This window comes from Trachinotus anak, unplaced genomic scaffold, assembly GCF_046630095.1.
Source record: "Trachinotus anak isolate AG129_WGS33_773 ecotype Australia unplaced genomic scaffold, CSIRO_AGI_Tana_v1 ptg000004l, whole genome shotgun sequence".
NCBI classification, from domain to species: Eukaryota; Metazoa; Chordata; class Actinopteri; order Carangiformes; family Carangidae; genus Trachinotus; species Trachinotus anak.
Window position 1 is genome coordinate 7,736,485 of NW_027273855.1, and position 72,089 is coordinate 7,808,573.

Genomic DNA, 72,089 nt, shown 5'->3' on the forward strand with positions numbered 1-72,089 from the left:
TCTCTCAGGGCATCAGGGTTAAACTGCACCTTTTCTTTTCCCGCTTCTTCTTGTGCTTTTCCATTGCTCCCTTCTTCTCATTAGTTCTCCTGCTTCCTCCTGAAGATCTCCAGATGCAAAACCCCAGCTTACTCTCCTCTTTCGCTCTCTTACTTTCCCCACACACCTTTTTTCGGGGTCAGCGTGTGACCTTGTCCCTTTCACCCTTATTGACCCCTAAACTGATTGTTCCACGGCCAGTCCCTCTGTCAGCATGCCCCTCTAAAGGTTTGATTTATTTCACTAACTACAGCGCCAGTGAACGGGCCTCCGTCTAGGTCAAGCACTTCACTCACACATTGTTACAAGTTAATGTGGTCAGCTGAGTGATCTGTAACACCGGACAGACCCATTCTCGTTTCACCTTCTCAACTCTGCTGCTGCATTTAGTGCTTTTTGCAAAACAGTTGTGTGTGGTCCATGTGCATGTGCCACAGTCAGTTTACCAACTCTATACATGTCAGTGGTAGCAAGCTAGCAAATTACACACCAACCAAAGGTAGTGCTATTTGTTTAAGATGTAGTGCTATTTACCAAGTAGATTTAATAAAATTTACAGCAGCATACGACAATGAACACAAGTAGTTTGTGTTTTGAATGATTTCATTTAATTGCTTGTGTTGAGCAAATGAAGCCACATCCATTCAAAGGAAATGTTGTGGTGCAGGCAGAGGTCAAGCTAAGCTAATAGGCTAGGCTATGAAAACATAGCTAAGCTAGCTTTCAGTCCAGCTGCCTGACTTTGTTGTGTTTCCGTGTAAACACATCACAAAGAAACTGTCCGAAGAGTGAATGTTTTATGCCTTTTTATCTTCACTAGCTAATGATTAAATTCACTGTGTAGTTCGGGGTTACTGGCAGCTACTGGTGGAAAGTTTTCTTCCATGTTACTCGATGCATGATTCACCTGGTAACCAAGAAAATTGAGGAGAAGCTTGTTTTGGCCATTTCTGTCTATCCAGAGCTTTAGGAAATGCGTCCCAAAAAATGCTGCATGGACACATGCAGTTAAAGGAATGGTTTCAAGAAATACCAAGAGTTTTGTGAGAAGATTCAAACAAACCCATGATATACTAAACCATAGAAAAATAAAAATTGTGGATTAAGGTAAGACTACTTGTCAACTTTCAATAATGCAATTGGGAATATGGTAGCATGTTGCTCAAGTGCTTATCTTAGCGAGCCAGGCCAATAGATAGTTCCCACTGCTAACATCCTGTAAAACCACAACTTGTTTCTATATTTTGGGTTTTAAACGGAATGACATGAATGGGTTTTATAGATGCTTGTAGGCAGTTGTAAGCTAAACTATCCTTTGCTCTCTTACATCATATTTGGCATACAGGTGTGAGAGTTGTACCAATCTTTTAACTCTCAGCAAGAGATGAAAACCATGAAAATGTCTTGTTATTACCGTAATTTCCGGACTATAAGCCGCTACTTTTTTCACACGCTTTGAACCCTGCGGCTTAAACAACGATGTGGCTAATCTATAGATTTTTATGGGCTAACAGCCTCCAGGGGGCGAAAGTGACATTGAGAGCGACAACGAGAGAGAGACTGAGAAAGTGTGTGATGAGGTCATTCTGAGGCTGTTCAGTTCTGACACTGAAGACGACGACTTCAGTGGTTTCAGCGCGCAGGAGGAAGATGAAGATAGGGATCAGTGACTCTTCTGGTAGGCTAACGGCCTACGGCTGGTAGGCTGGTTATTTTTTTATTAACTAGTCGTGTTACTGCCGTGTTACTGCCGTGTTACAGGCACTGTTCGGAAAAAAGCACTTATTAAAATAAAAATAAAAATATCTCATGTTACAACGTGGACACCTGCGGCTTATAAAGAGGTTCGGCCTATATATGTACAAATTCTTTTTTCTTTTTCAATTTAGTTGGTGCGGCTTATATTCAGGTGCGCTCAATAGTCCGGAAATTACGGTAATTTAATTTACGATCAGCATGTTTGATTCTTCTGGTTTCCTTCTGTTGACTTTAAAAATAAACATTGCCTCTTACATGTGACACATACAGAAGTAAAATCATATATACACCCTCAATTACTTTTGCTCATGGATATGCACACAAATATACATGCAAAGTCTGAATGGAAATGATAATAACACATGCTTATACAGACACAATAAAATAAATACAATATAATAATATTTTTTTGTGTGTAATAAATACAAACATAAAAACACATATGGATACACATGAATTACTACACATTACTATTCAAATGTAGTGGGTGGCAGACAGAGTTCATGAGGTCGGGGGTGGGGGTGGGGGTTCCTGTACGTTCCTGTCCTCTTGGATGCAGGGGGTCATGGGTTGCACTGCATGGTCAACAGTAACACACACAGGCTAGGACTCATCAAAATACAGCAGGATGGAGCCATAAAAGCCCCATTTAGCTGTCAAATAATCAGTGGTTTATAAAGTGTATGTGTCTTCAGTTGTGTTTCATTGTATATTAGATGATCATGGCGTTTTTATACCGATCTCCCCACTGAAGAGCAAGTTAATGTAAATAATCAATTTCCTTCATTCCCTTCACACAGAACACCCCTGTCCTGTCTTTTGAAGCTACTCGTTGAAAAATCCATTATGTATCAATAACCTTTATTAACCTTTTATTGTGCTGTCGTGAATTCCATCTGGTGCAATCAGGTGTAAAGCAACGTTTTCTGTAGAAAACATTTGACATCACATGGAATAAATCACAATTGAAGCCTTTCCCACCTGCAGTGTAATAAACCTGTGGGGATGAGTTGGAGGTGCATGCACTACACTGACACAGTTGACAGGGGTTCACCAAGCTCACCCGCCAAATTTCACACAGGAGTCAAGAATCTTTGTGTTTTTTTCACACACATTGAGTTGCCACCATCCTGATCTGACTGAACACACACACACACACACACACACACACACACACGTGTTTACACATAGTGAACATAGTTCAATCTTCACATGTTCCTCTCTCTTTCAGAACATTCTGTCCTCATGCAGGTATTCTTTATTCTTAAGGAGCAGCTCCTCCTCTGAACCCCAACTCCGACCCCACCACCCCCAACACCACCATCACAGCACCTCATTGAAAGGCAGTTGGCATGAAACAAGATTGGAGACTGTAGTGGAAAAGTGGCGGGAATCCTGTGATGCAGAGAAGGGTGAGCTGTCAGGGAGAGAGGGAAAGACGAGAGGGAGTGACAGTGACAGATGGAGAGATGCAGGGTGACAGAGAATAACAGAGATAAGAAGAGAGATATGAGGGAGAAGAGAGTAAGAAAAAGATGGGGACAAAAGAGGAACTTTTTTTTAAATTTCTAATTTACAATTTGTAAAATAACACATTTTTAAGACCAAGTAAATTTAGATATGTGAGGTTTTGCTTTAAATGATTTAGGCTTTAAATAAAAATAAATAAATAAATAAACATTAATAAATACAATGACTTAATGAGTTATTCTCCACCAATATTTTCTTTATCAGAATGCTAATTGTAGTTTGCAGTTTTTGCTCTATGCAAACAGGCTTAACCAAAAAAACTCGTTTGTTTGTATGTCCTTTCATTGAAACAATAAATAATATCTTCGTTTTTCTTTCATTCATCAACAGAAATCAAACTACAAATAAAAATATAAAGAGTATAAAGTAAAGGATTCTTTGCCCTAAACCCCCATAAAAGGTGTTCTTCCTCACATCAGAAGAATATATTTTACACTTTGTTTCAAACTAATGCATGGCTCTGTTGTTAAAAGTGCTACGTTATATAAATAAAGTTATTATTATTTACTGGCATTTGTTGGACACAAGCTGAGCTACATTTGGCTGAGGGTCTTGCTGCAAAGTGAATCTTCCCTAATCTTCCCCCACCTGTGTGTGTGTATAGCAATGGTTAATAGTATTAATAGTGCCAAAAACCTGATTGAAAAAGGAGCACTTGAAATTATGTTAGTTGGCTGATAAAAGATCTATCAGAAGGTGTTATAACTTTACTAAGTCACTTTTTCTGAAGACCCACAAACAGTTTGAAATGTACATTGCAATCACTAGTTTATCTCAAGAGGAGAATGTCATGTCCTAAATTTAAGGTGCCAGTGTTCTTGAAATGTCCTTGGACCATGAGTCCAAAAAGTGATAACATATTTTACAAACAATGTCTACTGCATGAATCTAAAGACAACAACAACATAGCTGAATTTACCATTCAAAGTGCACAAAGCCGATGTATACAGAGCTGGAATTTTGACACCCAAAACATACTCCTTAAATAGCCATGAACAAAATGGGCACTTAATCCTCACAGCTCCAAGAGGTGAGGTGCTTTAGGTTGAAAGCCAGGCATCAGCCACAGAAGAGGGTTTGAGCCTGTGATCCAGTGATTGATGAGGGCCTTAATGGGGCACTGTGGAGAAAAAAGCCACGGAGGAAATGCCTCCCAACCATCTCCCAACCACTCATTAGCAACAAGTGTGGGACACAATGGTTCTTAAACACCATACTGGTGGTGTTGTAGTGCATGCGCACGTGCAAGCACTTTGAAGCAAGTATCTGTCTATTTAGTGTGTGTGCATATCCAATGATAGTGCTGCATGATGTGCACGTTTAGATGAGAGTGTCTGCATAAATGTGTGTGTGAGGATATGAAACTGGCTCGCACTAACCTACTAATGGGAGCATATTTGATAAGAGACACTTACACCACTCAGCCAGACCATAATGCAAACACAGATCCATCCTCTTGGTGTTTCTATTCAAAGATGGCCTGCTTTCTTGGAAAGCTAAATGGAGCATTAGCGGATGGTGTGTGTATTTTAGTGGAGTTTTTTTTCCCCATAGTGGGAAGTAGTTATTTATTTTATATGTAACTTGATAGCAAGAGCGGAAGAGCAGAGGAGCTGATAAGATGATTTTAATGTACAAATGATTTGTATCTCCAAGAACAACAAGATTAAAGTACATATGAACTCCTCTGTGCTGCCACTTTACCTAAAATGAACTGCTGCTACACAAACACTTTCACACACAGTTTCAAAAAGTATACAGCCGAAGTTGATGCAGTTCTGTCAACTCATGTTGTATCACTGTTGCATCTCAGTCTGCATCATCTTTTTATCTCCTCATCACGACTTACAAAGTGTGGATGACAAAAAAGCAGAGCCTTTTTCAAGATTGCCTGAATGTGAATCACGATGGGAATTCAAGTACCAGAGAGTGGCCTTTGAAGTCAAAAAAGAAAGAAGCGTTGATGAGAAAGGGTGAAAAAAAAAACTGTCCGCCCTCACTTTCCCTCCTTTTTCCAGTCTCTTTGTGTCTCTGTGAACTTGCTGTCCTTGGATGAGACACAAAGGATCCTGAGGAGAAAGGCCCCAGAATCACCGCGACCGCCACACACAGATCTTTTCACTGGAGCCGGCCGCTGGAGCCACAAACCCAATGCCCACTCTTCCCTAATATGTGTGTGTGTGTGTGTGTGTGTGTGTGTGTGTGTGTGTGTGTGTGTCCACCCCCACCTCATGTAATATATGGCGTCTTCTTCCCACATTAAGAAAGACAGCCAGTATTTCTAGGAAATACATAGCACAAGAAAAAACACTTTTTCAACTGAACTGAATGGTTCCGTCATGATTAACTAACATCAAATTACAGATCTTGTCCCACAGCAGATCATAATTTATATCACATACAAAGCTTATTAGTAAATTTCACATTTGTTAGCTAGCTAGCTAACTGTATGGCTGGCAAATGTTGTCCACATGCTACTAAATAAAAGAATATTATTAGTCTTTTGTATGGCAGCTCAAGCATAAGCAAGGGTTTCACGGTTACTCATTTTTAAAAATGGCCCTTAAAGGAAATTTCAATTTACTCTTAATCATACCTTATTTATTGCTAATAGCTAACAACAAATAAATTGTAAATTATAAAATGGGATAGATATGTAAGTCCCCAAACTAAAGCTTCATAACATTAAAGGTCACATCTCACCATCCTTTAATTTGCTTCTCATGTCTCTGAACTAAATTCTGGATTTATACTAAGCTAAAGCCATGTGTGGCACTCTGCAGTTACGTGAATTGCAAACAAATGAGCACAAGTGATGCTCTGTATCCCTAACAATGTGCTCTACAAGTACCATTGTATTACTTGTTTGCTGAAATGAATCCTGGAGGCCTGGGGAAAAAGCAGAGGAGGGCGGCAATGAATGAGTTTCTACAGAGTCTTGGCTGCAGGAAGAAGAAGCTAAACTCTTGTGAAAACTTCCTAGTTCACTTCCTTGGCTGTGACCCCCACTTGTTCAATCCCACCCACAATGACCCAGCATGGGAATGCCATAGGAGGAGGCGGGACAAGGCTGCCAGGCAGCATTCCATGGCTCGGACTCTGACAGATCTGAGAAACAAAAGAATCTCAAAGACAAGGGTAGGTAAAGGCATGAAAGAGGAGGAGGGAGAGAGAGCGAGATTATGTCTTAGAGTGGGAGAGGAAAGCTGGGGAAAGCACGAAGGAGGATGTACAAAAAGGGTAGGTAGGAAAGAGGCAGTATGGAAGCCTGTGTGTGAGTGAGAGTGAGAGAGAGAAGGACAGAGGGGAGGGAGGCTAAGGCTGAACCCATGTCTATTCCCATGGTCTGCACCGACCATGGGAAGAGACCACACCAGGACCCCACCAGGTCCTGTTCTCACACAGCACTGCCCTCAAACATCCGTCACATCCCATTACTGCTGATGCAGGGCTCCCAAAGAGAACTGGAAGGGCATGATGAAATTGGGGTCAAAGTGAATTTGAAGGCATGTGATGAAGGCCATTAGGTTATGGGGTGTCTTGTAGAGCACGGACCTTTGTCTCTCCATTGGAGTGGCATCTCAAATTTAAGGCCATAAAGAGGAGAGGCCATCAAATGATCTTTTCAACACTGCTTTAATCATTTAGAGATGATGTAAAGCTGCTTACATGCAATAGAAACTGGGAAATAAAGCATGAAGAAATGCTAAAATACAAAGTAATGCTACTAAGTGCAGCTATAGATTGAAGGCCCAGTCACAGCAGAAAGTGGCAGAGCAAAATTCATCAGCATATCTTTGGAAATATGTTGTCTTAGAAGATGGTGACCACTCACAGGACTAGTTGATAAAGTAGCGAAACTATTGCTAACCAGTCACAATTAGTCTCCAAGCATCTTTTTCTTTTCTTGGTACTGAGCTGTTTACTCTACTGTAGCAAAGAACTGAAGGGAAAAAAGCTCAACAGACAGTCACTTCCCAGTTAGCAAACTTGGTTGTTAACAGGTCAATAAGTTTGCAGTTAACTCAAAAGATGTATTTGTACCATTGACTCCTGTCTAATAACCATCTGTTAAACTCAGGTTAAATAATGTTTATGATGCAACACAGCTGATAAGCTGTCAGTGGTCAGCACTGTCAACCAGGCTTGTTATGGGTCAACAGTAACAAATGTCAAGTTGAAAAATTGGGTGAAGAGCAGGGCAGAAATCCTATAATAAAAATATATTTCAATAGTTTATGTGTTATTTGCTACCAATGTACATTGTATATCATTCCTAGGCATTTCCCATCTTCTTTTGTTGATGGTCATAATTGCATACATGCAAAAAACCGTAGTTGCATATAGCCTCTAACCACTTCCATAAAAACATACATGCACGTGTTAGTTGCTGAGCTGAAGCCCCTCTGAGACCTCTGTTCTCTGTGGACACCAATAGGGTGGGGGCCTAAGTATGCACGTGAGCTCGACCATGTGGTCGTCCTTATCTCAAATTCTTCTCATTCACTACTCCTTCTCCTCTGGCCAAACCCACCCCTCCTCCACACAGAGGATAACCACAGGAGGTGAACGTCAAGACGCTCAGAGAGACAAAGCATTTCCCTGAAAAGATAGATTTTCCAAAAAGCCATGAAAACCACTGGGTTTTTGTTTTCACATGGAGAACCACATCATTTGCACATACATGTTTTTCGGTTGTTTTTAGGTAGTTAATGAGCAGACTACACTGCTTGCAGTCCAGGTCTTTCAGTAATAGCTTTTCTAAGATTATGTAGAAAATGTGAAATACACTGTCACATTGCACATAATTTCATACTATCATCTAATCTCTTAAAACTTGTATTTTATAGAAATTACCCAAGTACTTACACAGCAGTGCCTAGATAATGTTAGCTAACTAACATTAGCCGCCATAAGCCAGGGGTCACCAGACCAAGTACGGCTGCATCAGAAATGGATATACTGAATTATTCAAGGGTCAGTTTCATTGCTTGTGAATCAAGCTTTTCATTCGTCAGAGAAGGAACTTGTTATTTCTTCTTTCAAAACGTACATAATCTCACTTTAAGTGGCACCAAGAGAGCAAAATGAAACTTTCTGGCCTAACATATGCCTAGGTCATCAGCCCAAGTCTGGGCTACTTCCACATTTGGGCAGATTCTGGCAGTTATCCACCAGTATTGTCTGACAGCTACAAGATTTTCTGTGCGTGCACCACATTTGGTCCAGATGTGGAAATAGCATATGACAATCATGCTGTATATGGGCCAGATTTGGCCCATGAAATCAGGTGTGTATTGAGCCACAGACAAACAAGCATGTGGCCCAAGTATGGGCCGGATTTACTCGCTATCTGTAAGTGATTTAAGAAAACTTGTCACATTCATCAGTTTTCAAATATATAAAACAAAATATTTCACTTTTTAGATTTTGTTTTGCATACAAGCGACCTCCCTACTTCTACAGTGATAGTAATAGTTATAGTAATTAATAAGACATTTTTAGCATCTAATGTCATGTCATATCAGTCATTCATTAATTCATTACATCATGGTAAATATATTGGCAGCTGTTCCTCATTTTGTCAGGTCAAAATGATGATGTTATGATCTTGTTTGCTAATATTCAGCTGCATGACCTGTGAAATGCTTCTTTTTACTCTTGGGTAATGTGTTTGTGAATAAAACGGCAGTGATGCAGTTTGCGGTAATCACAGGAAACATTTAAAACTAAAGGAATCTTTCTTTATTTTTAAAAATTTCAAACATGGACTAAAGATTAGTATTAGAAAATACTCAAATAAAGTATACATACTCAAAAAATATATTTACAGTACTCAATTAAGTATATGTACTTTGTTACTGTCCACCCCTGAATACAGGTGTAGGATGAGAAAATGTCCTTGCATGACAAGAGGACTTCACAGAAACTGATTGCTAGTCAAGCTGTATTCAGAAATCCTTTCAGCTTTCAACACAGGTCAAAAATAACACAAATTCCAAACCTTTTTATGTTCTGTGTGCCTTCTCTGGACGTGTTTGTATTTGTGCACATATTGAAAATAGTCAATTCTTCTTCTATGTGACATTCAGAACTTTTTTTGACAAGTATATGAGGTATTTGAAGGTTTTTGTCTTGCTGTGCATGCAATTGTGAAACAATTAGTGGCAACAATAGAGGATGTTGCCACATAGAAATAACACAGAGCTCCACGCCATATGCGTTTTATATTCACTGTGTGGAGGAAAAAATTTACCACCATATCATGTGTATAGATTCTTGGCACAGGCGGCAAACAGCCAGAGTAATGCTGGATTAATGCAGATTGATCATGACATTATGGCTATGCCCACACTACTTCGTTTTCATTTTAAATCTCATCTCTTTTGCCATGTTTTCCCCTCCCGTTCATACTACTCTGGAGTTTTCGCGCCTTGAAAATTGAGTGTTTTTGAAACACTGCTGGCCCCGTTTTAGTTTGAAATTCCTGGGGTCGCGTTGTAGTCTGGATGGGCAAAAATGGAGACCTCTGGAAACAATAGACACACCTGGTCACTCTCTGATTGGGTCTTATCAGTTTCGGCAGTAGTGAAAACATGAATTACAAGTGTCACTGACCTTGTTGTCTTTGCTAGCCGCTGTTTTTCATTGAAATCCTGCATGCTAACGCTACAACTGTCTTTGCTTTCCTCGTTCGTAGTATTTTCTGCAAGTGTTTGTGAACGGTCACATATGTATGAGTTGTCAGTTGTGTTAGTATGGATGCAGGTCGTTTCTCATATGGAGCTAAACATATGAGGATGGAGATTGTTTTTGTCTTAAAACGCTGTTTTAAAACAAAAGCCGTAGTAGTGCGGATGTAGCCTATGACATCAGGCTCTGTAACCAGTGCTGGCCTGGTAGCGTACTAACTCCTGCTTTGACATCATTAGTATATATAGAGACACACACGCACACACAGGCAAAATGCAACTACACTATCACCTTCTCCACAGATGGTTGTCATTATTATGTTATTAGAATTTACACATAGCAGGGCTCCAGACTGTGACCCCTTTTTCAGAGTCTATGAGATGATATTTCACCTGGTTTACATTTGTTTTGGTCCCCGTCCAGCACAAGTACTGCAGTAGCCATTGCGGTTGAGAGTAATACTTTCTCTTCTTCACTGGCTCACCGTGTCTGCCCTGTCATCACACATTTAGCTGTTACCAAAGATGCAATGGTTCCCAACTCAGACACAACTGATGATGAGAGTGAAGAATCAGTGTTCTACTTTTAACCACAATGGCTAACACAGTACCTATGATTGTATGAGGGGAATGCTGTGCTGTGTGAGTATCGCAGCCGTTGTGGTCCGTTCATTGCGGGCAACTCTAACTCTTTGTTACTGGGTCAACACAGTTTAAGCTTGAAACTTTGAAGTTGTACATTGACAGTACACAAAACCTGCAGTGACCGATCATGTATCATGAAACACTGAGCCCCTCCTCATTTCTTTTCAGCAGTTAGACGAGAGTTATTATTCAGCAGAGGAGAATGAAATGGTCCTCAAGTTCAACACTAGCTATAACCACAGTGAAAGAGAAACTCCTGTGCACAAAAAAAAAGGATGCAACTAAATCATTGGCTGGTGTGACCAGCTGAGAAAGTCTGGAGCCCTGCATGGCCATGCACATGCAGACACACACCAGTGTAGGAACACACACACATTCTCTTAAAACACACAGCACTGCGGCTGATCTACTGCATTGTATTAGCTCATTATTAGCTAAAGAAATACTCCATGTGGCATGAATGTCAGCCAGAGTGAGCACTGAGAGCACCCAGAGAGATGGAGGTTAGGTTTGGGTCTATCAGGGTGGGACTGTATGACTGGTGGACAGATTGATACAGACAGTTTCAAAGAGGGTGGATGCAACATGTTGTTCACAGTTCACAGGCATGTCTACATGTGCTTCTGCATAGGTGTTTATTTTCTGTACCGCACAGCCACAAATGTATGACCATTTGTGGGCATGCCTCTGTTGTGAATTTGTGTACAACTGAGTGTGTGTCTCTGCAGTCAAGTGAGTCTGTGTGTATGAGAGAGAGTGAGAGAAATGGGTATATATTTAGGTTGGCATCGATGCGGTGGGACTCCACACTGCAGGGTCTGGCTGCCAGCCAGACTCCTCTGTTACCAAGGAAACATGCTGCAGCCTGGCATCGAAGGGGAGCAACCCATTTTAACCATGTTTGGCTCTCAGTGGCCCAATCACAGAGGTCGAATATTACACAGCTCTACTGCAAGTAAACACACAGCAGTATCAGCAGTATTACTGAGGTTGTTCAGCATTATTTCATTGACTGAACCTGGATAGAACGTTGTTATGCATGAAAAAGATTTCATTTTCTAAAGGCTTTTACCAAGAAATCTTTCCTTTGGGGAAATCTGAGAATTTGGGGAAAAAAAGGAAAAGTAAAAGCCACAGACCTCTGCTCCATCACATTAATTTAACTTTCCTAAACCTCCATTATTATTAAATCCTCATGTTTTGATCGCATTCTGAGCAGCACGCTGACAGGACGGAGCAGGGGCTGCTAACTTATCTGGTTACACAGGGTCGACGCTGTGCTGCAATCCCATCGCCATCTCGCAAGCTCAGTGCTACGTTTCCTGTCCGAATTTCTGCTTTGCCTCTAGTGTTTTACATTTTGTATATGAAGTAATGGTCGTGGTGCTTGAGAGCAGAGCACGTAAATCAACACATAAATCAGCTACCAGATTAGTCTATAACACATAGGATTGGCCTACAGAGATGCATTGTCTTTCTGAGCATCTCTCCAGTGTAAATTTTTCTGTATACTCACATATAGCAAACACATGGAAGAATGCTACTTGTGCAGATAGTACTTACATCTCACTCTGCCCAAGAGGACAACACATCCTCATGCACAGTGCAAATACAGTATGGACAGTACACTGTGAAACACCCACAGTGTCTAAGGCTGATTTCACAACTACAAACACTGAGAAGTCACCATGTCAAAATTTGTCAGAAAAGTGTGTGAGAAGCTTTCAGACTGTAGTGAGAAAGCTGAGAATGAATTCTTAGAAACTAAACACTTTATTCAGTTAAAAGAGGAAGGAAGGAGCCACATGATGAGACTGAGCATTGACCATGCCGCCCTCTGGATGGAGGAGATAAGGACGTCTGCTTTCTATTCTGCTTTATGCCAGCCACCTCCAAATCTTGAAATTGAAAGCTTGCAAACTTCATGGACGCCGTTATTGGGGGCACATTTATGATAAATGCACATATTAATACTTTAATCAGCTCAGTCTGGAAAACAATGCAAGAATCCTTCACCTGCACAAAATAAAAGCACTGAGCTCTTGTCTGTAGAGATATACACATGTAGTATGTAGTATAAGCGCGGAGGAGAGGGGAGAATTCTGCAGATAAATCCATACTGAAGATGTTTTATCTGGAAATTAGATTATTGTCAGCAGATGACCCACTGAATGCCAATGGGAGCAGTGTTCTTTTTACTTATATCAGAGTGCCCTCTGCTGGTGTCAATATTACTAACCAAATGGTCTAATGAACTATACGTCTTTATTGTATTGTATTGTCTCTTGTTTCGATATTAACAACTGCTGGTTGACTGATCCTGATCTTAAAGTTGAAATAATAATAAACCATTCTATTGGTGTGTCATATTCTCATGAGCTTAGACAAACAGTTCTGCTTTAAGCTTTGTGACAATATATTTTTTCCCTGCCGAAGAAATAGAAGTAGAAATAATCAAAATATCCAAGTTTGGAGATCCATCGTTTTTAGTGGACAGCAGCAATGTGTCAAAAAGAAAATTATATGACTTCTTCAGGCCTGTCCTTTACACAATACAAAATATATATGCACGAAAAATACATACAGCTCTACTTGAAAAACATACAGCTGTATGTAAAAGTCTGGGCACCAAAAACACAACAGAGCACTATTTTTATTCCATGAACTTAAAATATTGAAATAAATATAAGAGTAATTGTAGTAACAGTAGCAAACTCCCCTTTGGCAGAGATCACAGTTGTTAATTTGCCTTTGCAACAATAATTTATTGTGCATTATATACAATAAACAGACACAGAGACATGTTACACTGAAATTTCACTCTACATGTTTTAGTCAGACTTCTCTCAGCTTACACTCACTCTACTTGACAAAAACATGCAGTGCTGAATTTAATTCCCACGTGGGCCATGACCTTACTTCAAAAACTCGCCCTTCTGTTATTACATGAAAAGTGAACTTGCTAATAACAATAGCAGAGAAAAAAACCCAAAAAACAGGAAGATATTTGTGGGAAAGAGGCAGCCCCTTCCAGTAACTCTACACAGTTCCTCTTTCTGTAGAAGCCAAGCTTACAAAACATTCCTCTTCCTGTTTTTATGGTATTCAGTAGGTCTGCAAACAAATGCACACAACTTGGGCGCACAAATACTACTACCCTGCCCCCATCCCCATCAGCATGACAACTCACTCTGACCTCCCTGCACATAAGCCCTGGTGGAGGTGGAGACCTGACATGTGGTGGAGGTGACAGTGCTTGCTGTGTTTCTCAGTGTAAAGCTGTCACTCAGAGCTTCACCTCTCTCTCTCTGCCTGTTAACAAAGCTGACATGCTGACATTGCCCTCAGGATCCCACACATCTGTAGCAGCCTGTAAACACAAAACAGGGAATACTGTGGCTTGTTGGGCAGACATAACAAATACTGCCTGCATATGTCCCTCATTGTGCAACAATAATGCAGTTTTTGTAATTTATTATTACATCTGTTTCTTTTTTGTCTCTTTTTGGACTGATTTTTACACTGATAAACATAAGAAAAGGTGTCATTATTGTTATAGATCAATGCTGATTTAACTATGTGACGTATATTAATGTTCAGTAATGTCCAACTAATGTAATTTCACATTAACCCTAATGTCTACAGTGCACATCTATGTGTATTTAATGTCAGTGTAAGAATCACCTGAACATATATAGGGTTTTTATTGACATTTCATTTGATAGGGGCTGAGTAGAAACATGTAGAGCCCTGTGTAAATGTATGTAAATCTGATGTACATAGAGACAAGAGGGTTGATGGCTGTCAAAGAGCCAAACATCAGTCGAGCTCTCAAATATAAAATTTTGTGTGTGTGTGTGTGTGTGTGTGTGTGTGTGTGTGTGTTTGGTGTGTGTGTGTGAGAGAGAGAGAGAGGGAGATACAGAGAGTCTCCATGGGGGCAGGGCAGCAGGTCCTGTCAGTTCAATTTCTCTGCTTTGTTGGCTATCTCCTCTGGATTGTGAAAGGGAGGGATACAAGCCAAGACACCATCCATGTACACCCCCCCCCACCCACCCCCCCACCCCCACCCCCCGCGCCTCCCACACACACACACACACGCACTTAACCACAGCCCCAGAACAGCAGTTTAGTAAGTAGTCAGGGCCTGTGACCCCAGGCCCCCCTGCTGTCTCCCAGCCAAGCGTGAGTCCTGGCCCAGCAAACAGAGCATCTTTTACGGGTGGCTGCTGCTGAGCATAGCCCTGTCAGCAGCATCAGCACCAGGGCGCTGACTGGTGGAAACAGAGCTGATGCTGGACTCATCTTCTTAAGGACATAGTAACATTTGTTGCACTGCCAAGATGCTGCAGCTTTGACCACAGTACCACTTATCATAGGCTAATTTGGTTCTCTAAGGCTGTACTTGCTTCAGGTCAACTAATGGAAATTAAATATAAAATATTGTCATAATTATAAATGTTAATATATGCCATTATTATTTGATATTTATTAAATAATAAATAGATAAATTCTTCAAATTGTTAAATATTCAGTTAGTATGAGAGAGAGAGAGAGAGAGAGAGAGAGAGAGAGCGATTGGATTAATCCAATGAAATGTGTTTCAAGAATTTTCTTCCTTCCTTTATTACAGACTAATACAACAAAATACAATTTTACTAAACTAAATAAAACTTTCCAATTTTAAAATGTTCCATTTTTTAATAGGAAATTAAACAGATAAACACAATGCTCATCATTCACAATGACATGTGCTTCGGTGAATGGTAGTACATTTGGTTGTACAGGTTTGTACAGGCTTATCAGTTACAATCATAGATACAATCATTAATATTTGTATTTATGTTCTGTGAGGTTCCATAGAGTGTGATTTTGAGAAAATTTGATGCTGATGCACAGAACCAGAGTGGTACATAGCTCGATTATCTGACTGAATTGCCTTTCATTTAATTTGGAGAGTTTGTTGAATCAGAGATATTGGCAACAGTTCAGGGCTCTGGATGCAGGACGAGGATCTGTGTTAGGTTCTTCTAACTCACAGTAAATAGGATTATCTCAGGAGCTCCAATACCAAGCCAAAGCAACTGTAATTTTTTTTTCTCAAACTATCTGTGAAAATAGCTGATTTTTTTTCACTTGCCCTGAGAGGAAATTGTTATTTCAGTGTTTATTTTTGTAATACTCATTTTGGCCACAAGAGGCTGAAGTGCACCACTAACCCTAAATTAAACTAAAAGCATTCATCTTCTCTTCTCGGTGATTTTTAATTTTACACTCAAGGTACATATAATGTGTATAGGAAAGCTGTGTAACATTACTGTTCTTTCCTTTCTTTTGGCAAGAAATGTTTTTTAATTAGCAAAGGCTTTCTGCCAGAAACACTTCAGGAAGTCTGGTGGGAGTGACAAAGTCTTCACAAGGAACAAGCTGTGATGGAAGATCTGATCATACGCAGGACAAATATTCAACCACATGTAAGCATTCACATATACTTAATATACTTGAGCTAACTGTCAATTGTATCCATGTTTTGTATTTACGTAATATGGATGTTGCAATGGGTACTAAAAAAAGTCCTTAGGAGTGACATCAGTGCTCAGATTACATTCAGGCCGTTTCACAAGGTGAGATGGTAATGTGTGCAGAGCGTGAAGAATCCTGACTGAGGTCTTGGGTGAGCTATTAAGTTTCTTCTCTCAGTGTTCAGCACATTCGACGGAGCCAGAATAGCAGCACTGACTGCTTGACAAGGATCCTGCAAAACATGGTGACAGGTTTATCTACAATATCACTGCATGGCTCAAAGAAATGGACAATGCTTTCATATAAATAGACAAAAAGGCCAGTAAGCATGTGGGTTTTCTTCTTAGCAGAATGTAGAAAATGTGTTTGTCTTTACTGTCAGTAGATGGCAGTATTTGACTTATTTCTATGTCACAGTGCCTCTGACTTTGGGGAGCAAACTATGGAGGGCAGTTAATATTAGGCCCGAAATAAATCAGCAATGTATTTGACTTTTTTGTGTTGTAGGATCATGCAGCCATGAGCGTGTGTTTCCAGGAGAGTGTTGTGTAACTTCAGATATCATCAGTGCCATCCAGCCGCATTCAACAAAGAAGATAAAGGGAGGAATCTGCCATGGAACACGTTACATTCCAAAACCCTTAACGTGTCATCAAGACATAGGTCAGTGCTCTTTACAGTTCATTACCAGAGCTCATAAACCTGATGCCCCTTACTATAAATATTTAGTCTACTCAGGTTACATAAGTGCACATCATGACAGAATTTCAATGTTTGGCTTGAATTAGGCATATAAAATATGAATTCAAGCAGCTTGCGAAGATGTTGAATTTTGAAAAATTATTGAAGAGATAAGTGAATGTTATTAATGTAAAAGAAAAAAAAAATTAACGTAGTTTCATTGTTTTGACAAAACAATCCCAACTCAAGGTCCACTTTTGTGAGTGTTTTTTACTCTTGACAGGCCACTATGATCTGCAATGATCATGCTTCTGAAGTTGGCATTACTGCTACCACTAGCATAAGAGTTATTTCCATGTTTTCTAATACACAACACTGACTGTGGATTTGATAAGGTTGTTTTATGAGTTTACTTTTAAAAAATGGAGGATTTAGGGGGATTGATTGTATTTTTTATTGTCTTTTTACCAGAGTGACATTGAGCTGTGCCCTCTTCCTTCTCTGATATTTAAAGTTTTGAAAGTCTTTGACCAGGTAACAGACCCACACATTAAAGAATCAGAGAGAAAATTCTGTTGCATTATACAGAAATTAGGAAGAAGTTTATACTAAAGGAATCTTTAAATGTGGGTTTCAAATATGATTAAGTACAGTTATATTTGCATGAATATATATCATGGATATAAAGGATGGATAGAATATTTGTTATAGGTTTGTTTCTCTCATTCAATTTACATATGAATGTATGCTGTACAAATTTTTCCAGATTTTTAGACTGTTGTGTTATGCATTAAATAAGTCAGAGATGTGGCAGTGATTCAGAGGTTTGGAGCCAGGCTATGAGGAGGCGTGATGGAAAGTTTGAACATCTACAATTTTGTGGCAACTGAAAAAACTCTATGTACTGACACAGACTGTGTACATGATTAAAAGCTCAAGCCTAAGCGAGCAAGTGGACCGGAGTTGAGGTTGCTTTGTCAAATGGGACACTGTTATGAGAGATGAGACCTTTGCTTATATTGTCACTTCCCTCAGTGTATTGCCACACTCATACCTATGACTCCCACCGGCTAACTTGAAAGAATATCAGCTTCCATTGAGCTATTCTTAGACATCAACAGCACTAGACAAGACACAAGTCCACTATAACAGCAGTTGTTGACAAAACATAACACACTGTATCCAGAAACTTGGAAGTCCTCTGGGGATTAAAGCCTTGGTGCTGTGCCGGGATACATTTCCAACGCTCTGCTCTCTGTAAAATCTCTACGGAATCTGTGTGCCACCCTGTTACCCCATGACAGGAATAACTGAACAGGCATAGCAGTGGCTCAGCCTCATACCACACAATTATCTCAATTAACACCAGCCGCAGAGCCTGCTGTAGGCCTGAGAGAAAAGCATTGTGAGGCTGATGTTATGGATACATCACATGGAAAAAGGTTGGAGGGAGTGTGGGAAGAAGAGAGGAAAGAGAGACACTTCATGTTGTAACATGACTCTTGGTGTGACTCTGTGGGTCATTGCTCCTCATTCCATTGTTTGATATTTGCCTTGGCAGGAACATGGCGTCATAAAACATGCATCCTGAACATAACTTCTGTAAACCCACCAGGACTTAGCCTACTAGTCATCACATCTTTCTCCCCCTGGCCACCTGTCCTGCTATCACAGCTCAATTTGTCATTTGTCACAGGTTTTTGGAGAAGTTTTGCCATAGAAGTACCAAGATTAGAAGAGGCACATACCATTGTAGAGCAGGAGCCATTAAGGCACCAAAACCCATCACTGACCTAGGCAGTGTCACAGAACTACATGTCTGCTGCAATGCTAGCTTGATGCTAATGTTCCCAGTAACAATGCTAACATGCTGTTTTACAGGTAAAATGTTTATCATGTGCACCATCTGAGTATAAGCATGCTAACCATTGCTAATTAACACTAAACAAAGTACAGCTGAAGGGTGGTGGGACAAATTAAATGCTGACCTGATGATGGCGCTTGATGAAAAGGATCACCAAAGATTTTAGTTCATCCTGAGGGGAACATGAGCATATGTACCAAATTTCATGACAATCCATCCTATAGTTTCACTCAAAAGCGCAAATATGAACCACAGTGGTGCTAGAGGAAAGTCAGGGGATTACCAAAGTCGTTAGGATTCATCCTCTGGGAACCATGAGTGTCTGGACAAAATGCTGGGCAAACCGTTTTGTAGATGTTGAGATATTTCATTGGATAATTGAAAACCTTGATCTGCTGGTGGGTCAGGAATCACCAGAGTTATTAGGATTCATTCTCTGGGCATCATGAATGTATGTACCAAATTTTATGGTTATCTATTGAATAGTTCCATCCATCAATTTTCTATACTATATAAATGTTTCTATACTATATTATCCAAAACCGGGTCGCTCACACACCTATGGGCAATTTAGAGTCACCAGTCAACCTAAGGTGCATGTCTTTGGACTGTGGGAGGAAGCCGGGGTACCCGGAGGGAACCCATGCAGACACGGGGAGAACATGCAAACTCCACACAAAAAGGCCCCAGGCCCAGGGGGCAAACCCAGACCCTTCTTGCTGTGAGGCAAGAGCGCTAACCATTGCACCACCATACCGCCCCTATTGAATAGTTGTTCACTGAAAATTAAATATGTCAACCTCATGGTGGCACTGGAGATGTTGAGATATTTCAAAGAATGGTTGAAAATGGTGGTGCTAGATTAAAAGTGGGAACCACCAAAGTTATTAGGATTCAACTTCTGGGGTCCATGAATGCCCAAGAATTGTTGACATATTTTCTGGGAATATTTTCTGGACCAAAGTATTGGATCCACCATCTGATAAACCAACAGAACAATATTGTCCCAGAGCCATGCTGCTAGCCTGGATAAAAGTCAGAGCTACACCACACTCCATAAATCTATATAAACTCAGTTGATTTTCTAATTTTATCAGCTGGCCTATCATATTATCCCCACTAGTCAACAAAACATATCAGTGGTGTGCCATCAGGGCAAGCAAAACAATCAGTGCTTGCCCAGTTTAAGCTAAAAATAGACATCAATTACAATGATTCTGAAGTTGAAGTGATATCTCTCCTTACATCTGATCTCAGAACAGCTCTATATCCCATACAGGATCTGATGCCAGTTTGCATTCATCACGTAATTTACTGCCCCTATGGTGTCAGCAGGGTATTGTCCTTGCAAACTAGCTTGATTTTCAGCCGTTGTACCTATCATTTCCGTCATTTTTGTGGGTGTGACTGTGTCGCTTTGACAAAGGCATGAGCTTGGCGAATGTGGTTTGCTCATTGAGGGAAATCTCTGGCTGGTGATTAGCTACAGCCAATGTGTGCTAGGCAAGCTGTCCTTCACTCAGCTTCTACCGTTCTGGGATCAGTCATGATGTTACACGCATCATGTGCAGATGTATGTGTAAACTAAATCTGCATATGATGGGTTAAGAGGCAGGAGCAGCAAGAAAACAAGCAATTTACACTAATTTACCATCTCTGTGTAAGATCTGCAGTAACATACAATACATAGGAACACATACACACAGAATCTGCAGCTGTTACTTCTGTCTCACCTACTTCTGCCTGTAGAAATGTTTGGATGATATAGATGTCAAACTACTTCCTCACTTCAGCCATATCCATGACTAAATATGTGAGTCCACGACCAAGAGACTTACTGACTCTCTGTACATCATTGCAAAGAAGGCAGGTCCCAAAGGTCTTGCACTGAGTGAGGCATATATCAGCCAGAGCCCTCTATATACAGGGTTGCAAAATAGGGTCTGGAAGGTTTTTTATTCCATTATCATGGCAGTCTATACGAGAGGGTTATTAATATGTTATTTTTTAAAATTGGTTAATGTAAAGTAATTGCTTCAAAATGTCTACAATTAATGAAAAATGACTATTGCAAGTTGACAGAGCTCAAGATTAAGTCTGAAAACTACTTCAACTTTATAAAAGCAGGTTAAAAGAAAGGCATATTAATTATGAATTATGAAACAGAAAATAATCACATATTGAATAAATAATTAATGCAATTATGTAATCATTAATAAATTAATAAAAATCAACTAATGATGCAGCACTAGAGAGAAGACTCTCTAGAAACTCTGGACATTTGTTTTCAAAATTAGCTGATGAACTGGAAATTCAGGCCTGAGGTGTTCAGGTAAAACTGAGTTTGGAGGCGCAACACTGTTAGGCTGAAGGCTCTCACCATGAAGTGGCATGTCAATCTGAAACCATATCCTAGCAGCCTGTCTTCACCCACTCTATCAACACTAGCACTGCTGTAAACCCCATTCCTTCACTCCATCCACTTACTAACCTTTCTATATTAAGCCCCACTGACCCCCCTCTCCTTGTCTGACCAGCAGAGTGCTATACATACACATTTCATCAAAGGTATTCTGTAGTACATTACACATACACTACTTAGTGATCTCCAATTACTGTTTATTATGACTCCAATTTGTAGGCACACAATAAAACTACAGTCATCAAGTTGGTGCACATTGCATTATATTATGTGTTACAGAGAAGTTCATGTGTTTTTGAAGGTTAGATTATTATTATTACCTTCATTAAGGTGGGATTTATTGCAGGACTGTTGTATGACTGTGTACCTAATAAACTAAACCACTGAATGAGTCCCTCACTTTCAGTCACGGTGAACAGGTTTTGTCCCTTGAAATTTGTGGTAGCTCACAAGTGGATTTCATTAAAATGTCTGCCTCTGTGCCAGGCAACCAGTATTTCTATTAACTGGAAGACAGATAAGGTGATCAAGGTTAGCTAGACCTCTTCTTGTCTTTATGACTCTGGCCTATGACTCCGTCAGTGTTGAACAAATTGAACCAAAAGTAATATTGCTATTGGCATTCAGTGCTAATGTTAGCAAGCTAGGCTAGCTCTGTTCAGAAAGTGGAAGCTAGTTAGCTTAACTTGTTAGCTTGCACTTGCTGGGTGAGGTACAAGCTATGACAACATGGGGGTCCTCCCAAACGTTGAATGTTGTGGCGGATACTGATATGGATGATATAGTCAGTCGATTCACCTCTGGACCTCCCTACTGGAGTGTGGATCCATCTAATAGCACACAACTAATGTAATTAGTAGGTTAAAGTCAATCACACCACAGATTGCTACCAAATAAAGCACATTTCATTCATATTCATAATAATTGTGTGAAATCATTAAAAATCTGCGCACCGAGGTTTAGTCTTGACTCTTGGTTGACAGTGTGTTAATGAAGTGCAATATTGTAATAATTAGATTCTCTTAAGTGTGTTTTCAATTTGTGTGGTGAAGGACTTGTGCAATTTAGAAATTTCATTCACTAGTTTATTAGCATTTTATTTTATTATTAATCATTTTTATTCCTGCAACTTTTTGTATTTATGATTGTATATATATTTGGTATTATAACTGTACGTGTTGTTATGTCTGTGTGGTTCTCTAAGTTCTGATGTTTAATAAAAAGTTAGTTTGTGTAGAATTGTGTTTTTTGTGGGGGGTAAAATGTGAGTGTGTGTGTGAGTGTGTGTGTGTGTGTGTGTGTGTGTGTGTGTGCACTCTGGAAGTATGTGAACCTTGAATCAAGAATATTTTGTAAAATGAACTTTGAAGCTTGATATGTCCAATTAATACAATATCACATTGTGAGGATTAATGTATGTAATCACGTATCTTTAAATAAATTATATATATTTTATACAGTTTATTAATGAGTTATTAATCATTACTTAACTGTTTATTCACCAGTTATGAATATTTTATTGAGGTTTCAATAATTATTGATAAATATATTAATAATCACTTAAATTGTCCATAAATCTGCTCACAGTTACATTATTGTGTGTTATAAACCATTTACCATCTGCTGCTAATCACTGCTGTTAAAGGCTATTCATTTTGTAATTATAGATACTAAATCAACAGATTGCCAGTACATATTTAAAATAATAAAACAAGGGTTATGCAGATTTTCATTCAGTGTGATAACTGTGAACCTTTAGAACTTAAGAGCAGCAGCTGAAGAATGCAACAGGGAATTTTAAATGTATGTAAGAATGTGTGCATGGATGTTGTGCATGCCTTGTGCACATTTGTGTGTGTGTGTCTATGTGTGTGTGTGTGTGTGTGTGTGTGTGTGTGTGTGTGTGTGTGTGTGTCTGTGTGTCTGTGTGTATGTGTGTGTGGGTGGGTGTGATTACATGGTACAAGATGAACCATCTGTCACCAAGAGTTGGACTGCAGAGATGCAGTTTCTCACGACCAGGAAGCTTATACCCAGAATCATTACTGTACAGCTGATTAATAAATCTTCCACAGCAGTTGCTTACACTGTGTGTCTGAACATGTCTATATTTCAGTGTGCGGTGGGGTGAAGCATTTCACTCTTGTAAAACTGGTGAAACCCCTCCTGCAGACCGTGCCTAAACACACATTCTAAGTCATATAAAAAGAAAGCGTCTGTAAACTAAGCAAATAACCAAAACATCATGTACAGGCAATTTGTGCATGTCGAAAGAGTGAAGTCACAACCTCACATTAATGGCCTGGCCAGTGTTCAGAACAGCTGTCAGATGTAGTCTTTGATAATAGTGATGCTTTTGGAAATGATGACATATTAATGTAGTTTCACACAGGACTAAATTTCTCATTCAAGTCTTGCACTAAATGTCATATGTCATCCAGTCTCTAAACACTAAAACACTGGCTGTCTATTGTACTTAGAGCTGGGGAAAAAACAGATAAAGTAAAAGTAAAATAGCTTTGGGGAACATACTTTATTTAAAGAAAAGGGTTCAGTTTTAAAGATGTTTTTTCTTCTCTTGTGAGGCCATTCTTTTGGTTTTTGCAACTTCCCTATTTTGCTTCAGTCTCACTGCTCTCATCATGTGTTTCCAGCAGCAACAGCTGTCTGCTGGAAAAATGTTCTAATAAACTCACTGTACACTACCTGTTTTGTCATTAGCATTTAAATATTTAATCCTGTGGAATTAGTAGTAATTACTGCTTAAATGTGGTGGAGTGGGAAAGTGCCATTTTGCCCTCTGAAATTCCTGTAGTGGTCAGTCTGAGTTTGTTGCATTTGTCCTTTCCACCAGAAAAAAGATTAGTATAATATCCATCAGAGCACAGTGACACAGCGTTACAGTAAATTTCAGTTTCTTGCTGTGATAAATTTATGTTTGTGATTGAAATATCTTCGGACGATAATGGGTAATATGAGATTGTCTTCCTGTAAAAATGTATACTATAGCGGCAAATTAATGTAATGTAACTGTTACCTTGCTGCCATAGGGATGCTATTTCAGGAGACAGGGAGGGTTGTATCAGAGGGTTAAAAAAACAACCCATATGGTTTTTCAGGTTGGAGGACTTGCATCAGGCAAGGTGGCTTTATCACTGGTGATGGAGCTGAGCTTACAACAGCTTGCTTCAAGACTTTGGGCCAAGCCAAGTTTGTCATGTGTCAGATGTGTCTGACTGTATCTCTGCTCTGGACACAGAGTTAAGACTGGTATTGTATATGATGGCAAACAGGCATAGTTTCCAGATGTCAGTGTGTTTCTGATTTTAACTGATTTCCCATGAATGATTGGCACTATGAAGTTTAAGACATCATGACTGATTAATTAGGCATGAGGTCTACTCAGCTAAGACAGCAGAAAACAGATATGTAAGGTTTTCAAAACACCAGCCAAATTGCTCCTGGTGAACTTTCCACTATGTGGAGGAGAGGTCAATGATCAGCTGGAGTTGATACTCCCTCATGTTTGGTTTGGAATAGATATCGTGGTTTCATTTTCATTGCATGTCAAAAACAGGAAAATTTTGAATGCCTCTCTAATATTAATTGTGGAAAATAACCATACTCTTTTCACTGATACTCCTGAACTGATAGCTGAGACTATATTGCATGGTGTATCTTCTTAAAACTGATTTCAAAACATTTGCCAAAGGAACTGGTTTGTTGGTCTGAATGTCTCTGTAATTCCGTTCCTGTGCGACTATGAGGACAGCAGTGGTAATGTAATGGGATGGGAAGTTGGGATATGGACTCTGTCTGGCGCCTTGAAGACTACTCTGCACCATCCTGGGATGTAAAAGATCCCAAATATGACATGACCCCATGTCTGTGGTGACAGCGTAACATGATGATCACAAACTTCAAAACATGCTCCACAACGTAACTTTAATCACAGATGGCAGCCTGATTGAGCACTCGGGAGGGCTGCTACAGCGTTACTGAACTGCAGTTCATAGCACAACAGGATGCTTTTGCATGTGGGGGAAAAAAAAGAAAGTGTACGTTTTATATAGATCCATCTAAACTTTGTCTCAAGTAGATAATAATGAGCTAATTTCAAAATTGAAAAAACAACCACTTTCCTATAATTTCTATGTACATATAAAATAAAAGCACATTTGTAAAAATTATATATGTAACCTATTAGAAATTGGAATAATATTATATATTGACATATATTTACAGTCCATACAAATATGTATGTATGCTTATATTATAAATATATGTTACATAAATATATACATCTCAAAGCGTGTCAGTATATGTTGTAGTAGCGTCCCAAAATCATGTCAAAACACATGCTTCAAATTAATTAATTAATTAATAAGAAAAACATATATAAGCACATATAATTTTATATATATGTTGTTTTAGTAAACTTGCATCTATAAATTGTATATATATCATAAACATATTTGGTTACAACATGTTATACCATGTAAAAATTCATCATATAGATGTTTTTCATGTACATATGTATAACATACATATTTCATATAGGTTAGAAACTTATGTCTTCATATATCAAGAGGATCTATATATGTGATAATAATATAGGAAGCATGTAAGACAACACCAGTCTTCATCTAGGGACATATATGTCATATATGACATTTCTGTATGGGTTGGACGGGCCATCCAAAAACATCTAAATTTATCTCAAACAAAATGAGCTTTCTAGCTTTCAGGGAAAGCTAGCAGTCCTAAATTTTAGTGACTTATACCTTATTAACCCACCACAGTCCTGCAGAGGCCAATACTCCACAGTATCTGTTTCTTTGTACCGTTAGTTCTGCTCATAAGGACACTTGGTGCCCCCAAAATAACAACCAGAGGTCACAGTGTTGAGTGAGTGAACAGTAAATGAAACACAGACCAACACACATACACACACTCAGACACGTTTAGGCACAGGTGCAGACAACAACACCCCATTAGTCTAGCCCGAGTTGTAGGCAACACCCCGGGGGATTTGTTTGTATGTGTGCCACAGCTTGAGTGCATTCATGGCTTCTAGTTCAGGGTCACGAAGGTAAGACTCCCACTGGGCTGGTCCTGGCTCTGTTTCAGCCTCCCACTATGAAGTGGAAAGCTCTAACCAACATGCATTTGATGTTACTTTATGTCGACATTCACCAAATACTGTAAACAGTTAGTGTTAGATAATCAGTGTTACATTAGCAGAGCCTCTTGTGGTGAAAACTGTTCATCTGCAATGCTTTCACATCAATCATTTTGTCCTTTAATTGAGTTGTTTGCAGCAGAGACTGATTGAGACTGATTGAGATCTGTGAGGCTTCAGGGATTATTGCTACCATCAGCATGCTAACATGCTCTCAATGACAAAGCTAACATGCTGATATTTAGCAGGTATAATGTATATGTTCACCTTAGTTCTGGATGTAAGCATTTGCTAATTATCTTTTAAAGGGGCTATGTGTAAGTTTTCTCTGCGTGGTTTCTTGCCGGGAGCAGGTTGAGGTTTTTATGGCTTGACAAGAGCTTCAGCCAGAGCTGTCTTTATAATGCAATGCATTATAATACGCCCTGTGAGCAACGCTATGTTTTCAGGACTGATTAAAGGCTACACTCACTTTGGGAAACTAACGAAACGGGGTGGGGCTTGCCGGTTAGCATGCTAACTTCCATAGAGGAAAAGACAAACAAGAATTAATGTTGGCGTTGTTTTCCACCTCTGGAGACAGCTGTTGGCAAGTAGAGGAATGAAGTTTGATGCTGAACTCACATTTCTTCTGGACTGGTAAGTAAACAGCTCTACTGGATATGTTGACATTTTTAAGTGATGATGGTGCTAATTGAAAAGTTAGAGCATTGGTGATTACATGACCTCAAGGGATCACCAGAGTCATCCTTGCCATCCTTAAAGTTGTTGTGGCTAAAAGAAACTGTTATTTCTTCCAGATAAGAAAACATAAACCCACAACATCATAACTCTGCAGTACATGTGTCAAATCAACTGTGGGATGGCACCAGTGTTGCAATAACCATGTACAATATTGTTGTACATAGTTATTGGTAATATATAGTAAACCTCTTGCAAATGCTGATCACTCAGCAAAATTTGTCTTTTGAGTGTTTTCTAATACTTGACAGTTAGACCACAGTGTGGGGGCCTTGCAAGATGTGTGTGTTCATCTGTGTGTGTCTTTGTTAGTATGGACTGAGAGCAATGTGTAATCAGAGCATCAGTCCCACGTGTTAGACCATATATTTACTTACTAGATATCATTGCTGAGTTTTGAAGTGGTAACAAATCCCTGCAAAAGGTCAGTGGTGGGGGAAGATTTCAGATATTTCACCAGAGTAAAAGTAGCAATACACTCAAAAACAATTAAAAGTCTTGAATGGAATATGAAATCATGTTAAACTACTGTGGTATCATCAGCACAGTGTTAGTTGTTATGTTAAATGGTTTTGGGTTGTTTCATATATAACAATCTATGTCAAAAGTTAATCTGTAAAGTAGTGCGTACAGCTGTAAAATAAATGTAGTGAAGCACAGTTTTTCCTCTGAACTGTAATGGAGTAAAAGCGTAAAGTAGCATGAAATGGAAACACTCAAGTACAAGTTTGTATCAAGCACTTGAGTCAATGCACATTACATTGCACCAATGAAAAGGGTTAGTATATATATATATATATATATATTTTATAGTGACCAGTATTTCACTACAGTACTCAGTTTTATTTATTTAATTCAGCATAACAATCACAAAAGTCTTCATAAATCTTGACATTCTGAAAAATGTAGATTTGGTATCTGTGTTAAAAAGCTAAAATTGTTATGCAGTTTCATGCAATACTGTATACAGCTGCATGAAATAGTGAGATCACTGAAAGGAAGTTGTGGGGCTCAAGGCACAAGCTCTGCACTTGTGTGTGTACATGTGGACATTAGTGGTGACAGGCCCAGGAATCTCTCAAGTACAACTAAGCTGCCACATACAGAAATATGTGAATGAGTAGACAGTTGTTGTGAAACTGTGAAACTGCATGTTGATACTTTTCATGTGCATATGGATTACATATGCCTACAGTACATATTAATGTGTGTAGCTGATCTATCTAGGCCAGTGTGTGTGTGTGTGTGTTTGTGTGTGTGTGTGTGTGTGTGTGTGTCTGCCCTTTGCAGAGGCAGTTTGTAATCAGCTGTCAAAGTGGGCTCTGTCCCCATCGCAGCAGTTGAGAGCAGAGTTTCATACAGGGCAGTGAGAAGCTCTCAGGTCCACTCTGCATGCTGATCAGTGAAGGTGGAGGACGGACAGGACAAACATTCAGCCTGCACTTCTACAACATATTGATTAGCTGCACATTGTCAGCTGTAAGCATGGTAGTGTGAGTGTGTATGAGTTGTGTGTGTGTGTGTGTCATTTTGTGTGTTTAGTTTGCCTCTTTTCATACTCCAGTAACTGCATTGGAAACAGACAACAGAAAAGGTAAGACCTGAAAGTGATCAATATCTAATCATGGTTAATGTGAAGTTATAAATTATGTACAAATTACCACTGTTCTAAATGTATAATTAAATATCCTAAAATACAACATCTCTATACAATTTGGTGTTATTCTTATTATTCAAGAATTTAAGGATTCAAGGTTTTATGTGTCATATAAACCAGCAATATGTGTAAATACACACAAACATAAACTTGAAACTATAAACTTGAACTATGAAAATGTGCATATTTCACCTCTGCAAGCAAAATAAATAATAATTTAAAATAGTAGGGGACAATGAGTTAAACAAGGCCAGGGATATACACAGGTCAGAGGAGAGACGGCCTGAGGAAATAAGCTGTAGTAGCTTGTCGCCAAACCTTTTAAATGACATTAAGTCACAGATACGTAAGGAATGACATTTTCTTACATGGATAAGAAATTTAATAAACTTTTTTAAAATTGTTTATCTTTTACATACACAGTTTAGTTTACAAACTTGCACATATAGAATTTATTACCTAATTAACTCAGAAATTACATATCAGGTCATACAGACCAATCAGTTGTTCAAATTCAAATTATACCATGTTTTTTAAGTGCTGAGGAGAGTGCAAAATGTGAGACAGTTTTTGAATTAAATTAAAAAAAAAAAAAGTGAAAACACAGCTGTCAGAATGCCTTGATAGCTGTAGCTGTACCTTATATGGAGTGCATTTGCATATACTGTACATTTCATGTGTAATTTCATACGTTAATTATAACGTAACAAGACATATTGTTGAACTTTTGTTGATAGTATAGGGATAGATATGTTATAGTGTAGCTGTGCTTAGAGAGTCAGATTGTGCTCAAAAAGAACAAAACAATGGCTGCGTTTGAAAAGTTAGAAAAAAGAAAGAAAAATCTCCTTTCCTAATAATTTCTCTTTGACCTCAATTGAAAATGTTATGCAATCAAGAAAAGAGGTGAATGAGAATTTAAAAAAAGACAACCATGGTGCTGAGAGAATCCGACTGGGATTAAAAAAAAAAACCAAAAAACTACAACTATATTTGTGACACATGGATGATAAATACTCCTTTCCTAACCACAAAAAGAAAACAAACAGGCTTGAAATGTTGTAACATGAATTAAATTTACAAGTAGGGAAAGTTGAGCCATTAAAATAAAAATTCAACAAAATTACGAATAACGAATAACAAAGGGGTCAGAAAATATTATACTCTAGAAATATTATAGAAAATATTATACTCTCTATACTAATAGAGATTCTTAGCAAGGGCATCTTTAACCCTATTTAATACATTTGCTAATTAGAAAAAATACATTTTTAGTACGTTCCACAGTAGGGGGATTCTGTGAAACAACATTTATGTAAGTAGTATTTTGTTATGATGATGATATTGTGAACAAGAAATTCAATCCGCTTGTTCTTCACGATGACTCCTAACTTCATTTGAAAGAGAATAAATCTGTATCCATGTATTTGGAGCTCAGCCAGTCATGCAAAGATTTCCATACATTTCAGATCATATCACAAACATATAGTTGCTCTGTTGTTTCATAGGTCTGCTGTGGTGAAACTACAGTGGTGCCTCACTTTAAATGTTGCTGCTGCAAGGAACTGTGGGACAGACTTCCCTCCTTACCTTTCATAAAGCAAAGCTGAAGGAGGAGCTCCTTTCCTCAGTATTTAGAGAATTTGACTGGCTCCTATTATGGCTGCCACTTAGATAAATTTTTTTTAGATACATTTCCCTCATTTAGGAACCTTCCTTCCTTCGACAAATCAAAACAGCTGTTGTTGCAAATGAGCGCACTCAACAGTGGAGTGAGCACTCGATCATCACACAGCTGGGGTAGATTTAAATACGGGAAACATAGAGCACATTTTCAGACAACTCACACACACACTGCTCCCCCATCTGATATTAAGAAAGTTTGCTGGGGGAGGGCGTTTCTCAAAGCTATCAACAGTCAAAAAAGCAATTCTGAAGAAGCACTCGCAGCTTTGGGTTGGGATGTTGCTGAAGTTCATAACCACTGACAGCTTTTGAAAGTTTAGTTTTTATTTAGAGTCATTTCTTATAAATGCAAAAGAATGACAGTTGAAAGTAGTGACTTGTCTTGTTAGCTATAAAAGTTATTCTATACAGAAATGCTGTTTTTGTGGTGCAGTATATTTCAATAAGTGTAATAGCTGCATTCACACCCCTAAAGGAGTATTTTTTGTGTGTCTGTGTGTGTGTGTGTGTGTGTGTGTGTGTGTTCCTGATCGCATGTGGGTAGAGATGATTGAGCTGGGCCTCGCTGACGGCAGCCTGATCGATGAGTTGATGGAGCTGACGGCTCAGAGCCTCAGTCACCGGGAGATCCAGGAGCACTTCAACATCATCAAGGAGATCGGCAGAGGGAAATATGGCAAAGTGCTGCTGGTCACACATCGCTTCAGGGGTATGACTCTAATCTCTTACGGCAGAGAATAACTAAAGAAAAATATGTCATATTTATATGTATGTATCAATTTGAAATCTTTTGCTGCTAATCTGAATGGCTGTTGACATTTAGCTATTCTTTTTGTCTAATGGTATGTTGGATAATTATTACACTATGCAGCAAATAGCTGCCTAATAACACTGAAGTGGTCATAGATGCAGCTCTCTCACAAGACAAGCAAAGTGTGCATGAACAGTGCTAATAATATCTAAAGTGAAGTATGGATGGTCTGCAGGGACTCCCATGGCCTTGAAAGTGATGCCCAAAGCCTCGACTAAGCTGCAGGGCTTTCTGCGAGAGTACTGCATCTCCTTACACCTGTCTTGCCACCCCTGCATAGTGGGCCTCTTTGGCATTGCCTTCCAGTCTAATGAGCACTACTGCTTTGCCCAGGAGCTTGTCATTGGGAGGGACTTGTTTGCTGTCATCCAGCCAAAGGTGAGTCAAACACTGGCAAAACCAGAAATGGTGAGTCTATGAGGATGTCTTTAGATAGCATAGCCCCATATGTGACCTTGGCACTCTGTGACTGTCAGTCTGTAATACAGGTTTCTCAACACAAACCCTATGAGGGAAACACAAACATTATGTTTTTACTTGTTAGCTAGCATCAGTAAGTTTCAAGCTGTATTGTCCACAAACTGCATTCAGGATCTTGTCAATACAGTCCATTTTCAGCAAATACAGTAAACATTCACACATAAAAACATAAATAAAACATGAATAATAAATACAACACCAACACCAAAAGATAAAGGACAACAAGTTAATAAAACAGCAGAGAAAGTTTGTTAGTAGACAATAAGTTAACTCAACATCCAACTTTTCCTTCTAGGGTTTGAGAGCGGGATGGCAAGGTTTATAAAAAAAAGTGTTTAAATCAATTATTTTGACTAAAGGGAGTCTGAGGAGGGAACCAGATGGCAGAAACTGTTAATGTAAAGGGTGGGAACAATTTGACAGGATGGATTCAGCTTTCTTAAGTACCTGTTTGTTGTAAAGATCCTGCAGATTTTCCTGTGCAGAACCAGTTATTTTATTGCCATTACTGCAATTACTACAGATATTTACCACCTTATTTGGTATACTTTTCTGTTTGAACTTGAGAGATTGAAATCAGCAGATAAAAGAGAACATGAGAGCAGACTCAAAAGAACATCAGGTCCTGTCAACCTGAAATTGTGAAACTTTCCTGAGACAAATAAGACGCTGCTGGCTCTTCTTGTACACCAGGTTGGTATTAATCTCAAATGTCTGAATGTTTCTGAAAACTGTTGACCATGAACACAACAGGGAAGGTGCAAACCAGTACCATATAAAAAGTAAAAAAGTGATAACTATTGTCTTTCCTCCATAAGATTTGTATGAGAGGCCTGTGTGATCATGTCATAGAGAGTGCAAAGTGCATAAGAGGCTACAGCTAAGTGCTCGTGCCAGCATTATAACACGCTCACAGTCTTTCTTTATGCTGTGCTTTGGGATGATTATGTCTTCACTTTTTCTTTTGGCGCCTTGGCAAAATGACACAAAAAGTCCTATGCTTCTAATTTGTTCAGGTGGGTATTCCAGAGTCCTCAGTGAAACGTTGTGTCCTCCAGATCGCGAGTGCTTTGGAGTTCATCCACAGCCATGGCCTGGTCCATCGTGATGTTAAGCCTGAAAACATTCTCCTGCTGGACAGTCATTGCTGCCAGGTCAAGCTGGCAGACTTTGGCCTGGCCCAGAAGAGAGGCACCCTGATACGATTCATCACAGGTACCTTGCCCTACATGGCCCCGGAGCTGTGTGGCGTTGTACTGCAGGAGGGCCAAAAAGAGGTGACTGCTCCTCCACTTAGCGTGGAGCCAAGCCTTGACACCTGGGCCTTCGGAGTGGTTATCTTCTGCATCCTCACGGGCTACTTCCCCTGGGAGTGCTGCATGGACTCAGACGACTTCTACCAGGAGTTTGCTGACTGGTGCAGAATGGAGGAGAGGCCTGACACTGAGGACGACATTCCTCCTCTGTGGAAAAGGTTCACTCCAGAAGCCATGGAGATGTTTGGTAAGCTCCTGGCTTTGGATGCAGGCAAGAGGTGCACAGTGGGGGAAGTGAGAGCGTATGTGGAGAAGGACTGGCTTAAGAAGGCACCTGAGAGTGGGCAGCAGCAGCCAGCAGAAAAAGAATAATCTTCGGTATGGCGAGGTGGAGGAACGCCCTACTGCTTAGTGACCAGCAGACTGTATTATTATATCATCTAAAGCTTCCATATGCTTGAGGAGCATCTGAAACTCAACCAATCCTCCAACCTGAGCAACCAACAACCCTCTGTTATGACCCATACTAGTGTCTCCTCAAATAGCACCCCTACAGCAGCAGGTGTACCCAACCCTGGTTGTTATTGTTACAATGATAAACACGCGGACTACACCGAGAGTGGCGGACCTACCTTTGTTGCCATGGTTATTATAAAAACGGTCATGAATTGGTTAGGTTTAGGAAATGATGGTGATTTGGGTGAAAATAAGTACTTCCTCAGAGTGGCGGACCTACCTTTGTTGTCATGGTTGCAATAATAATGAATGGTCATGGATAATATAAACAACATCAGCTGCCATTTCACATGGGAATGGAACACCGCTCTGCTATGACAAAATCCTGTGTTTTGTTGACCCATCCATCCACCCCAGCCTCCTCCTGATGTTGACTGATGTTGACACACTCCACACTTCTCCATTTGCTCCTGCCATAATTACCACGGCCACTACATATAGCCTAGCAACAAAACCTAACTAAGGGACATATCCTCCATGAAACATGTGGTGTTTACATCATCCTGAATGGAGTCCCATTATTCTGAAGACTGTGCCCCAGTGTCCATGTAAAAGATTATGTAACATAGACGTCTTGGTAGCTGAATGGTTCAGACATAAACCTCATAACTGCTACATCACTTGTTTGCTTTCAGCTGACAACCTCTGTTGCACTCCTTTCTCTCCTTGTGTCCTGTCTGTCTGTCTCTATACCATCAGTTCTCCAATAAAGGCAAAAGGATGCAACAGAAATCACATTCAGAAAGGATTAGGTTTGTCATTGCAGAAGAAGTAGCCTATTAAGTGATATTGAGTTTTGAGCAAATTAAAAAATGTATGAACTATGTTGTTTTTTTTGTGTGTGTGCCTGGATCCTAACCTTGTGTTTCATGGTTGCTTGTCAGTATAAGTTTCAGTCTTCAGTGTGAATAGTCGTCAGTTTTAATTATTTGAATGTGATGGAGGACATGAATGTAGCAGTGCAGAGGAAGCACATGCTTGCTTATTGGCTAATGTTAAAAGTACAACAGACTGCAGTGTCAAACTCTGACCTTCTGTCCATGGCGCCACTACTGTGTCAACTTATGACAGCAAACTTTGAAAAGCAGCCCAGCTTTTCATAGATTTCCCCTACTGTACAAACTGTACAAACTAATACTGTACATGTTGTTTAGAGTTTTAATGGTGGGTTGTTTATTTAGATAATTTTCATATACATTGGTAACTATGATATATAGGATTTATTATTTTTGTGTGAATTAGTATGTCCTCTTATTTACTTGCAGGTCAACTCTAGTTTACTGATAAATTTTGCCTTAAACTGCAACATATCTTACAGACTGAGATTTAATATAAATGTTGGGTGCATGTAAATTTATTTATAAATTATAAGTCAAATCTTTCCACAACTATTCAAGATTAACTTTTATTATATAGTAAATGTATTTTTATTCTTATTCTGTTCATTTCGTAATTTTTCTTATGTCAAACTCATGACTATACCCACCAATTTTTGATTTGAAAAGATCATGGATCGTTGTTCATATGTTCATTCTGTGAAAGCATGTAGAAGGAAAATCAAATAAAAATCATGCATCCATCCACTTTCCTTTGGGCAGAAAGCAAATTATCCTCTTGACGTTAGATCCATGACTTGAATCAGACCTCACTGACCTTCTACAGCCTCTTTACACACAGAATCTGCTGCAACTGGTTCTCCTTTGATGGATGTCCTGCTGTTGTCCAGCATTGTCCCTATTATGCTTTACAGCATATTTAGGGCATTACACTAACCAGGGTCATCTTTCCACTGACCTCTGGTCCTGACTGCACATCCAGGTCTGTCATACAGACACAGCCAAGGCAAATCCAACCGCAAAGCCAGTGTTGGCATTTGACTCACAAACTATCTGTGCTGGTGTTCACACACATAACAGAGCCTGTGTTTAGACAGATTAAAATAATGTTTTGCATGCCTGTTTTGCATAATAAGGTATTAGAACTAGAATATTGATCGAATGGACTTTTAAAGTTTTGCTTTAACTGCAGAAAAATAGAACTTGACACAACATTAAAATTTTGAAGCTTTAAAATGCAGATTTTTTTAATTTTTATTTTTTTTTATCAGTTTTGCACAAGAGTGAGAGTTTGTGCTTTCCTGTTAAATCTAACACTTCAAACCCTCAATGGTAGACTAAAGATTAGTTCATTTCCAGGAAGCTACATCTACATGAGAATCTCAAGTCTTATCATCACATGAGTTCCGTTGCATGCCAAATAAAGATTGTTTTGTGCTGTCAGGAAAAGCACTGTGGTCATAGTCTTATCTATATGACTGTCACATTTCTAGAGTACTAAAGCACACATTAGTAAATGATCATGCACCGTTAAAGGACAGGGCAGTTGGTGTCCTAGGCATGTGATTCTCAGAAGTTACCAAGAAAAATCTGTGGAGTGGCTTATTTGGAAATGTAGGGCTTATAATATAAATAATCATCGTGTTTTTGAGGGCTTTTGTATGATGTCTGAAGGCAAAGTTAGGTTTTGATATAAGATTACATGAGTAGATGAGTATATGAGTATATTTTGAGTAGAGAGTTTGGTTTTGACCTGGAAGTTTGAAGTTTGGGGAGTTGAATGTGCGGTTATGCATTTGTTTCGAGCTTTAGAAATGGAGCATCATTTCAGGAAATGTGTCTTAGCAATGAAGAAAAACGGTAATAGAGAGTGGCCTGATGCAGCTGTTTGAAAGGCATCATATTCCAACCGTAGGTCACTTGGTGAGGGACAGTGGATATCACACCCTACCTCATCCCACAGCGGGCACCACAGCTTCATTAAAACAGGTACATCAGGTGGCTAATAGGCTGCCACCTCAGCTTAGTTAGGTAGCTTATGACTGGTGAGTTTTTTTTTTCATTATTATTAATATTTTCATTGCGTGAATTGAATGTAAGGTTTTATTGTGACTTCTTCTGGGTCTACTTTTGTAAACAGCATGTAATCCATTATTATTTAACTTGCATTCGGTTATTTCTCAGTGTTTTTTACTATTACTGCAGGATGTTGAACATGTGTTTTCACCGGCACAGACAGGTCTAAGTTACCAACCAACCATTAACCACTGTGGTTCTTACAAGCAAGCTCATTCATGGTAATTGACATCACCATAGCAATAGATTTGCACTCTTACCTTAGCAGTTTTTGCTTTTGTTGGTCTCAGCAGCTTTGTGAATAGGATTTAGGAGAAAACTTTGAGTTAGAAACTTTTAGTGCAACTTAGGAGTGTTCTTAGAGATAAGATAAAATGCTTTGTGAATACAGGCCCAGTTCTATAAATTGTTGTCAGTTACTAAAGTGCTGCTTGAACCCATCTGCCTGAGCTGTGGGGGTATACTAGTCAGAAAAGGTTGAGAAACACTGTCTAGTGTTCTCTGAAACAAAGTAATGAGTTTTTTTCCCCCGTCTTTATTCAACTTGAGTTTTGTCATCAACAACTCGTAGTCTGTCAGTGACTCTCCCAGTCTTATACTGGTTGTTACCATAGGGTATGGTGTTTACACAGAACAGAAGTTATCAGGTAATTTGTATGTCTGAACTTTTGATTTTAACATTTTCTGGCTTTCTGATGAACCCCCGAACTTACCCGCAGTCTCTGTCCTAAACTGAGGGTACAGGTTTCACCACAATCAGACACTCACCTGGGGACGTACTTAACACGTTTTTTAATCAGGTATTTATGCTGTTTTAGTGCTAATGTGAGTCTGGATATTTAATTGGCAATAATTATTTTATTACACTGTATGTGAGCCTCTCAGACATGATTTTATATTTGTCATGACAGAGGAGGTCGTCATGGTATGATCTGTTACTGTTAGAGCACATGTTGAAACAAAAGACAATCTCTGTTCTTGTTTTTATGACTCCCACTCACACACACACACACACACACAGCACGAGAGAGAGAAAGAGAGAGAGAGAGAGCCATAGACAAGATAGGCAGGCTTTCTGGATGGCATCGTACACACGGGAGCACTATTAATAAAACCACTCTGTTATGGAAAATCACCACAACTGGGCCCTTTCTCCCAGCTGATGGCTTGTCTGTCCATTACCCCCATAAAAAGCCAGTGTCAGGTGGCTAAAGAAACTTTTCTCTACCATAACCTGCATGAGAGTGACAGACACGACAACATGACACTATGAACATATGGTCAGAGATCGTGGAATAGTCTGAAAATATGATTCAAACTGGCACCCACACAAGATAAAGCTGCGCAAAAGGTCCTCTATAAAGAAGAAGAGAGACTTCATCTGTGATAGTTTACACAATATATTCTGATGATTAAATGTTTCTGTGCACATTACTGCTTTATAATATTTACATCCATAAAACAGCCTCATCTTTTCTGTTGCTACCTAGTGTCCCAACATATTATTTTTGATATGATATGTTACAATGCAAGCAGTAGCAATCTATAAAAAAAAAATAGATTTTTTTCAGCCACTAAAAGGGAATGGAACATTTCGCCTGAGCTGATTGGATGATCTCACTCTTAAATGTCAGCTGTCGGTGCAACACCAGCGACAATAACATCACTGAAACTAAAACAGAGCACAATGTTCAAAGCAATGGATTACCTTAAGTATATCAGGTGTCAGCAAGTGGATATTCATAGTATATTGATATAAATGAAGGTAAAGACTATGTGAAGGTGGAATATGATCAGTCAAGAAGCCATTATTGAGTCTATGTGATGATGTCAGTATGTCACCACAAAAAGATTTGGCTGATTAGCACTAAATGCAAATTACATTTGAAGCTGATGAGAATGTTATTAATTTTGGAGAGGTTTAGTCATATTTTACGGTGCTAGATAAAAAAAGTTAAGCCAAATTAAAAACAGTCATAATATTTGCGGTATAAATAGATAAATAAATAGATAAATAAATAAACAACCTACAAGTGTGAGGGAAAAAATGGACTTTTAAAAATGAGAGACCTAACCCCTCCAATTCACAGAACCACACCACTAGCATGGCTAAAACCATTGGTAGTAAACATGAGGTAATTGGCTAAACAACAACAAAACCAGTATGATCCTGAAATACCAGGTGGAAGAAGTCAGAGGACTCCTCAGAGCACTTACAGAGCGGTAACTCTGTACTGCCTTGTTGTCATTAGAGATCATTTCTGTCGTAAACAAAGAAGATTTCTTGTTATAATCTTACAAATTCAAGTTACCGTACATATCACTGTGTCTCCATTGTATCTGTTTCAGCTTCAGCCACACAGCAGACTCAATCCTACATCATGATCCCCCAGCAAAGCCTCTGACAGCGAGGCTGGGTGTGATGTTTACATATCAGACGAGGGCTGCTGCTTACAAATTAGTCCCTTTGGGTGTATCGCTGGCTTCATGATCTCACTGGCCCTTGGCTAACTTCTGACTAAACATGTGAGGCTCTAGCAGATCTGTCAATCTCTTAAAAGCAGCACTAGCATGTCTGTCAGTCCCTTACGAATGGCCTTACTCATGTTAACATTTGTAGCGGGCAGCTGCTCTCACATGTCTTCACTAGTGGACGGAAAGGTTTAACTCATAAAACAAGCAGGAACAGTGTTTGAATTCTTTTTTTTTTTTTTTTTTTTTTTGCTCTCCAGGGTCACTGCTGAACTAAATTGCACCAGTTAATTAATAATAAATCAATACATAAAAATAAATAAATAAATAATGAGTTAAAAGATGTATAAAAACATAATTGCATTGCAAGAAAAGACCAGCAGTGAACTGGAGTCACGCTACAAACGATGCTTTGTGAAGAAAATGGCTTATTGTGCTGTGTATCAAACTATATACGACATATATAACATACAGTTTGATACTCAACATCTGAGCCATTTCCAAAACTCTGGAGTCTCAGAGGTTTCATTTGATGCAACTAGAGAATAAAACCTAAAAGTGCAAACAACTGAGCAAACAAAAAGTCTTGATAAAGAATTTAATGTTGTTTTGGTACAATACTGCTATTAACACACAAAGCTTACACATACTGAGTATGTTCATTTTAAAGGCCTCTTCATCAGAGCAGTGTTGTTCATGGTTCCAGTGCCAGAAGATACTGCAACTAATTCCCTGCTTCTGAAGTATGACACAGCAATTTTTCAAGAATCACAAATAATGAAAGTACATAATAAAACAAGAAAAAGAGAGATATAAAATCATATAAAAGTTAGCTGGACTTTTTTTTTTCTTTTTCAAAACCATCTGTAGAGTTTTACATCTCCTCTCTTAGGCTTCCTGCTGGAGCTCTACGAACAACAGGTTGGTGAGCCAAACAGAAGAGAGGATCTGAGCCTCTTTCACAGTATTAATATAGAACCTAGACCTGGACATCTACCTTTATACTATGTGGGACTTTTATGGACTTTACTTGATGTCTACATTGTTATTACAGTTCTGAACTTTTCTTGTACAAACAGTCAAAAGGCCAGTCAGGACACTGGGAAAATAACTGAAGACAATGACAATGCTTATTGTCTTTAATAACATGCCTATTATTCACTATGAAGGTACAGCTTTAGGTCAGGGATCTTAGCTTAGCATAAAGACTGCAAGCAGAGGGAAACAGCTAGATTGGTTCTGTCCAAAAGTAACAAAAGCCACCTAGCAGTACCTCTAAAGCTAACTAATAAACACTCTTGTTTGATTTGAACAAAAAATGTAAGCTTAAAAATGAAATCTCAATAAATACTTAACTTGTCAATACACTTTGGTTTTAGTAAAGATTTAAATGAGACATGACATATTACTTTTTGAGCTTTAGAGGCATTCGCAGCAGGATGTTGTTACCTTCAGACACGATTCGTTTCAGTGGCACCAGGAGGATTACATTTCATAGTATGCACATGAACTGCCTGTCCACTTGTACGCTACCTTTAGGTTTCCCACTAGGGTCGCCATCCATCCCGTATAATACAGGATTGTCCCATATTTGAAGATGAAATGCAATTTGTCCCGTATTCCGTGCTTTGAATAATATAATGTAAAGTAAAACCAAACTATTTATAGTCTCAGTTTGTCAATGAGCAGTAGACTGACAAGTGCTGTATGCTGTGAGAAAATACATGTTTGGTTGCCTTTTATGCATAAGTATTTTTGGATTATAAGCACATGAAAGAGAGTGTATCAGAATTTTGAAATCTCCAAAAAGGTTTGCAAAAGCAAACCAAAAAATTAATCAGCAACGGATTCCCTCATTTAGCTAAATAAACAAACAAAATCATTAAAAAATGCATGCACAGTGCTTACAGGATTGCAGCTGCCAGCAACACTGGTTTGTTTATCTCTGTTTCCAGTCTTTATGCTAGGCTGAGCTAACCAACTGCTGGCTATAGCTTCATATTTATAAGAGAAATGAGAGTGGTTTCAAAAAACAGGACTCTGACAGGGAATTCTCAGTATTATAAATTCTTATTAAGACTCGAAAAATGAAAGCATACCATGTACACATGTGACAATATGACCTGAGTTTACTGTTTCAGCTGAGTTACACACAGAGTCTGACTCATGTAACATTTATTTCACTGTTGCTGTCTGTGTGCATAATTTCAGCCAATTTCATGATCTTGCAATTAATACACATAATAACATCTCATGAAATATTGCAGAAATAAAAAAGAAGCCTAACTACACAAGATCTGTATGTTGAATCAAAGAATCATTCAGAACATATTTAATAAAACCCAAAAAATCAGCACAAAGATGTAGATTTTAAACCAAAAGATAAGAAATAAAGAAAAATTACACCTTTGCATTCTGTACATTGGAGCAAAAAGAAAAATGTACTGCTCATTTTCCTCATCTGTGATATGATGGCTGGCAAAGACTTTCTTACACTTAATAATAAATGCTTATGTAAAATGACATCTAAAGCTAACTTTATCTACACCGGTGAGCAGTACACTATATAATCAGATTATGTCTTTTGTCTGAAACATGCTCTTTTTCCTCTTCAAACACTGTACAATCTTGTCTGATTTAATATTTATCTGTATTCGGATTAAAAGTCAACCTTTTTTTTTTTCTTTTTCTAAATCCAGCGACACATTCTGATTTTTAACTCTGAGTTTTTGTATTATTTTTAAAATGACTCCAACTGAATCAGCAAAAACTTGAATATATTTTGTCTGTTGGTAATCTGACTATTAGACTTTTTTTTTGGTAAGTTTTTCCATTTTTATCAAAGTAAAGGGAGTTGGGATTTGGGGTGATCCACTTTGCCAGATTGGATTTTATTTCAGCAGGTTTTAGACCCAGTTTTGGCTCACCCATCTTGGTCCGGCTCTAGGTAGTCCACATCCTCCTGCACTAACCCTGAAGGTGCCACAGTGTTGCGTTCAGATGTGGTTATGGGGCTGTCGTGGACTTCAGCTTTCGTCTGTGGGATTTTGGGGCTGACTTCTATGTCGTCATAATTGTCCTGTGGGTCATTCACCTCGTAGGTCACCCCATCTGTTAGCAGAAAAAAAGTCAATTTTAGTTAGTCTGACAATGTGGTAATTTGGTGAGAAAGTATTGTGTGCTGTGATTAAAACTTTCCTTCGCTTTGATCAAGAGTATCTTCATGGACATAGTTGTCTCTTAAGGCACCATCAGTGGCAGCCTGAGAGGTCATGGGCTGATCCTCAACCGCTTCATCAATATCATCATAAGGAAAAGAGGAAGTGCTCCGTGCGTCATTCTCTATGATGAATCCTGCATGTACAATGGCAACAACACAAATACTGTCACATCAACTACATTTTAGATCACAATGGACTTCAATTCCATTATGAAAACATAAAACCATTAAAATAAACCCAGACACTCAAATGATATTCTCACCATATTCCACATATTCCAAGTCAGTGCTTATTTTAACTTGGAAATTAACTTTGAATATTTACAATAAGTTTGAGAATACACACCACAGCAGCACAAAGACAGACTGACAGGTAAGAAAACAGATGCACTATTTGAATGATGTAATTAACGAATATTACAGATGAAAGAAATTAGAGAGGTGACATTAAGATAAGATATCTACATTATATACATTACAATACATGGTCTCTATAAGTGAGTAAAATAAGTATAAATAAAATAAAATAAGGGATGAATATGTTTTGAACTCACTGCTACGACTTAAGTCTTCCATTTCATTTTCTTTGCTCCTGATGTCCTCATAGTCACCACTTTCAAACTCTACTTCATTTCTTGACAGCATTCTCGCTACATCAAAACAGGATTAGACATTTACTGGCACGTGACAAACAGCTGTCTCATACCGATGCGGTAGACAACAGCGCAAGAGACAGAAAAACTGTTAGAGCCCAACTCATATAACAAAGAATTTAAAGATTTTTGCTCGAATTCCACTTGCATCTGCTTTGATGTAAGCATTGGTGGGCAGAACTGATGAACAACTATTTAGATCTAAATATCTTTTTTTCATATTAATATCACCATGTTATGTATGTAGAGACAATGTAGAGAGACAGGAAAGGGAGAGGATGACATGCACCAAATTAACCTGAACCACTGTGGTCAGGACTCAACCTTGACATGTGGCACGCACTCTACCAGGTGAGCTACCAGGGTGCCTCTGAACCTAAATCTAAGAGTTTCTGTGAGCTGGAATATAAATCCTGATCTTAAAATAAAATAAATAATATCTGTGACACCATTATTTAAATGGTCATATACAGTAGAGAGAAGTCAGAATGAAGTCAGCATGCAGAAAGCGCAGGCAGACTTTATTCTGACTTGCATCAGGATCATTAGATTGATTTTGTCGCATGATATGCTTTTTATCGATCTGTATTTAACTATAAGTAAAGTAATAACAACTAACCAAGAAAGGCATAATAGAATAAAATACTCACACCGCACGTTCTTGTCAGTCCTGGCTTTCTTGACAATGCAGATTCGTACAAATATAACAACCAGTATCACTAGAACCAAAAAAAATCCTACTCCCAGGATAACAGGCACAATCGGGGTCTGGGCGGCCGGAGGTTCTGGAGTTGGGTGTACATACGCTGAAATCAAACACACCCACATTACTTATTCTGCAGTTATTCACAGAGTGGGACTGTTGATTCATCTTGTTTCTATGACCCATATTAATCAATGCAGCAGTTAGTTTTAGATTAGAGGTCCTATATAGTACAAATGTAGACGTCCATGTCTTTTTTGAAAGCAGGTCTAGGGTCTATATTTAGGTTCTATATTCATACTGTAAAAAAAAACTGTAAAAATGCTCAGTCCACAGAGAAATGCTACATCTCGCTACATGTAGCCTGCCTTCAGATACTGAGCCTTCAAACAAGCTACCAGGACTTCTGTAACTTTGCGTTGTCCAGAAAGAAGCATGAGAGAGGAGATGTAAAACTACACTGAGATCATCACATCAAATAAATCACAGTAGAAGAGTAAAATATGGGACCTTTAATTAAGTTTAAATTAGCAAAATACAAAAATTCCTAATCAAAACAACTGAATGAATAGTTTGGGAAGCAGCCTGATCATTCGGGAAGGATTCATGGTTTGGGTACCTTGACAGTAGATCTCAGCTGGCTTGTCTTTACAAGACTTTTCAACAACACAGTGCTTGACATCCATGTGAGCAGCTGTGCATTCCAATGTGATTTTCATGTCCTTGAATCAAATATAAACTCGTCTTTAGAGTAATTCCTTTTCATGCATCCATACAAAACAACAGAAAGATTCGTTTGATAGATTAAAAAATGAGGGCTGTATGAATTATAAAGAGAGACGGGAAAACAGAAAACAGAAAAGATCACAGACTTATGAGATTCAGTGAGATCTAGCCAAAATAAAAAGTGAAATATGAATATTTACCTCCACTTTTTTAGCGTTTCCTTTTATATCTCGGTTGTTACCACAATCGAGTTCTTGACATAGCTTTTTCTTAAATTCCTGGGAAAGATTTAGGGGACAAACTTTTTCCCAGCCATGTCCATAGTTGACAAGAATCTGACCTCCACATTTTTCTGTGGTGTTGAACAAGACATTGGCTGTAAAAAAATAAATAAATAAATGAATTTAGTTTTATCTTTATTACGAGAAATTACAGTTTTAACCTTTGTTTTTCCCCACTAAATAAACATACAAGATAGAATCTTTTCTTTTTCTTTTTCTTTTTTTTTACTTTGGACACAGCTTGCTAGGCTAATTGTCTCCTGGCTAAAGATGATGTGAAAATTGCATCAATTTTTCATCAAACTCTCTGTATAAAATAGAAAAGAGTTTATTCAAGGGCTGTCAGAGTTAACGTGTTAATCGCCTGCTGCCAAAGATTCTTTATTTTTCACCCTCACTGGTGCTGTTACCAAAGATTCTAGAGCGCTACGTTCTAGAAGCTTTGGCTGCTACTATTTTGACCCTTACTTGTTGTCAAGACACTTCCTACAAAGATTTTACATGGTAGCGCAAGATACCTCATGGCAAGTCATGCCTATGGGAGCAAAAGGGGGATGGTTCTAGTCTGTATAAAGGGGCGTTTCAGGACACCTAAAGTGTTTAAATCCAATGCCTGAATCATCGTTGGTGAAGTTCGCATGAGATGGAAAATGAAAATATAACTTATATAATAAATTATCAGAAATCTTCATAATTACATCTCAGACATGCTAATGTTAGCTTCTAGTTTAGACAGACTGAAGGCTATGTGTTTTCAAGCAAGAGAAAACTGTTCTGAAATGCAAAATAATAGAATTTTAATCATGTGATAAAACATGTGATTAATTGTGATTATTATTATTCCTATTTCTTACACATTAAATAACACACATTAAATTTATACACTAGCCTATTTAGCTGATGATCCAAAAAATTATGTAATTTTAAAATGCACACTTAAAATACTGAAAGCATCAAAAGAGGAAAACTATATCTCACATTTAGTGGGTAATCCTTTGAATTCTTTCTATTCTGATAGAATGTAATGAATAAGTATCAATGTCTCAAACCACATGATTCGCTAAAAACATGTTAAAAATGCTAAAAGTGAATAACTGTCCTAAATACATACAAAAGAACCCTGTTGTGGGAAAACAAGGTGTTAAGGCCCTAGTAACTGGATTTGGCTGGTTTGTTACATTTCTTCGGGCAGGAGAAATAGATGAATACTCTGCATCTTTGATGGTACAGAAGGCACACACACACACACACACACACACACACACAGACACACACACACACACACACACTTACCAACACAGTAAACGGACACCAGTTCTCCATCACACTTTCCTTTGACTCTCACACACTGGCCAAGTTTGTGATCGTTGTCATCGCAACTGACATGGTGGTACTCAGTATTTGGATCCGGCTTGGTGAAGTTACGCTTACTAACAATAGCGTTGCTACAATCCTGTTCTTGGCAAAGCAAGTGTGAATAGTTGTCATCCCAGTTACTGGCGCACACTCCCATTTCATTTATTTTCACTTCACCTTTACATCTCTCTGTTAGTGTGACCTTGGGCACATCTAGGAAGGAGAGACATAAAATAACAAGATTAAATATTCAGCAGTAAAGCAGTAAAGGAGAAATGCATCCAATTTTCCCAGTTATCTGTGAATGACCCCAATGACTAAATATGAGACAGTATACACGTTCATACATGAGTTATTGAGCTATTAAAATGACACTTATAGTATTTATTATAAGTGAGGAGTGACAAATTATGTGTCTCTGGTCATTTCCAAAGTGTTGATGAGAGAATTTTACATATTAATGCTCACTAGCAAAGTTATTGTAACGCTGACCCCTTGTTTGTACTTCAAAATACGAAAAATCTACATCTACACATACCTTGCTTTCGTCTATATTAAAATAAATGTAGCTTTTCCTTTTGTCGGCAGAGAAAATTCTACTTTGCAATACCATCAATGAAGAACAAAACTTCAGCATCTTCAGAAAATCTCTACTAACTAATTAATTAATATTTTATTATTAGACCTATACCAGCTAACCGCTCCAAGCTTATGATATGCTAAGATCTGCTATCTGCAGTAACCTGTAATTCAAATGGAATACTTTGGGATTTTAGGAAGCACTATGCCTGGCCTGGCAAGAGTTAGACAACAAAATCAGCACCACTCTCATGTCAGACTAAAATAGGAGACCACGGTTTAGCTCAGCCTTGCCTGGAAAGAACTAACTTGCTTCTGACCAAAAAAAGGGCCGGAGCCATGATTTCCTGGACAAGACTCCAGACAAGTCACAAAATAGTCCAGCTCATGACCCCTGGAAAACCACAATTTGTAATTTCTACACTTTAGTTTTTATACATATATTGTTAACTAGTGAGCTTTAGAGGTGCCTTTGGACCAAGCCAGTCCAGCTGTTTTTCCCCTGCTTCCTGCTAAGGTAAGATGCAAGCTGTAGCTTCATATTTTATGTATCAACATGACAGGGGTATCTTCTGTTTTTCGTACACACCGTTATTGTCATGTCTCACTTTTAATGATTTCCTGCAGAGGTTGGGTAATCATAGTAATCCTACAAAAATGAAATTTACCTTGACATTCAATAAAAAGCTGCTGCTTGAGTGCAAGTGAGGTTTTCTTTTCACAGTCCCAGATGTTTTCTTGATCCTGTCCAGGTACACAGCTGAAGTTTCTGTCCCAGAAAGAATCTGATCTGTTGTCAAGCCTTGGAGCTGCCACAGTTGACTCAAAAGACTTGAAGCTGCCACAGTTCAGATCTTGGCAAAGCCTCTGCCCTTCAGTTTCATTCCAGCCTTCATTGGAAACGGCATAATGGTTTCCATTTGAGTAAACAGTTACATGTCCCTTACAGGTATCGCTGACTTTCATCTTTCTCCAGTCTAAGATAAACAGCAGGAGCAAGTGAGACAAGATTCAAGACATGTAAAACTCACAAAACATGATGGTGTTAGCAGAAACTCAAAGATGCAGATATTTACATCTTCGTGGCTAATTCTTTGCAGCACTTCTTGAATGTTAACTCATGTTATTGTTAGGCGAAGAAAATATGTTAACGGCATTTTCGGAAATATGCTAACTTGTTTTCTTGCTGAGAGTTGGATAAGAAAATCGATACCACTCATATCTTTACCATATCAAGCTGCATTTATGCTAAGCTAATGTCTCCTAATGGTAGCTTCAGATTTTTCTTACTGTTATGACAGTGGTATCAATCTTCTTATCTAACTCTCAACAAGGAAGTGAATATACGTATTTCATTACAAGACTATTTCTTTGATTTCAAAAGAGCAAGGACAAAATATATGGATAATTAAGAAGAGAGATGATCATTACACATACCGGCACACTGGAGGCCAGCTGGAGTGCAACTTTTTTGACTTGCACTGACTTTACATGCTGTTATTGACTTTGCGCCATTTGTAGGACACTGTAGTTGTGAAATCGCATGACTCCTTGCTGATTTAAGTCCAATGTAGGCAATCTTATCAACAGCTTTACCACATTCCAGCTCCTCACAGATGGTGTTTTGTGCTTCTTTATCTTTAAGAGCATCTGTGCACATTGGGAGCCAGTTGCCTTCATACAAAACCTCCACATTTCCAGAACATTTGTCTCTGGAAGAACTAAATCTGGGTCTGACACTACCTGCAACAAAACATTGAAAGATACAGGTTAGAACCTTATGTTATTTATGTCTTTTGTTATTTTGATAAAACACACAAACAAAAAATATCTGGATCAGGATCAAAATCAGAGTCATCTGAGTTTAAATTCATTATGTAGATGTGTGATTTAACAGAAACACTGATAAATATCTGCTTTTTTCACATTAATTTGGTTTTGATTGTGTTCAAGAGTCTGAGTTTATATCAGATGAATACTGCTACTACCACTACTACTACTACTAATAATAGTAATAATAATGATAGTAGTAATAATAATCATACTGAACTGAACGGAACACTAAACTGATTAGGCTATTGATTAGTGATTACACTATTATCATATTTTTTTTACTAGTTTATATTCTTAACATATTTTTGATGTAAGAAAAATCACCATTACATTGATTATTATATATTATTATATTATATTCTTTATATCATGGATATTATATTGTTCTATTATTACATTATTATTACATTCATTCAACAAATATATTCAGGTTACATAACTTATTATCAGTACACTTTCTTTTATTTCCGGGGTGAAGGTAATATGAGACATTTTTGAGGTGGTAGGAATCCACAGGACATTAAAGTTGACCAAAAGTATAAACGTAACAGTCAAATTATGATACTATTTTTTGAATATATGAATCCTTTAGAATAAATCCATTACCTGAGCAAACAACATAGGCTTGGTTTTGGTTACAGGTGATATTTTTATCATCATTCAGTACCATGTTGTACTGGGTCAGGCTGGTATTCTGGTTTGTGCTCTGCAAACTGCTGATGAGCACAGGTTCTTGTCCTTGCTTTCCCCTTGACTCAAGGACTGAATCCCCACAGTTGAGGCTTTTACACAGCATCTTAGAATGCTCCTCTGTCCAGGAGTCCGCACACACACCTCCACGCTTCCCATCCACATTAGCTAAGACGTGCCCCCAACACTTTTGAGTCAGTTTCATTTTGACTGTTCCTGTTGAGGCAACCAAGAAGCAAATGGCAAAATGGATGAGGAAGTCGTATGTTGACCCACATCAGCGGATTATTTAACAGGTAAAGCATTCTTCAGACCAGTATGAGATAAATGCATGATATCTCAAAGCTTGAGTAAAAATGTAGCAGTGGAGCTGAAGTAGAAATCATCCCTGTCAGAAGTCAGAAACATTATCGGTCCTGTTAGGTAAGTTTATGTAGCGTAGTATCACAGGACAGAATACATTAATGCCATGATGAGTGAAGGATATGCTAACAATTCAGTTTGTATGTTTTAACAACCTCTCACATTACCTGTGCAGGTCACTGTGGCAATCGTGTCATTGGGGCCAGGTGTATTTGCTTCACATTCAAACAGAGATTTGGTGTTGGATGAGCAGTTGTAAGATTTATCCCAAATGTTTGCCAGCATATCAGCAGTAGGGGTGGATGTAGAGAAGGTGGAGGCATTCCCACAGTGCTTCTGCTGACACACTATGTTTGCAGATTCTTGGTTCCATGTCTTAGAGCCAGAGAGCCAGTAGGTCTTTTTGCCATGTTCTATCCCCACCATCCCAGAACAGGGATTAGATCCATTTCCCTTCAGAAATATCATTTTGTGCTCTGACAGGATCAGTAAAAAGGAAAAAGAGATATATAGTATTAGGGCTGTGATAGACTAGCAACTTGTTTTCACAAGGGATATTTCTTGAACAGGGTTAGCAAGTACAGAAAAGAAAATAGTGTTGATGCTGTTTTAAATTTGAACAATAACTTCATAAGTTGTTGAAACTAATCGTTTTTAGATTTATTTCAGTCCTGAAAGTCTAAAGATACATATGTACTTATGACTGATTTTATTTGAAATGTCTCTCCCTAAGCCTTGAATGGTTTGCTTAAGCATTTGGCTGAGTAGTCTACATTTTTTGAAATATTCTCTTGTAGCATTAAGTTATGTCAGGTTGATACCACTAACACCACTTTAATTAAAGCATTAAATTAATTAAAGTGAAATTTATGCACATTGCTCTCAACAGTATTTGACTCTGACCCTTCAAGTGTGTCATTATTAAAGCTGCACTTTATATGAGCAATGGATCAAATGACTATGAGGAATGTGAAAGGTGCCACTTGAAGTGGCAAGCTCGTAGAGAATCTGCTCTACAGAGCATTTCAGCACCTTTCAGTTCTTTTTACAGTGGCTTCAGAAAGTTTTCAGACCTCTTCACTAAAGTGAGGCATAGAGTCTTTTCTGTTTGATTTCAAATACATTTGGAAGAAAAAAAACTATAAACATGCTGTCACTTTGTCATCATGGTTCAATGAGTGTAGATTGATGGGCAATTTCATCCATTAATTTTATCAATTAAATCTACAACAAAATAAAGTGTGAGAAAAAAATGAAGTGGTCTGACAACTTTCTGAACATGGTGAAGATTTGAGCAGCTAAAGGGAAAGATATTCTTTCTCAGTAGGGGGCTTAAGGGAGACTAGATATTTGCCCTGTGTCTTCTGGATGAGTATTTGCAATTGTTTGCTAACATGTAAGCCACAACAACTTGATAAGGTGATAATGTTTGCACTTATTGCTTGTTCTGCTGCCCCCAAGTGGCTAAGAATAATAATTGTCTCTTACTGGGTGAGGCCATTAATTAAAGAGCTGAGAAATATGGAGTCAAATTTTGCATAACAGTGTTTTATTCAGATATTTGCAGTCTCTTTATGCATTGAACTGGCTGCCTTAATTGTTTTTTCTTTTTCACATTCCATTTGAATTTTAAACACAAGTATGGAGGACAGACTCAGGGTCACTTGAGTGAATTAATACCCAACTCTATACTGTAACTGAGAGGATCGAATTGGATGATGAGAATCATGCACAATGAGAGAAGGTCTCTTAGGGCAAGACAAACTAACAAACAAAGAAACAAACAAAAAAATCAAATACTTACCCTCGCAGGTTATTTCCACTCTATCCTCCTTGTCGGAGGGGTTGTTTGACGTATTATTAAAACACTCAGATATGGTTTTGACATCTGGATTGCATTTCACAGTTGTAGTGAGGAAATCATCTGAACCGTTGCAGAATTTTTTATGACTGACCTCGCCTTTACTCCCACAGTTTAATTGTTTGCAGACAATCTCTGAATTTATTTTTGTCCATTCATTTTTATAAACTTTCCACCTGCCCTCATACTGGACCTCTAATCTCCCGGCACATTTTCCAGGTCCGTCTTTCAGTCTCACGCTTATGCTACCTGTACCAAGACAACATGAGAACTGTCAAACATACATACAAAATTTAAAAAATTAAAAATAAAATCTTACAACACGTGTTTAGGCAGAAATAAATCAATTGTATACATATACTTGCACAAAATGACATCACACTTTTCCTTCCACCATAATGTGAAAGTAAACTTTTAGTTTTTCATGATTTTCATGATCAATGAAATGAGAAATTCGCTTTCTTGGCAAGGTATTTTTTTTACATCTACAAAACCAAAATTGTTATTACAAATAACAGAAAGAGAATATCGGTGTATAATCACTGACATATCTCACCTGCACAGACGACATAAGCCTGGGATGAACACAGAGAGTTGCTGTTACGCTTGGCCCGACAGTGCCACAGTGAGGACTCACTGCCTAAGCAGTGTACATTGTCCATACCCACAAATTCATTCAGAGTTGTCCTTTTATTACTTTGACTAATCACCTAGAAGAAAGCATGCATATTAGCCTGGGAAAATCATATCATTCATTTGTACCAGACAGAAAATTCTGAGTGACACAGTAAGTTACAGAGACACTAACATAATAGTAGAACTAATACTAATACTAATACTAGCTGTTTTTAGAGGAGCTGGGGGATTTCTTTTCATATTCAGACAAAGGAAGTTCTCCCTGTTTCAGGCTAAGCTAAGCTAAGCTGCATCAACTAGAACATGAATAAGCACATTTCATAGACATTTAAAGAGAGAAAGTGAGGAAAAGAAATATAATCATTCCTCTTATAAATGAAAAGTAGAATTAATAAACATACCCTTGCTTAGTTCAATACTCTCATGGGTTTTGCTGCCACAGTCTTGCTTGGTCTGGTATGACCCCAGTAGCTAGATATATCTGTGTAACTGACTCAGTCTACTGACATTACTGACTCCTCTCTACTTGCTACTAATATTTTTGTGTTTAGTGTTATCCTGTAATTATAACCAAGCAGCAACATATGGGGCCAAAAAATTATTATATTAATTATTTACAGTCTATGATTGTAACTTGTGGCCACAGTGGCTTCTGCTCAGCAAAATCATTTCAGGCACTTGCATTAAATAAAACTTTTTTTTATTGCTGGTCCTGGAAGCTGGTGCTGAAAACTCACTTCCCCACAGTTTAGCTCCTTGCAAACCACCTCAGCTTCCTTTTCGGTCCAGCTGGTGGCGCACACAGGGAAACTCTCACCATTCACATTAACATGAACTGCGCCATAGCACTTGCTGGGCTTACCACCGTCCTTCAAAACAACATTAACCTTATCTGTGGAGAATAGAGAGAGGAAAGTGATTTTGATACCATGATTTAGATTTTCAGGTGACTCAAGAAGGCGAATTTTAGAATATTAATGTGGCTTGAAAGACTGTTTTTCTCTTCAGATGTACATATTTTTTTCAGTGGAAGAGATAATATATGTGAAGAGTTGTTTTGGTCTAGGAAACACAAAAAGTATTTCTTTGAGGCTGTTCGTTGAAATAAAGTGGTTGAATATGAATTACCTTTGCATGTCAGCTGTGTGCCCTTGTCATTCAAACTGTGGCTGACGTTGGCACCACAGTTCAACTGCTGGCACACATCAGGACTGGGTTTGCTTTTAAAAGGACTCCACTTGTCATTTTCCACTTTTTCCAGCTGCCCAGAACAGACGTTCGATGCGTCTCCTCTGAGCTGCAGTCTCTCGTGAGCTGTTTAAATCAAAAACCCTCTCAATTCACCGATATGCTGCAACACTTCAGCAAAATTAGTTACTAAATGTGTTTGAGTGTGTGTGTGTGTGTGTGTGTGTGTGTGTGTGTGTGTGTGTGTTACCTTCACATACAGCAGACGCAGGAATTGTGCATGTTGATTCCTTAGTTACACACTGCCAGAGATATTTCCAATTTGTAATGTCTGAACAGCTGATCGTCATCTTCTTTGAGCCTTTGAAGTCTTTCCAAATCATCCACTCATGCATAGTCCTCTCCTTGGATTTACCACACTGCAGGCTTTCACACAACGCATTGGCTTCATTTTCATCTTTATATGAGAAGAATCATACATATGATGGGTAATAATCATTATCACACTAGTAAACATTTCACAACACTGATACCAGAGGTAGTGTAACTGAAGGAAATGATAGAAAACAAATCCATTACAAAATTAATAGCAAACAGTAAGGTTGCTATGAACTTTGAAGTATGAAAGGCTATTTGAATGTTGTAGGCAACTGATAATTTTGCAAGGAATTAGAGTGCATATACAATAATATGAAAATTATTAATATTCATAATATTCTTCAAAGGATCAAAGAAGAGACTGGGGGCCTTTTTCTTAACATACTTGTTTTATGAGAAAATGCTGCAGATTTTTTGTTGTTTTTTGTTGTTTTTGTTGTTGTTGACATATTTTATTTATTTATTTTAGTTACACTGGCTGAATATAATAATGCCAGTGGTGGAGGAAGCAAAGTACATTTAATCAAGCATTGTACTGAAGCACAGTTTAGAGGAACTTTCCCTGAGTATTTCCAGGTATCCTCATACTCCACTACATTTCAGAGGGAAATATTGTACTTTCTACTTCACGACATTAAAGTCTAGTTCCTAACAGTGCTTGAAGTGGAAGAAAAAAGTGCCGGCACTCCCTTGTGCATTGGCTGATATAAGAAAAACATTATTAAATTCTAAAGTTCTACAGTGAGTAAGAGATAGTCCTATTGTCTTCACGGTATTTTCTCAGAGGAGCCATTTGCCAAAGTATTAATTTGATACTGTGTATCATGCATGTGGCATGTGTGTACTGCTGCGTATGTGTGTGTGTGCACTAAAAGTCATCAGGCTTCAGATCTGCAGTGGCGTTCCTCCAACACTATCAGAGGTGACGTGTGATAGTCTCTTATTATCAGACTGGCACTCCATGATCCCTGTCACTTTGGTTAATTAAACCAGCATCAGAGAACTTTGACTCTGCTACGATTAGAACTGATTTGGCAAGAATCCTGCCTCGTGGGTAATGCAGTTCATGTAGGGTTAATACAAATCACCCAGAACCTGAAATGGAGAGAGCAGAAAAGAGTACTGGCAGCTATTGAGAAGTGCCGGTACACAAGAAAAAGTAACGGCCCACTTTGCGCACTGGTTACTAAATTCTTTTCAGAGTAAGATTCTGGATTACAAAACACTGATCATTTTACAGAATACATTTTAACATATTGTTAAAGTTTTAACCTGAATGCTATTTTTTTTACTATCCTCTCATTAATCATCACTTTTGGTTCCTCCATGTTGTTTCACTTCACTTGCACTTTATATTAGCAAAATGTCCTGATTTCCTTTTGAACACACACTGTCAGCAATTAGCCTGTTGAAGCGTACTGCACATGTGATGCTAACTCTTACCCCATTTGTCAGCACAAAAGTGACCTAGCCATGTTTTCCCATCTGTGGAGTACTGCACAGCTCCGGCACATTTAAATGGATGCAGCCTTATTTTGATTTCATCTAGAAAAGCAAGAATAGGTTATAGACAAAATCAACAGCCAACATCAACGTCATCGATTACTCTTAGCAGCAGAATATTTAACTTTTTAAAGGTGTACACTATTATATATTGCAACAAATGTAAAAGCTGAAAGTTCAGTCTCACTTGAACATGTAATCTTTTTCACAGACGGTTTCCGGTAAACACTGACACCCCAACCAGGCCAGGAACAGTCCCACAGATTTTCCTCGTCTCCCTTGCAATGCAGTTCATTAAGCCACACTGTGCTATTCTCAGGCCTGGCCACTTCTTCTGTTGAGCTCTCCACAGGAATCCCACAGTGAATGCTTCTGCACACCACTTTTTCAGTGTCCTTGTTCCAGTATTTATCTCCAACATAGCCCCATAGGTTATCATGGTAGATTTCGACGTAGCCTTCACATGGATGACTTCCACCGCTTAGAATCAGTCGGTTCTCACCTGGTCACGTAACAGAGGTTTACATTTACATTTACTTATTTGGCAGATGCTTTTATCCAAAGCAACTTTCAAGTAAGGGACAACACTAAAGCTTCAGTGCAGAAGTATGTTTACAGTTTACAGAAGTATATCAATAGCGTGGGGTATATGTTTCCCTTCCGTAGACTTCATTGATTTAATTAGTTATTTTAAGTTCCTCTCAGTGTTTTTCATACCAGGTCCATACCTGCATTTCACTATGTGGACACATTTACTCAAAATTATAAAACTTCTGCCAACCCTATTTCCTAGAAATTATGTTTCCATACAATTACACTGCAACAACAACGTTGTGAGTCAGGGTTGTCTGTGCTATTTTGAAGGCTTTTACAAAACTTAAAGAAATTATATAATAGAGACGTAAATACTTCATTTTCTGAATCTGTAATTTTGGAATAATTGCCTCTCCTTCAGTTTCCTGGATTAGACGCATGTAATTTTCTACTTGCTATGAAAAAAAAAAAAAAAAAAACTTGGACAGATTATTCCCCCCATGTGCTTATTTGAAATTTATTAGTAAATAACATGCAAAAATATAATATAAAGTTTCACCAAAAAGTCCAAAAAACATTTGGATTTTTTTGTTTTTCAGTTTGTATTTCAGTATTTTGAGAATAATTGTGAGAATAATCTTTCATTGCAATTCAGTGTCAATTATTTTATCCAAAACCCAAAACCAATTTAAGATTGTTGTAAAGTTATTTAATTAATGCAGGTTATTTCTTAGTTTATGAAAATATTTGTCAAAAGACAAATGTGTCCATATTTTCATTCATTTTTCATAAAACTGAAAATTTGGCAAAATTTTCTAACGCTCACTAATCACATAAGAAATATTACTGAACACATGGATCTTTTTTCCACATTTTTAACAAATTTCAGAAGAGATTATTATTATATTTTATTTTTTTATTATTTATTTGTTAATTTTTTATTATTTATTTGTTAATTTTTTTATTTTATTTTATTTTATTTTATTTTATTTTTTTTTTTATTTTTTTTTTTTTCCATTGTTACCTGATATGAAAAAATGTATCACAATATTCCAGTGCTGTCCAAAATGTTGTTGAAAAAACACAAGAATAATCATTTAAAATTCTAAAACAAGAAAATGCTAAAACCTTCTGTTTACCCTTTTTCCCTCCACGACTACTGATAGACTGGAATCTGGTTACTATGTAGTTGCTTACAAGTACACATAATAACTACTACTACACAGTTCACAGAAACCTTTTTTCATCACAACTTTTAACTTCAGGAAATAATAAATCTTTAGATTCAGCAAGACATTTCCTGCAGCGCCTGCATGTGGTTGCCTTCTAAAAATGGATATCTTTGACTTAAATATATGTAATGGAGAGGCTACACCGTTTTATTTAATGGAAGATTCTTTTTTTTTCTTACCCCAAAATCTGTTAAATCAAGCAAACCACTTGTAAGTTTTAATTTGTCACAAATAAGGAGTTAAATCTAAAAGTACGAAAAGTCATCACTTGCCTTTTGTGATCACCAGCTCAGTGTGATGAGCAATGTAGATGAGAAGAAGGAGGAACCACATCATCACCACAGCTCATGACTATAGAGGAGAGTGAGGCAGAAGAATAATCTGCTCAGCTTTATATTGCCAAGGATGTGGCCACCAAAAATGGATATGAGCTGCTACCTGCTTACGTGTGCTGCACAGTTAGATTTGCTATTTTTTTCTTAGAATGTAAGACAACTGAAACAAGAGAACAGACAAATTATATTACACACAAAAAAAACACACACAAACACACATATATATATATATATATATATATATATATATATATATGCATGCATATTAACATACAGATCCTCCTTTTTATTAAAGTATTATTTACGTTAATTTTAAAAAATTATGTGCGTGCTTTTTCTCTTTGAACAAATACTGTACTGGAAAACATTTAAATCTTATTTTCTGCGATGTAGACTTAAATTATGATGGAGACCATTAAATAAATCCAGTCTCCTAATATCTACCTCAACTGATGATACAAGAAATAAATGCACAAAATCTGATGTTTTCAATTTAATGTTATTATAAATTATTTTTTGTTTGTATATGTATTTATGTGTGTGTGTGTGTGTGTGTGTGTGTGTGTGTGTGTGTGTGTATTTATTTAAAAAAAAAATACATATGGCAACAGTCATTTTCTAATGACTATGTAAATTAAATTTACCATTAACAGTTTAGAATTGTCTCCTGTCTATTTAAATTAAATAAAAATGAATACTAAATAAATTAAAAAAAATAAATAAATAAAATTGTAATTACAAAAATTACATTGTTGGTGACATTGTTGGCAGTTCCAACAATAAAATTGTAAATTTTAACCTGTTTTGTATGAATTGATATATTAATCATTGTCAATACACACAGAAGACAGCATATTCTATAGTTGTCTTAAAATTGATGTCAACATGGTTAATATAAGGGGAAACTTCTTTAATAAAGTTCAGTTATTTATCAGTGTCAAACTCTTCCAACAATGCTGACATCTGAGAACAGCTCCGTAAATATGAAGACTTAGTTAAGAAGCAACACATTCACCATCAAGGGAGCCAAATGTCAACTCACATTAGAGAAATGTCAAGCTATTAATATTCTTAGAAAGGAAAGATTGAAGATAGAAAGACAATCATCCTCCTGCTACCTTTTATCAGAAACAACATCTAGAAACTATGAAAAGCTGTGTTACAAAAAAGTCTGATTTCCTCAACAGACAGCTTTTGAATTATATCAAGGGAATTACATTAAATGCGTAATTGCATTTAATGTACTCTGACATTAGCTAAGGTAGTATTACAAATGCTAGATTTCATTTTGAAATTTTCAAAACCAAAAACAAAACAAAGAAACAACAAAATACAGGTCTCCATCGAGACTTTAAGACATCCTCCGAGTCGATCAACATGGGAATGCGGTAAAAGAAAACAAAAAAACATTGCAATTGTGGTGGATAACTGTCAATGCATACTCAGATATGCTGTATATCCGGTGGCTGCTTCAATGGAAATGTCCTTGACTTAAATTTAAAGGGTCCCCAAATTTTCAAGTAACAAGTGAAGCACCTAATTTCCTCTAAATATAGACAGGAAACCATGTCATATTGCCACCATCTATCATCTGTTACTATATCTGTTTAGAAATTGTAATACTGATTTCATGTTTCAGTTACATGAAGTAGAAGTACATTCACTCAAGCACTGCATGTAAGAAGAATTTTGAGATATTTTTAAGAATGTTTCACATTTCACATTGTGCAGCACAGCTTTGTTCTGTCGTCTCTCCATGCCCCATTTATCATCTCACATTTACCGTCACATTTATCTTTGAAGGAGACTCAAGAAAATCTAATATGGTCATATTTAATAATATAATAACATTTAATAATAAAGTCACACGGTCATTTGTTTGTGGAGTACTTTCACCTTTGATACTTTAAGTACATTTTGTTGCTTTTTTAGTTCTACCTAAATATGGGAGTACTTAAAAATTCAAGACTTTTACTTGTAACAGAGTACTTTCAAATTAATGCATGGATACTTTTATTTATTTTCATCCATGGAATAAGCTTCTTTACTGAAACAAAATAATGGAAACTTCATGTGCTTGGGGTCAGATTTTACATCAGTGTTGACTGGATGTGGACTGTGGTTACAGGTGCAAACTGAAAAATGTGACAGAGCTGTGAAGGGCTGTGGTTCTGTGGCTTCAGACTTCCCAGAGCTGTAACATACCAGTAAGTAAAAAGTAACCACACTTTGCTGCAAAATGCAAAGCACAAATTAGAAAAACTACCCTTAAGCGTCCTTTGGTTAGCTGCTAAAGTTGATGGCAACTAACCACCAACTGCTACTGGGTGCACTGTATGCCTACAAGATCTGCAAGAGTTAGGCCTATCTGGCAACGCAGGCAGCTTACACTCAGCTCATGGCATCCTAGTGGGTAGAGAGCAGAAGCTGCATGCAGCTTATGCTCAGGTGCACATTTCTCAGTGGTGAAGAAAGTATCAGATCCTTTACCTAAGTAAAAATACAATAATAGACTGTAATATATTAAATGTAAAAGCCCTGTATTCAATTTATTGTTTAATGAGTTAAAGTACCTTAGAATTATCTGAACATTAAAAAAAAGCACTCAATGCAACTGTAAGTGTGTAAGTACAGTTTATCTGTTGCAACCATATACTATAAATGAAGATGGATGTAGTCTCTGTGACATCACCCATAGGTTTCTAAAGAGCGATTTTGAAGCTCAAAGGGGGCAGCTCCATTATCACCATTTTGTCAGTGCCTGACCCTCCCAAGCTTCCAGCTAATCCAAAAATAGGCAAAGAGTTACCATACAGTTGTCATGAAAAGGGAAATTAGCTATGGAGGCCAAAACTGTTTTTTGTTACCAGGCTGTATAACACGTATAACATGTTTCAGCTGTAAGGTAGGGCAGTTTAGCATGGGAGTCTATGGGGATTGACTTGCTGTTGGAGCCAGCCTCACACTGTCATTCGAAGAACTGCAGTTTTTGGCACGTACGTGTCGGCTTAATTTTCAGCCTCGGAGGTTGCTGCTTGGTTGAAACTGGCGAAGTGGTCAATTTTTAACACATTTGAATACTGTTTGGTAGTTTGATCTACAAACATATTCTGTAAGTTAATTTTTTTTTCTCTGTAAAATCTACATTTTAAAGTAGCTGTCAAGTAAATATAGTGGAATGAAAAGTACAGGTAACACTTAGAAATTTAGCATTTAGAAGTAGTATAAAAACATTTAATGGTTTATAACTCACTGCAGTCCCCATTTTGAAGTGAAATGTTAAAATATGATGGAGTAGAGGTATAAAGTGGCATGAAATATAAACACTCAAAGTGGAGTATTGGACATGATTACATGTTTTTGTATGTTAATAGATCAAGTCTTTTTCTCCTTAAATAACTTGGAAAACTTTTTTTTTTTCTTCAGCATGATTCTATTTTTCTATGTTCTAAATAAGTGCCCTGGACATACCCTTTATCCTATTCTTAGCCTTAAAAAATAAAGTTTAAGAACAAATAGATTTCAGTAAAAGGTGTGAAATCATAGAATAATCTTGAGAATGAAATGTAATATAATACCAAACTGTTAAAAGATGTAAAAAAAAAAAAAAGTCATAAATACAAACTAACGTATAGTTAGATATCCAATCACATTATCATGAATCACGTGAAACGGTCTATTTATTCTGTTATAATGTGTAAAACATATAATGAATTAAATTTATGCTCCTTGGGTTCATGAATGGTAATTTTGCATTGTTTCATTCTATAACTTTTTCTTATGGCCATATTTAGCTTTTGGCAGTAAATTATTATTTTATGGCTGTGTGAAAGGACAGAATCAAGATCAAGATGCCCAGTATACGTCAAGTTTAGCAGAATTGCATATATGTTATATTATTATATATAATATAATATAATATATATATATATATATATATTATATTATTTATATTATTATAACGGGTGAAATGTTTAATTTCCACCCACTGAACAGTCAAATATTATGGCAAAACATTCTGACTGTTAATCTCACATGACGTGTGACTCGTACAGAGGAGTTTTGACCACGCATTTCACATTTATCAGTGAAGCAATCAGAGTTTAAGTATAACTGGCTCAACCATCAGCTTGTGAGATGAGCTAGCTTGGAAGAAGCAAAGCCACAAACCTCTGGGTTGGGTTTATGAAAACAAGTCTTCTATCTACGCAGGAAATAGTGATCTCATACTTGCCTCTGCCTCAGATGCGTTCTCAGGAAACATGAAAGTGTCGGCTCCTAACTATGTTTATTAGAATTTATTTGAAGAAAAAAATAGTTTTGTATGTTAACTGAAGCTTTCATTTATTTATAGTGCATTATCAACACAGGAAATCCGTGAATTTTATATTATCTTTTTTATTATTATCATTTCATCAAACTGAATAAAAAGTTAAAGGGCACTCTCAGCAGCAGCCATTCCTGTGTTCAGGGTCTCACAATGTGGTCCCCCCCCCCCCCCACACATACACACACACACATAGACACAACATGGCTAAGATATGCTACCTCATACTGTAACAGGACAAAAGTCTCCATGTAAAATTTGGTGCATAAACCAATGGACCACCTTCAGATTTCAGCATTCAGTTAAAATTACTGTCTTAAATGACAAAAACGTATAAAATTAACTAAATTGACTATTGTATTGTTAATTTATTTCTCTCAACAAATACCAGGAAAAGACTGAAACCAACGATGAATTGATCGTAGTAACTAGTGTTGTCACCTAAAAACTATTAAAAGCACACCAATGAGGACAGTCACTGTAGTTTATTTAGACTAGTGCAAGTGCACCAAATCTCTCACTGAAAATAGTCCCCTGACCCTAAAAAAACATAATATACCCTTGGTTGAGTAAAGGTAGCTAAAAATACACCACCCACCTGAAATTTGAATTTGAAAAACAAAGCAAAAAAAAAAACAAAACTGAAAGTATACGCATGAGATATATGTAGTGCTCAAGGCAGGGAAGGGAAGTCCGTTGGTTTTGATCTATTTCATGGGATTTGTTGACTATTCATTAATGTTCAAAAAGAAAAGAAAAGTAAAAAAAGGAAAGGAAAAGAAAAGAAAAAAATAAGGAAGAAAAACAGAAACAAAACTCTCCAATGAACCAACATTAATGGAAATAATTATGTAAATGCATTAATTATGGATGCAAAGGTTACTTCTTTTAATTTAATTTAATGTATTATTTCATTTTATTATTAAAATTATATATATATATATATATATATATATATATAATATGTAATATTAAAGAATATTTTTATAATATAGTATCCTAATATAATAAATTATAAAATACATTATAATATAAAAATATATTTTAATGATAAAAAAGAGTAAGAAAGAGTATTATCTATATAGGATATGTTTGAACTATAAAGTGTAGCATTTAATCATGTTCAGAGATGGAAAATAGTTTTGTTTTGTGTTTTATCTTTTACTTTTTTTAATTTCTGTAATTGGGAGTCACACTGACTGTAGGTTAGGGTTGTGAAGGTTATGGGGTTGTTGAATAAGGGAAAAGGAAGATGAAAGTTTTACTTTAACATGGCCTTTGTTGTCATACAGCAAATATTGTTCAGGAAAGGAACAAATGTGCCCACATCTGTTTTTGTATGTCTTGTCTATAATTCTTCACCGTTATTATTATTATTATTATTATTATTATTATTATTATTATTAGTAGTAGTAGTAGTAGTAGTAGTAGTAGTAGTAGTAGTAGTATTACTTTTAATCATTTATTTGTTTGTTTGTTTGTTTTTCTCTATTCTATGTAACTGGGATACATAAGATGTTCACATCTGTTATTGAAATTGTAAAATAAAATTTGGTCACAGCAAAAGGTAATAACTGATGTTTATTCAATAATTACTTACAAAAAGTTAACTTGTGTGCACATGCAATAACATTGTAACATGAGTTTATTTGTTGGAACAAAAATACTCAGAGTGCAGGAATGACCATGTAAATATGCTGTAGCCTAGTTACTAGAAGAGAGGAGACCTGTTGTAGTGGGTACCGTCAGGCCGAGGTAGAGCAATGTACTTGAATTTAAATGGTAATTAGATGGTACTACATGATTTACACTATCATAGTTGGTGACAATTACATACCTGTGGTTTGTGTTTTTTTACAGTGGGTTCAGGTCTGTATAGCAGGTACTGACTGATTCTTCTGTTAATGCAGCAAAACCAACCATGAAATCAATCATTAAACAATATGTAGTGTTAAACTGGGCAATAAATTAAAGGTAAGTTTGTTGTCATATTGTTAATATAAATATTTCATATTTTCATTTTAGTTTTTATTTTAAAACTAGTTATTTACATTTCACTTTCTCTGGTTTGTATTTAATAACAGAAGACATTTTACATGTCACAATAGAGAAGCTGGTGTAAATAATTAAATTAATGATGGCTGAATTCCATTTAGCTGTGTCAGTTACAGGGTCCTCATCTTTAATATAGCTCTATTATTCTATTACACTGTCATGGCTTACTGGGACATTTGAATGGACCACAGCCTTTAATATCTTAGTATTTTTTCTTTTCTTTTTTTTTTTTTTGTTAGTAAAAATAAAAAATGTAGCTTTGCATGATTGGGTTTATTTCTCTGATCCAATCTAAGGTAGCATGTTTGTGTGCATGTCTGGTAGGTGGTTGTGTGTTACTTTGAAACTGATAAGCCTGCTCTGAATCTAAAGGCTTGACAGGAAGCGGGGTGATAAAAACAAGCATGCATCACTCACTTGTGCATATCATAGCACATTCTTGCCACTAAGAGAAAAATTAAGAATTACAAATGATTATTAATTTTATGGCCTAATATAAGGTGTTTTTAGTGAGAAAATAAAATTATTCATTTTAAAGCCTGTCTGCATTATCAGAAACTGTATATTATCTGTAAATAGGAAATGTTTTCATTTAAAGAATTATAGTGTTATCATTGAATTGAAAATGTATTAAAACTCACAAGTATAAAAGTTATGGTAAGAGCTAAAAATGCCCCTTTCACTGTGTCTTAATCTATATTCCATTTATAGAGTATATTTTAATGTACTTTATATTTTCAAAATAAGCAGAAAATAAGGTGATGGTGTTTCGTAATAGATCACACCTCACAGAAAGGCTTCAGTTTAGTTTTGAATCTGGACACGACTGATCTCAGAATGTCAGGCTCGTTGTCCCAGAGAACAGGACCAGAAACATTCTCATTGGTCTGGATCCCATAACCCAATGACCTTAGATGTCTGACTTTTGTCAAGAAGCAAATTGGAAATTTTTTACATTTACATTACATTTGCTTATTTGCCAGGCGCCTTTATCCAAAGCAACTTAAAAGTGAGGAACATCACTGGAGCTGTAGTGCAGTGCACAAGTGCACCAAAAATGCATTTTAAGTGCTTTAAGGTGTTAGAGGTGTTAGAGCAGAGGAGGTGCTCTCAGAAGGGATCAGCAGAAACAAGGTTTCTAGAAACAGGCTTGACATCACATACTGAGCTCAAGTTTGTGCTTTCTTTATAAATATATTCACAAACACACTGTAACCGAGGTGTATGACCTGATGATGAAAAATCAACTGATCATAATTAAAAACAGGTCTGTCTTCTTATAGGTCCCTGTGAAAAAATGCCTGCCAATCAAAGTGGGAGTAATAGCAGTTTCCAAAGCTTGTTCTTTCCAAATTCAATTTTTCTTTGATTTCCATTTATACAATGGATTATGCCTACACGATGACAGCTGGACTTGATGAATGAGAGAAGTGATGCATCCTTGACCTGGTCTTATCTGAGAGGTTCAGAGAATTGGCAACTGATGGCAGCTATGATTTTAGAGAGGAGGGAGGCAAAGATACCATTTGGTGGGGGCGGTGGAGGAATGAGTAATGTTTTGAAGGTGGAAAATAGTTTCTGAGTGTCTGTGTTGCTACTGATCTTATCATTGTAGGAAGCAGTTGTAAAATGTATCTCACAAATACAGTTATTACTATGCAGATATAGGTTTTACATATGATCAGGTTGTAAAACATGATGCATTGTTTCGGATTAAACTGCCCGCAGTGTATAAGGTAATTGAAATTTGCCCACAAACTACATAACTACAATTAAGACACTGCTCAAGAATTAATACAATAAATTAATTGATGGTACCGGTGACAGAAGCCATTGTGCATAAAGAATGATAATACTACTGCAATTTTACTTGGTAAAATTTTGAGTGAAGGGATTTTATTAATAGCGCACACTAAAATGCCCTTAAAGGCTGTGGGGAGGTTTTTTTAAAACCATGTTTGCACCACTAGGTGGCAGAAAGAGTCAACTGGTTTTAATGAAAATTTTGGGGGGAAGTGTATAAAATCTATACTATTTAAAGCCTTGTTTCTACTTCATGTGGGAGGCAGAGTAACTCATGCTGTTTGATTTGTTACTGCAAGGTAAATGAAAAAGGTGCCAGCACTTAATTTCCTTCCCCCTCCTGCCTTAAACTACTTTTCTAAATTTCATTTTCCTGGCCTTGTGTCTGGTCCAGCCCGATGCCAACCTTTTTTAAACGGAAAGAGAGAAATTACAGCGGCCACACATAATGAGAGTTGGTGAAATTAAAAACATCTGTCTGATCAGCTTCTCTCCATAATGAAGACAGAGTGGACCAGGTAGAGGAATGGAGGGCAGTCCGTGCTCAGATCCTGTAAATGAAGAGCTGTTCATACAGGGCTCCTGTACTAATCGTCGCCATGTTTGCAGCAGAAATACAGTTTAAAATGTACCACTGATATCCACACCTCAGAGCACCTCAGGGATCATGTTTTGTAAGGTTTCTTTCACTGCATCTGCCGGGTTCAAGATAATGTTGCCTGTATAGTCCAGATATGGTGCTCAAACAGCCCACACAGTACACACACATTACATACTATATATATATATATATATATATATATATATATATATATATATATATATATATACGACACCTTGTTTAAGTACATCAAAATGTCAAAAACCCAATATAAAACATTTACTTACTTACAGATGAATAATTGAATAAAAATGAATTGATCTTGAATAAAAATAACAAACAGTCATATAATATGAAGTGCAGTCATGGTAGACCTAGATCAGACATTCTCCTCTGTGTTTTGGTATGACAGTTTTTCAGGTGATGTTTTCTTCTTTTGTGGTATTCTACAAAAACTGTAGTCCTTCCAATAAACTTCAATCTAGACCCAGCTGAAGTTACACATCCTCCAATGATCACAGCATGGTGGTCAGTATTATTGTGCTTCAATTTGCCTGTGGAGGGATGATGGTGGTGTTGGATTCTTGTCAAATACTTGAATTACTGCCGTCCAGAATACTACACCCATCACTGACAGTCACTAATACCAAATACACACACAGAGATTATAGTAGTTATAGACAGTAGTTACTCAGACAAAATTAAAGCAATCCACAGCCATAATACATAAAAACACCGGCTACATGTGTAGATCATCATCTTATATGTTTATCAGCCATGTCATATGATTGCTCTTGGCTACAATGTCTATTCAGGCAATGATGGACCTGTTATTCATTTTAACACCATATAATAGGTTTTTGTTATAACAATGCACCAACTTATCTTGTTGTTGTTAAGACAAGTTAGTTTTAATGAGATAAGTTGGTTCTGAGAAATAATGAGAAAGTTCTGTGATATAACAAGATAAAGTTATACATTGTTGTGACAAGAAAAGTTTCTTGTTAAAACAGAATAAATTGAAATCTAGTACTTGGCAACAATACAAGAAAATAATGTAAAAATATCTCATAACTGGAAAAGATCTTGTAAAAATGAGAAAAAGGAAAAGTTTCTCGCTTTAAAGGGAAAGTGAGGAAAATGTATTTTTGTTGTGGTAGCAGACATAGGTCAGCTGCACATTTAGTTTGTGTCTGTACACAAATACTCTAGAAACAGATGTGTGCTATACATCTGCAGCTCTGACAAGTCGGAGAAAATCAGGGTTTTCCCAGCGTTCAGGTGTGCAATGCCAAATCACTGGAGTATTTTACTTCAATTATTTTCGTGTAGGTGGAAGAGCTAACACAAGACGGGTTGGTCTACTTTCCTGGATCAAGGTCGGCAGAAGGGAGAACCACAGAACCTACAGAGCCCACCCAATACCATGGAGCCATCACAGCAGCCAGAAACAGAAGCACATCCCCTCACAGCAACAGGAACTGGGCTTTCCAGACAACAGCGTGGCAGGGTGTGATGACGAGGAGGCCTATAGACACTTGCATGCATCTTTGGTCCTCATAGTAGGAAATTAGGACAAAAGGAGGAATTTGGATTTGAGCTGTTTTGTAGAAAAATAAAATTTTGATTTTTTCTATCCTATTTTCAGCACTTTGGTTTATATTGTAATTTGACCTGTGCTTAGCAAGATGGTTATTCCTTATATACACAGCTTTCCTGATAACCCTAAAATATCAATTATTTACTAAAGACAAAGTGAGACTGAAAATGCGTTGGATTTGAATTGTAGAAGACCTTTATACAATACCAGTAATTTGTCCTGATTTGTTGTTTACTTCATGGAGTCTATTGGAGCTTCTTCAAAAGCAGAATTATAACACAAACTGTAGCTAAATATATTGTGTATTTTACATCTCCCCACCAGCATCAAGCAGCATCGTTATGGCTTTATGCTTTGCAGTTCAGCATGATGTAACAACCCATGTTGTGGAAGTAAAATTGCTGTTGTTTGAGCTTATTTAAAAAAAATTGCAAATGTATATTGTTCACAGCATCCAGCTTCAAAATAGGTTCATGCTCATACACACATTTAATTGGATGCAGCCTATCACCAGCCTGCTGTCTCTATCTTTTCAGGAACTTCACTCTGACAAAGAAAAGGCAAAGATAAAGAAGGAGGAGGACAAAGTAAAGGAGGCAGAAAGAGGCATAAGAAGCAGTTGAAGGAGCAGAAGCAGCAGAAGGAGCACGAGATGAAAGACAAAATGGAAAGAGAGATGAAGGAGAAGAGAGGGCTAACATACTTTTCCCTTTAACCCTCACCCCCAACCCCTACCAACATCCCAGTTCCCTCCACCCTCCTCACCCTCCTATCTCCTCTCCCATCCTCCCTCTCTCTCAACCCTGTCAACCTCATCCCAACTCCCCCCACCCTCTTACATCTTTCCCTACTGCCCTCACTTCTTTACCCAACACCAAAACCTGTATCCATCGACCCTTTCTCAAAAAAAAAAAGTAATCAAATATCAAGCTAATTTAATTTACTTCTGTCTTCATGAATACAGAGAGAGTAAAAACACACGTTCAGCAACCTGACAGCAAAGGTTTCAGATATTTACTGTGTCTATAACTTCCTATAAACTGATGATCCACTATTTTCACCTTAGTACAATATGCAGTGTTTCCAGAGTAGGTTTTACTGCAGTTGATACATTTCATATGTCACAGAAACACCAGTGATATACTAATTTAGTTCTGCATCAAAGTGTTTGGATAAATATGTATTTGTCTCAGATCCTTAGTGAAGGTTAGAGATTTCGTTTAATTTTTAACCTTCCCTTCAAATGATGGTTGGTTTTCATGAACCTGAATACTTTTATGTAAAAAAACAAAAAAAAAACAAAAACAACACTGAGGCATTCAGGGAACACACACACACACACACACACACACACACACACACACACACCAGCCAAGGCTCTACAATCTTCCAATTTTGCAATTGTAACAACAGAAAAAACATAAGTTACAACTGAATACTGAAAAAAATTTAAGTTCAAATAGGTTTAACTCATTTATTCATTTTAATTAATCCTGTTGCCTGTGTTCAGAAAATATCAAAAAAGATCTTTTTCTTGTTTTCATTGTTTCACAACATCGAATCACTGTGAAGGTTTGACACTGATCAACAGAAAGAACCGGACTACTTCTTCCATAACTATGTCATCTTTAAAAGGTCTCTCATGTGAAAGCAGACAGTCCAAACATTAAGTATTCATTGCTGTAGAACTGACGATAGTATACTTTGTCTTTTGTACAGTAGAAACTCCCTGCCAATGACAAAATCATAAAACTCAATGTTGTTTGGAAGGCCAGGTGTCTCACCACTAGAGAGCACTGTAATCCTGCTGTTTCCCCAGTTGGTATCATGAAGTGACAAGAGTGCGAGAGGTTTGGCAAAGGTCAACAACATCATCCTCTGATGTGGGTTTAATGTCATTAGTGCCGTTTTAAAGTCACTGTAGAATGAGCTACATTTTTTTTTATCAATGCAGAGCTGGTATGTGGAGGTGTTTGTGCTGCAGAGACACCCAGGCAGCATGGCTTTGGTTGCATTCAAGGAGCCCGAACAAGCCGGTGCATGCACTTTGTTGTTCAGTGGTCCCTGGTTTGGAGGAAGGCAGGGGTCTGCTCAGCTCCGGGAAAATACAAACATCAAAAATATATTCTTGGATTCTTGGGGAACTCAGGGATGCAGAGCCAAGCTAATAAAGGGAGCGGATAAATGTTGACTCATCTTGTAGAAGAAGGTTGTACAGTACATAATCACTATATGAGGCTGCTAGTCACTCAAGTCTCTTGGTTTACACTCTTTCCCCATGAGTATTGTCTTAAAATAGACTTGGATCATTAAGAGATTAAAGCTTAACAATTTATTATCTTAAAATTATAATGTGTCACATTAAAATGTCTACAATTGACTAGATCTATGTTATATATTTTTGAGTTATGTTCTTACATTATCCAAAATGTTTCCAGCAATTATCAAACCAGAGAAATAGTGATTTTAATCATGTAATGGTCCACTTCATTTAGTCGCCTGTCAATGACGTCATATCTCCTATGCACGTGTCAGCTTCTTGGTTCACCTGAATGTTTTTCAGCAAAGACTGAAAAAAAAAGTTGTGGCTGCTTGCCAGAAGCTCAAAATTGACATTTATCCTATTTTAAGCCACATGTTATGATACACTTTTGACACCTTGGTCATTTTCAACTATATACTTTAACTGGGTGAAAGAAAGGCAAATGGCAGCTCAGGTCCCATCCACTCAAGGATGTCCATGTATCTGCTCCAAAATGCCCTGTGTCCACTGAGGAGCATCTGCAAATCACTGATTTTTAAAGTGAAAATGCTTTATTCATTTTTTCCTTTAAACCCCTGGTCTGTTTGTTATGGAGAGGAGGACACCTCTGAGGACAATTTGGCTGCCAGTAAAAAACTTAATAAAACTTAATAAATTAGTAGCTACTTAATTAGATATGCAGTCTTAGCTCCCAGGCCTTCCCTGATGTCCTTTGTCCGCCGTACAGCATTGGTGAAACACTGACTTTAAATGTGAAACTGCTTTCACTGCTTTTAACGGTTACAGTGACTGGGTCTGTTTGTTGTGGAGAGGAGGAGACCTCTGTGGATATTTCAGCTCCAGGTAAAAACTTCCTGAACCACTGACACTAAACTAATCCAAACCATGAGAAGCTGATGAACAAGTCCCATGATCCCACACTAATTTCATGATGTCACCAAACGCCATCTTTTGTTATTGTTTTGATTGAAAGACTCCTAGAGACAGAAGTTACATACTGTGCATTTGATGTCTGCGGTAATAGGTAGTGTTTGTGTAGAGAAAACTTGCATACAGATCATATCACAATATTGTATTCTGTTGTATATGATTTATACATTTTTAGTTGAGTAATGCATATTAGTTTGGTTTATGCACACAGGCGTAAATGTATGCATATTTCTGGTGCCTTGTGCAATCTGTTTGACACGTGCTATATGTGCTGGTTTCCTGCTTGTATGAGCTAAACTAGACATAAAAGCCAGGCTTTGTTTCACAGAGACGCTTCATGATGCTGTGGGTTGAGGGGGAAGAATAATAACGTGGATGAAAGACTGAAAGAATTTCACACTCTGTCAGTGTGATCATCAGACCGAGAGTCATCATTTCCTGTTGTTCATCTGCCTTTTTTATCCACTGCCTGGGTGAAAATAATAAGGTTGCAGTAGCCAGACAGCTAACAAAGTCAGTGTTAACATGTCCCACAAGGAAGAACCCTCATTATTCTTGTTCAAGAGCCTTTAAAAATTGGAACCTAGACAAAAGATAATAGAGTGCCTAAACTCATATCCAGCTTGAGCCCCACCTTATATTTCTGCATTATTCATCTTCTGCCCTGCTGAGAACTAAATAAGCATCTTCAACATGTTTATCATTGCCATTACATGACATAATTGGAATAATGCTAATTATGAATCTGTGTCAGACCAGACACCAGGGTAAAAGAGGTGATAGGATGATCATTAATCTTTGATTGCCAATTATCATTAATGATTTATGTACCTCAGCCTAATGCTGGGTCTGACTTGAGCTAACGTGAGGCCACAAAGAGCTGCTTTGGAAATGTTTCCTCTAATTTGCGGGTGCATCACACATGCTGGCTGAAAGTAACTGAGAGTGGTGTTCATCACTTTAATTGCCTTGCCCTTCAAGTCAATTTGGTCTTACAATGGTTCGGCAGTTTCTGTGGGGGTGTTTCTTTTTCAATTTCGCCTCTCTGCTGTCACGGTCACCTAGCCCTATGTGTTCAGATAGCAGAGGGGAAATGGATCTGATTGGGTAGATCTTTTACCGCTGTAGTGTCTTCGTTAGAAACCCCTCCATTTCCATATCTGGCTAACTAGCCTATTACCGTAGTCACAGAGTGTAAATTCCAAGGCCAATAAGATTGTAACTGGTTAAATGAGTTATTTGTAAGTTTTGCTATTGTTACATAGCAAGCATTAGCATTAACAGCTGTTTAGTTACTCGTGTAGAGGAAACGCGAGTTTGGAATTAAACTTTATTCCTTTATTCAGCAACAGGCGGTCTCCAGTGTTGGAAAGCAACCCCAAACTCTATGCTAACCAGCTAGCCCCAGCTTGTCTTGTCACTTTCTGATAGCATCTCACTGCAGCCTCACTGCCCTGAGTAGCTGCTCAGAGGATCTATTATCTGGTCTTGTTAACACAACGATGGCTGAAGCTCTTCGCAAGCAACAATCACCTCCACCTACTACTGCCAAGAAACCACATTCAGTAGCAG

The 72,089-nt window shown here is 37.6% G+C and overlaps 2 protein-coding genes across 4 annotated transcripts; one reads left to right on the top strand and one right to left on the bottom strand.

Annotated features, from left to right (window-relative positions):
* Positions 1-15,283: 15,283 nt before the first annotated feature.
* Positions 15,284-35,067, top strand: LOC139620233 (serine/threonine-protein kinase SBK1). 2 transcript variants are annotated; one of them, XM_071475563.1, is made up of 5 exons: positions 15,284-16,138; positions 16,695-16,850; positions 30,965-31,129; positions 31,407-31,609; positions 32,728-35,067. In XM_071475563.1, exons 3-5 carry the CDS (start codon positions 30,967-30,969, stop codon positions 33,337-33,339), a joined length of 978 nt encoding a protein of 325 aa, XP_071331664.1. In that variant the 5' UTR covers positions 15,284-16,138; positions 16,695-16,850; positions 30,965-30,966; the 3' UTR covers positions 33,340-35,067. The 2 variants fall into 2 exon arrangements, with proteins under 2 accessions (XP_071331664.1, XP_071331663.1); XM_071475562.1 differs by lacking the exons at positions 15,284-16,138; positions 16,695-16,850 and adding an exon at positions 25,714-28,671.
* A 4,384-nt stretch (positions 35,068-39,451) lies between these two features.
* LOC139620235 (scavenger receptor cysteine-rich type 1 protein M160) lies at positions 39,452-57,010 on the bottom strand. Of its 2 annotated transcripts, XM_071475564.1 has the most exons (20): positions 56,876-57,010; positions 55,025-55,339; positions 54,778-54,879; positions 53,207-53,413; positions 52,897-53,082; positions 52,506-52,660; positions 51,689-51,842; positions 51,076-51,381; positions 49,439-49,747; positions 48,825-49,124; positions 47,823-48,128; positions 47,054-47,362; positions 45,744-46,019; positions 44,370-44,545; positions 44,063-44,165; positions 43,391-43,546; positions 42,642-42,737; positions 42,066-42,221; positions 41,573-41,978; positions 39,452-41,538 (listed from the first exon to the last, which is right to left on the bottom strand). In XM_071475564.1, the coding sequence occupies exons 1-19, from the start codon at positions 56,937-56,939 to the stop codon at positions 41,791-41,793; spliced, it is 3,864 nt and encodes a 1,287-aa protein (XP_071331665.1). In that variant the 5' UTR covers positions 56,940-57,010; the 3' UTR covers positions 39,452-41,538; positions 41,573-41,790. The 2 variants fall into 2 exon arrangements, with proteins under 2 accessions (XP_071331665.1, XP_071331666.1); XM_071475565.1 differs by lacking the exons at positions 39,452-41,538; positions 41,573-41,978; positions 42,066-42,221; positions 42,642-42,737; positions 43,391-43,546 and having other exon boundaries at positions 44,065-44,201.
* Positions 57,011-72,089: the final 15,079 nt, after the last annotated feature.

What these genes read in the sequence shown, in the direction of transcription:
- LOC139620233 (XM_071475563.1), top strand. Translation starts at nt 30,967, where the DNA reads ATGATTGAGCTGGGCCTCGCTGACGGCAGCCTGATCGATGAGTTGATG. An exon ending in GGTCACACATCGCTTCAGGG is followed by an intron (nt 31,130 to 31,406) that starts GTATGACTCTAA and finishes GATGGTCTGCAG; the next exon opens with GGACTCCCATGGCCTTGAAA. An exon ending in TTGCTGTCATCCAGCCAAAG is followed by an intron (nt 31,610 to 32,727) that starts GTGAGTCAAACA and finishes TAATTTGTTCAG; the next exon opens with GTGGGTATTCCAGAGTCCTC.
- LOC139620235 (XM_071475564.1), bottom strand. Translation starts at nt 56,939, where the DNA reads ATGATGTGGTTCCTCCTTCTTCTCATCTACATTGCTCATCACACTGAG. An exon ending in TGAGCTGGTGATCACAAAAG is followed by an intron (nt 55,340 to 56,875) that starts GCAAGTGATGAC and finishes TTACGTGACCAG; the next exon opens with GTGAGAACCGACTGATTCTA. An exon ending in CTTTTGTGCTGACAAATGGG is followed by an intron (nt 53,414 to 54,777) that starts GTAAGAGTTAGC and finishes TCTCATATAAAG; the next exon opens with ATGAAAATGAAGCCAATGCG.